Below are 72,089 nucleotides of genomic sequence, written 5' to 3' on the forward strand. Positions count from 1 at the left end.
TCAGAAAACCAAATCCAAAACCAGAAAAAAATAGAGGCCCAGTGACAACAGGTGCCATTTTTCATCACTCTATATCATATGGAAATGAAAATAATTTGAGAACAATTTTATATTCTGGGTCTTCAAATAAATAAAAAATAAAGAGATAGAAAAATATAGCAGAACTGTGACACTTTTCCAAATAATTAAATTAGGAATAAAATGGTGAACAGTATGCTTTGGTTTTATTTTATTGTTTATATTTCCAGGTATACATTGTATATGGTGTAAGTTATCTTAGTATGTAATGTGCATAACAGTATGCTTTATGTTACAAACTGTGAAGGTCTTTCTATTCATAGGAAAAACGTCCTGACTGATCCTCTTCCCTTTGTAAATCGAGAAATGCTGACATTTTCTGTGTGAATTTAACTGATATTTGCTAGGCTTGTTATTTGTGGGTTTTGCTTTACTTTGAAATATTCCGCAGACTCTAACTTAGAATCAATCATGCCCTTGAGGAATTTAGCCTGTTGCAATGATTTACCACCTCTGCTGTCTTCCTTCAGTCTCCAGCTTCAAATATATGTATTCCTTTCTGTTTTATCACAAAGCAGTTGTTAGGTTTTGCTTATATAATGTATTAAATGCAATTATTAAGTTCAAATGATTCTCTTAGGTACTGAGGGCAGAGGCAGATGCACAACATAAATCAATTCTCTACCTTCACTATGTACCCTCTTTGAACTTCTATTTTCTCTTCTATAAAATGGGGATTACAATACATCAGAAAATTGCTCTGGGAATTAGATGAAATGGTGTACAGAAAGCACCTAGTTCATTGCCAGCCACAGAAGTGATGATTAATAAATTTCATACCTTTATCTTTAAACCGTCATGAATAAATGAAATCACAATATCTTGGTTCCAACCTATTTCACTCATGAACGAGATTCATCCAATCACTATCTCTCATGGATGATAAATAAAAAGGTGACGATATGAGATAAGGTCTCTGATAACATTTATTTTTTTACTCCTATAAAAGGCAGGAGTCAAACATATGCACACATAAAATTATATGCCCATTAGTTACCTGCAACTGATATTTCAAATGCGTTGCATTTTTAATGTCTCATCTCAAACATTTGAAGTAGGATCTTTATTTTACAAATAAAGAATCCTAGACTGAGAGATGTTAAACAAATTCCTCAAGATATTCGGGTTAGGAACAAACTTGAACTCCAGGTCTCCTAATTTCAAGCTTTCTATACTTAAAAAGTCCTTTTGAACTTTGCTCCAGCATCAACCTCTAGAAGACAATTCAGCTGTTTGATGCTGAACTACCAGACATTATGAATAATTTCAAGGAAACTAGCAGACAAATGGCCCAAAGGAAGCAGGAAGAATGAGATCTGTTCTTCCTGGCACTCCAGGTTCTGCCTTTTTTCCCATCTGACATTTTTTATTTGATCTAAGTAATAGACATTATCTCTAAGTAAGGTCTGTGGTCACTTCATACAGCGATTGTTCACATTACTGATATTTCCATTTTATAACCCAAATGATCTCATAATTCTAGACATTCTTCACTGGGTTACCATAAATAATTCTAAACCAGGGACATACCATGCTAAGTGTATTTCACATGTAAAGTCTCACCTCCTAACAAGTAGAATTAGTCCATTTACAAAAAGTTCCAACTACCAGCATGCTTACGTGGTTATTCGACAAGATGATATATTGTCGTTCTTTCCCAGGAGTATATCACCAGTAATTGGGAGAGAAATAGATCAAAGGCCAGCCCTTTTAATCTTTTCCTTTCCAGATATGTATGTTTGTTTCCCCACATACACATACTTTATATTATTGAGAATGCTAATTTTTTATAGTAAAATGATACAAAATTAGTGTCTGTGTGCCTAAGATAGTTTTTATTTATTTATTTTAATCTGAGCTTTACAGACCATAGAATTCTAAGTCTGAAAAGGATTTCATTTTATTGTTTTGAGAAAATTAGAATATTTATTCTTGGGATCAAATTGTCCATTACTTCATTAACTTTGCATAGTATTGCAGTCACTTCATTCATTTATTCATGCAATAAATATAATCATGATCCTGAAATGTAGCAAATAAGAAACAGAAATCTCTGCTTTTAAATTTATATTCCAGTGTGGAAAACAGACAAAAACTCAACTAAATAACATTTATGCCTACAAGAGTAGGTTAGATACTAAGTATTAAGAACACACAATAAAGAGAGAAAAGTAGAGAGTAAGTTTGTAGGGGTCAGGATGGGGAGGTGAAATTTTCCTTCCCTGGCCAGGAAAGGTCTCTTTGAGAAGTTACACAGTCAAGCCCTGAAGGAATGAGGAAGTGAAGTGTGTATCTAACTGGGGAAGAGGCTCCCAGGCAGGGATCAGCATGTGCAAAGGTCCTGAGGAAGGAGCACCTCTGGGGTGTGGGAGGAATGGCCGTCCAGTGTGCCTCGTGTGGATTCAGGTGACAGATTATGAGGTCAGACAAACAGTGAGGTGCAATTCCATACAAGATCTCCACTCATTATAAACCCGTATTCTTCATTTGATTGGAGTTTATAAAAGTCAATATCACTTGCCATCTTAGATCCATATATCAGTATCTAACTAATGTCTTCCCTATAAATCTGTTATCCCAGTTAATTGGTTTAAAGAATGACTTTTTAAAATGTAAGGCTTTTGACCCAGTAAGATGAGATTCGATTAGGTCATGATAAAATTTTAAGATGTAATAATTATTTTAAGAAATTCCTAACTATAATACCTTCAAGATCTTTAATTGCCTTAGAAAGGACTTTATGATTTTCTGTATATTCTCTTGAGTATAAAGTTTCAGAAATTTCTTGGTCATAGGGGCTCACATACATGCCGAAGTTACAGAGGATACTGTTTATTTATTAGCTACTACTCTACATGCAACTACGTTCCCAGTTGTGTTCTCATTTCCCAAGACCTCAAGTAAGACTTGTTTTATGGGTATATCAAATGCCTCTTTGGGAGGTAAAAATGAGTGGTCAGTAAGTCAGTGTGGATTCAGCATATTTGGGTTTGAGTAACCACAATTGATAATATTAGAAAGTGATAATATTAGAAATTGATTATATATATATATATATATATATATATATATATATATGCATATATATACATATATATAATATCATGAACTTCTTAATATTAACCAAAATATATGATATTATTTCTTATGCTTTTAAAACTTGCTCTGCCAAATATAAATGAACACACAAAGCTTTCATAGCTTCAGACTGTATTATGCTTAAGCACATAGTTTAACATTATTGGTAGTAAAAATAAGTCAGGCTCAAAAAATTCTAGACTAAACCTTGCCAGAAACTGAGAATGCAGAGAATGGCAAGATTCTACAGTAGGACATATGACCGATAGTAAATTGTTTTAAGAGCAGTTTTTAAAAGTTTTTGCTATTTTCTTATGCACTTACTCTCCTTTGATGTAGAAGAATGAATTTTTACTCTGAAAAATTAATCTTTTTGAGTAGCATTTCTGACATCTTTCCATACAGTTATGATGCTGAAGTATTACCATCTATATGATTTCATATCTCCATCTTTAAGATATATTAGAATACACATTACTAGATATGATTTATAATATTTTCAATTAAAGAAGCCTTAGTAATTCTATATAAATAATATTAATTGTCCTATATGTATAATAAAAATGTGCCCCAAATAAAATTTAATATCTTTTACTAGAACTATAAACTTTTACACAAAAATGCATACCAAAAATACATGCAATTAAACTTGTGTGATTTTACTTGGTGTATGTTACTCTATTTCATATATTTTCCCTAGTCGGGCACATTTGAAAATGCCTAGAAAATATGAAATTAAGAAAAACAAAACAAAACAAAACAAAAACATGTAGCATCTCCATGTTATTCCAGGGCTTGTGATTCTCATGTTTGGATGACATGAATGGCATGGCAGCTGTTTCTTCAGTGTATTTGATGTATACTCTCAGAGCCATTTTCTGACGGTTGTTTTGGTTGCTAAATACCCAGTTGTTGCAGGAGCAATGATGGCTCTGACACTTGTCGTTTGAAGTAATTAAACTTTCAGCCCATCTGTGCAGTAACTTTCATAATATTTTCAAAGGGCACAGAATGCTTTTAATATTTGTACCACTTCATTTTTACTTGCTAAGGGACCTATTATCTAGCTGAACATTGTTGAAACAAGTTCTTCAAAAACTGGTTAGCGAAAGGGGACGTTAAAATGTCACACCAGCAAGAAACTAATGTAACTAATGCTGAATTTTAAAACGACCTGAAGGATATCTTGTTTACCAAAACTACATTTCACATCCTTATATTAGGTATTTTATCTTTGACTCTCTATGATGTTCAGTCCTGAAGTGACATGACAAGTTCTGGAAATAATCTTTCTTGTTCTGGAGATAGTATCTTCTTAGCTTTGTGAACTTTCTAAAGGCTTGTGTGTACTTCCTTAACAGAAGATGATATTAAAATAGTGAGAATAATGAGTTAAGTAGACACAGAAAGACATTCATATTTTTACACGTGTTTCAATTGCTTAAACAGCATACAAACATAATGGTAATTGTCAGAAAGTAAACTTTAATGCATCAACCAAATGCCTTTTGACATTTAAATGAAAATAAGGTTTTATAGAGAATAAGATATTTTATATTTAAAATGTGCTCTTACTGCTATTCTTTTTCTTATTATAAGTGTTTATTGTGGGAAGTTTAAAAATAAAGATAGGGAAAATTTTGAAAATTAAAATCTTCTCTAACTTTATCATCCTCACTAATAGCTATTATCAGTTTAATCATGTAAATGCTTAAATACACACAGGCACTAATTAGAATTATCCTATGCATTTTGTTTTGGGGTTGTTTTTTTTTGCCTGCTCTTTTATCTTATCATTAACATTTTAAAACATAAGTAACATTTCTTTCGATGTTTGTATAGACATTCATCAATTAAATATAACATATGATTTAATCAACCAGTTTTATTTTTTTATTTCCTTTCTTTTTTTTTCTTTTTGCTAATAGAATGTGTCTTTGGTGACCTATCCTTTCATATATTCTTTCTTTTTCCAAGATGTTTATATATTTTTGGTTTGTTTGTGAAAAATAATAATAATAATAAAATAAGGGGAGCAATTCTCAGTTATGTATCATGCAAATATTTTCTCCACATAATTTGATTTTTGAATATTATATATGGTGATTTGGTACATACAATAGTTTATATTGACAAATCTTTCTATATTGTTTGTCCATATAACTTTATATAAATTTTACACTTGGAAATGTTCTTGTATAGAAATAAATATTCACCCATATATTCTTCTGTTTTTAATACATTTGTTATTTAACCAAAAGGTATTTCTTTTTAATTCATTTTTGTGCAGAGAATGAATTAGTACTTGACTTATTTTTTCCCAAAAGTGCCATAATCATCTAAATGCCACTATATGAGTATTAATCTTTCTACTTGCTATGTTTATTAGTATTCCACACATTATCATTCTTCTTCAATCATTTTTAATGATATATAAATTCATTAGCATTAAAATAGCATATCAGAACATTTACAAATACATGATTGAAATCTTATAATTGAACACAAAATCACTTTAACAGAAGAACACAAGGGACTTCAAAATCTATCAATAAATTTATAAATAAATATTTGTAAATTGCAAGAGAATGGGATCCAAACCAGTGAATTCAGTGTGTATGCTAAGTACCTGCTATGTCCAAGAGCTGCTGTGGACATGTGTCTCAGAGATAAAGAAGATACAGTCCTTTTCTTTAAGACACTTCCGAAGAGATAATGTCATTTGAAAAGGTGTGGTAGGATTGATATATGTATAGTGTGATGTGCTTGCAAGTCGCGCAACTCCTCTTGCTTTCAGAAAAGACTTCCTGAAGATGCCATGTCTGAGCTGAGCGATAAAGGATAAATAAGAATCTTATAGAATAAGAGATAAAGACATACCTGAAACCACATGAACAAAGCCATGGAAATGTGTAACAAAAAGTTTAAGGGAAATGGAAATAGGAAAATTGTAAAACCAGGTGAGTGCAGCTACTCTCTTCTGGTAATCTGGTAACCAGAAGGTGAAAAGAAAAATCACAATCATGCTCCAAATGTCTGTCTGCTTATCTATCTATCTATCTATCTATCTATCTATCTATCTATCTATCTATCTATCTATCATCTATCATCTCTGTCTATCTAACTTATCTCTGAATTCTGTTTTGACTGAAATAAGAACTACAAAGAGAGAAAAAGAAAAAGAGCTTGAAAAAAAAAAGAATGGAAATGAGAATGCAAGTACTTCACTAATAATTATTCTCCTTTTATTCTAGTCAATATTTAGTGTAGCTCGATATCTTGAAAAGCAATAGACTCCTATGTTTTACTGACTTGTTTAAAGGGTAAGTTTGGCCCCAAACTGTGTTATTCCCATAATATACATAAGCATTATGATTCCTAGAATAGACTCACAATAACAACATCAAATCTCTTGGCAAAAATTTAAGCCCAACAATATTTGCTAACACATAGTTGATCAGAATAAGCTAAATAAAATGATTTTTAAAGCTATCCCTCTACTTACTACTTATTAGGCATATAAAGCGAAACTTACTGAGCTTTACAGAGAACTGGCAATATAACATTACAAGCTTAGAGTGTGGGAAGACCACTGATCACCTGCTTTAAATGTGCTGTCTGCAGGAAGTAGAGAGATTACCACTGTGTTATAAAAAAATAACAAAATATTCTTAAATTGCCTCTAAAGCAAAGTATAAGAAAAATAGTCACAAATAAAAGGTAGCTTAAGTTAGGAGTAGTCAATCCATGTATAATATACTAGGCTTGGGCAAGGAAATTGACATAGGAAATTACTCCTGAACTTATGGAATTTACAATATGATCATTTACTATACAAATGAGAAAATGTTGGATATTGCCATTATCAATGTTGGTTTTGTTAATAGACACATTAAATTAGTTTTAAACAAACTCCATAATATATAATTTATTTATTATATTTTTGATGTTTAATTTTGAAAACCCAGTGCAGTGTCATTTTCATAATTAACAAATTTAAATATATATGTATATATAATTCAGTTTCTTATAGTGATTGCATTATTCTTAAAAAAACAAACACACACACAAACAACTACATGAAACTCCTGTGTTGACCATCTAATTCTAACTGGCATTTCTGTTTTTCTTTTTGGAATATCATCAGTTATAAGTGATGCTCTTATATAGTTTTCATCATTCCAGTTTTTTTTTGAAAAAAATAATAAAGAAGCTGTCCAACAAAAACAAGATTCTCTCTCTGTTCTGTAGAAATGACTTATTCCCCTATATATTTTTTCTTTTGATTTGTGAATAGATTAGTTCATCCTAAATCTTCTGCTTTCCCCTCTGCTTTCTCTCTTGTAATGTTTCCCCAGAGGTCTAAACTGTAAAAGGGAACAGATTTACATTGGTCCCAAAACAAGCATGAAATAATTTTTTACTGACTTATCCAAATCATCTAACAAAATGCGGATTGATTTTTATATAGGAAGAGATGAAATGAAAACAAGTCAATGTTATATAATTTTATTTTAACATAAATTTTCATTGTACTTTAGATGAGTTTTGTTTGTTGACTGACCACTATTATAAACGAAGTTCTAGAGTAGTTCACACTATTTAAGACAGAATTTGCAGCATCGTTCCCACAAAAGTAACACATTGTTTTATAGTCAGATGGCTGGCAGCTCACTATCCATTCCCTTATCACATGAGGAAAAAGGAAAACATGAATTGAATGCTTGATTTAAAATGTGCATTTAGAGAAAATTATCACTAAATATTTGAATCTCTTAGTGAGTTTAGCATAAACACCTGTTCTTCATAAAGAATTTTGAAGGCAGGACACAGTAACTTTTCTAATAATGTGTATCTACTCGTGTTGTGATTTCTGGTGAGTAAAGAAAAGGCATTCATTATTGTTCTTTTGAAAAATAGTAACAACAAAAACAACAAAAGACATTTTGCCTCCTCTCTCAATACAATTTTCAAATAATTAGGCACGCATTTCATGACAGGCATAATGAGTATTAACTTTATACAATTTCTTTAAGAATCCTATGCTATAGAAAATTGACATCCATCTAGCCTCCTCTTTAAGGATGTTCTACTTTATTTTTTGAATTATTCCTACAGTAGAAAAGGCAAACTCTATTTGGCAAGAATCTCATATACGAATGGTTACAATGTTAACAAAATTTAATTACCTTAACATGTTTCAAGTATTAAACATAATTCATTATTTGAGTCAATTTTCAACCACCTGCTATTTTTTGTACCTTATTCACTAAATTTTACTTAACACATTTAGCCAAGTTGACAGAAAATAAGTTCACAGCGGTGCCTTACTTCATTGAAGTAAATTCACTTTCTTTCTCCCACAGAGATCTCACCAGAGGTTCAGCATTTATATTTCTCAAGAATCTTAATATTCTCAGCGGGGTTAAAATAATTGTTTTAGGTATTTATTGCTCTAATAAATCAATACTAGCTAAAAATAGGTGAACACGTAGAGAAGTTATGCCAAAGCAGCATCTTTCCATATTTTAGAACAATTATTAATCTACCCTCTTCTCTTTTAATCCCCTGCTCAAAAAAAAAAAGAGTAAAAACTGCATTCACTCTGAATTTTATAAATTGACTTAGCTTGAAACATTCTGCTTTTATACAAATATGAAATATGCACACATTTTAACATACATAGTATGTATAAAGTGTTTCCATAAAATATTTCAGAGATTGTTAATTGAAAACTAAATTATATAATGTAGTAGTTTATTACTAGAGCTATAGAATATTCCCAGTGTAGGGAATCTGAGAGCTACACTCATTTCCCATCACCAAGCACCCTGCCAATAATAAAAATGTCTGACAGTCATTCAGCCACTGAAAGAGGCACATCCATTGGTGAAACAGTCTATAATATTGTTAACAGCTTTAGATTTTTACTTATATGAATTAAAATCTACATTATTAATTAGTATTATGTCAGCTCTGGGGCCAGTTCTACTCTCATGAGCACACAATTTGAGCTACTACTACTACACTTTGTGAGGGACAGCTCTTACTGAAAGACACAGAGTCTGGGTAGAATGGATGCACCTGTGCTGTCTCCTACTCAGCTGAGATCCTTAGTTATAAAAATATTCCATGTGGTGTTTACTAGTGTGTCAGGCTACACAGAAAACGAAGCATCTAGAACTAGACACAACTCCAAGTATGACGTAATCCGTACATACAGTTAATGTAGTTCTTTTTATTAATAAACTCATTCATTCTCTAGGCACAGTTGTGTGTGCTGTCCATATACAGATTCATTTTCTGCAGTTCTGAATTTCATAAAGCTCTGAACATTGAAAGCTTTTCCATGTTTGGTGAAATTTGTTTGCAGCAAAAGCTGATATGATCCATCAAGAGGTAATCCATAGTCTTGTTAATCCCACTGGATGTGAAAATAGACAATTTTCACTACATGTCAAGGTGCCTTATAACCCATTGGGGATATTTCCACGTAAATACCATTTCATCCTTTTAAAATTGAAATAAAAAATCTAAATTCTAAAACACCTCTGGGCTTGAAGGTAAGTGATTTTTGGATATGGACTCACTTAACTCTAACAAACAAAATAGGTACCAGTACTGAGTTACAGATGTAATGTGTGAGTTGCCCAAGGTTATAAATTAATAAGGGAGTCAGGGTTTGAAACACAGCAATCTGGTTTCAGAGTCCATTCTTCCCTGTCTGAAACTTTATTATTACCTGAAATGACCCCATATAAAAGTCTGAATATCTAGCTGTGATAACATCTTACTCAGTGAATATTACTTACTGTCTATTTTATTGGCTAGTAAAGTCCTTCATCTGCCCCTAAACTTTGCATTTTTAATATCCATTTTGTCCAAGCATTCCCCATTTCTTTAGGCCTTACTGGAAATCCCAGAAAAAATATTCTGATAAGGTCCTCATAATATTTGTTATCCAACTCTGGGTGCAGTATTTCAGACAAAGAAGAGCAAGATGTTTTAATCTGGTTTTCTTCTCAAAACATCTCAGTCAGCTATGGGTAAAATGTAAATAAAAATAGGATATTGGAAAATCTCTCCATCTTAAGCCAATAGAGTAGAAAAAATATCACATAACCCTTTCTACTTTTTTTTTAGTTTATTATATTTTATCTTAAAGTCCCTTTTTAGTCCAAATTTTGAAATGCTCCAGTTCTCTCTTATTAGAGATTAATTCTTGACACCAATGACCTTGGAAAGTTTGAAATAATTTCACGGTACAAACTTATGTAAAGTCACGTATGATTGACTGTCTTAAATGTTATATATACGTACTTTGACATTCTTTAATTCTATAACATGTATAATGTGTACATTTATTCTATAATGTGTACATTTTGACATGTATACTATATATATATATATATATATATATATATATATATATTCATGTGAATTAGCTTGGTGCTACCACAAATTTAAATATTGTGGTGTAAATAGCTGTTTAATACTTACATAGCAAGTACTTCATTTTTTCAGACCTACATTTGAAGTATATATCTCCCTATGGGATTTAACTCAATTATGCATCAATTTTATATTATTCCCATTAACTATTCTAGTTTTTTTCTTTCAAGATATTAAGCTTTTCTTTCAGCATAACTTCAGGCTAGAAATACACTTTTGTCTCTTGCCTTTAGTAGATAATTTATATTCTTGTGATTTGCTGCATTTGCATATTATGCATTATTATATCCACACTTAACACACTGAAAAAAAAAAACAGATTGTAGAAGTGATCAAGGATGTTAAACTAGTGAACTGATTAAGATATTTATTTATTCAAGAATTACTTATTAATTTTTCTACCATGTGTTAAGTACTCCACCAGCACTAGGAATACAAAATTAATGCAAAATATCCCCTTCCTTATGCAACTTATGGTCATTTCCCTATTCCATTAAAGGCACATAAATACTATTGAACCCCTTAATAATTTTTGTTGTTTTCTTCCTAAAAATAAATCTCTAATTTTTAAAACTTTTAGGTCTGTTTTATAGACATTTTAATATTGTCTTGTTAAAAAAAAGGTACATATTATTTAAAAGTGGACTCTAGTACTTAAAATCATTACTCAATATTGAAATATTGATGGAAATTAATAGTAAAAATGTTAAAGTTTTTTCCAAAGACTTAATATTTTACCAAACTGGAATATGTAGGCATTTATACCCTATAAGAAGAGGCTGAAGAAAGTTCATGTGATAACTATGATTTCTTCAGTTTTGTCAATATTTGCTACATATATTTTAAAGTGATATTCGATAAGTTTATCTTTTAAAGTGTTATGTCTTTTCTAAGGAATTGATCATCTTATTGTTACGTTCTCCCTCTTTATCTCTAGCAATTTCATGTTTGAATTCTATTTTTTGCTGATATTATTATAGACAGTTACCATCTCATGATTAGTATTTGTCTAGTGATTTTTTTCATCATTTTATTTCTAATCTGCCTGTGTTCTTTATATTTAAATTTAACCACTTGTAAACAGCTTTTTTGTTTTGTTTTGTTTTTACCCATTCAACAATACTTTCTTTTAATTGGATACTTAAGTCCACTTATATTTAATGTAATTTGTGATGTATAAGCATACCATTTTATTATTTGTTTTCAATTTGCTATTTGTTTATTTGTTTTTAATTCATAACATTATATATAAATATATAAGTATATATATATATATATATATATATATATATATTTACATATATTTAAGTTTATTTTTTCTGTATTATTGGCTTTTGTTCCACATATTTATATTATTATTATTTCACTGGGTTCTCTAAGGATTAAAATATGTATCCTTAATGTATCACAGTTGACCTCAAATTAATATATCACTTCATATAAAATAACTTTATGACACCATAATTCAATTTGCCTCATACTTTGTACTATTGTATATATTTTGCCACTGCATATGCTATAAACCTCACCACACATATTTAAATAGTCAATGATCTTTTAATAATATTTGACATGGTTCTTTTATATTAACTCACAGAGGGTGCTAAAAAATTGCATACACATTTAAAGAAAGGAAAAAATCCTGTATTAATTGTAATACTTAATATATGCCAATAACAAAAGATAAGTACGTTTGACTTCTGCAATTATGAGAAGTGCTCAAAGTGGTTACCATTAGTGGTCAGACACTTCTGATTACAGCAAACTACTGCTTGAGTATATGTAACATCTCTTAAAATGTGTATACATTTTTTTGGCACTGCCAGTATCTGCATAAAGGAGAGCCTCATTCCTTTATGCAGATATTGGCTTTTATCGTCAGCCAGAAGAAATTATCTGTAGTATTTCTTGTAGTGAACATCTACTGGTAGTAAACATCTCTGCTTTTGTTTGTTGATAATGTCCTTAATTTGCCCTTATTTTTAAAGGTACATTTTTGCTGGATATAAAATTATAAATTGATAGGGCTTTTATTCCCCTCAAAACACTTTCAAAATGTTACTTCATAGTGTTTTGTATTCTATTGTTGTGATAAACAGCATCAGCTTTATTTTTTTGTTATGCTATATGTAGTGTTTACTTATTCTTTTTCCATAATTTTTTATGATTGTTTTGTTTATCTTTAGTTTCAGCAATTTAACTATGATGAGATTATGTGTAAGTTCCTTGGGTTTGCTTAGCCTCTTGAACATATGGGTTGATATCTTTCATTAGTTTTGTGAAAATATATAGCCACGTTATCTTCAGTTAATTTTTGCATCTTTCTCTCCCTTATTTCCTTCTAGAACTCTAATAATATACATGGTAAACTATCTGATGTTGTTCCACTGGTCTTAGACTATTAGCTTTCATTCTTTTTCTCTCTATATGCTTTAATTTTTGTAATTTCTATCTTGGATAATTTATTGTTTGTCTTGCTTGCTATTAAACTTTCAATTAATTCTTTATTTGAAGTATTTCATTATTCAGCTATAAAAGCACCAGTTGGTTCTTTTTCATTTTTTGTATTTTCTTTCAAATACTGTCAATCTTTTCATTCATTTTGTCCACTTTTTCTTTAAAAAAAAATGAATATATTTATATTAGCTATTTTAATATTCTTGTCTTCTATGTTACTATATAAATTATCTGGGGGTCTCCTTATATTGACTATATTTTTTCTTTGATTACAAGACATTTTATTTTTCATATTTTGCTTTTTAAATTTGATAGCTATTTTTTTTCTAAAAGTATATTATAGAGAGTTGCTTTGTGTTATTTTCCTTTAAATAATATAGAGTTTTGTTCTGGCAGGCATTTAGTTATTGCTTGGGTGTTACTTTTATAATCTTAAGGTTTGATTAGGGGAATTATTTTGGTTTTATACTTAGTCCTGGGACAGAAATATAACCTTTCTGGATTTCAAACAAATGTCTGAAGTGTTCATTAACAAAAATCTTAAAAAAACACAACAAACATAAATTCTGATTGTGTGAAATAGATGTGATTATTTGAGGTAAATATAGAAATAGGAAAACCAGTGATATGATATTGCCACAGAGAATAAAGCTATCATCCCTTTTACAAAATGGAACTTCACTAGATAATACACTATTACTTTTTATGCAGACCTAGAACACAGAGAATTATCTACCATGTAACAGTACATATTTTAAATAATAAAGCACTTTATATAAATCAGTGATTCTTGAATTTTACATCTATTTTTCATTTTTACAGAAGAATTGGAACCATGATTCAAACACAAGGTAAAAATAATTAGATTGGAATTATTATTATCTATCCAATAATATATGCCTTCCTTAAATACGCATATTTAAGCAATTGATATTATGGCAAAAAATATATATTAAAATACTTCTAATTGTTCATTTAGGAGATCATAGATGGCTAGCTTTTATATTTATCATAGTTATGAGACTATCGCCATGATATTTAACTTCTGTCTTTTTACTTGCTGCTAAAATTGTGGTTTTATCTCTTAAGTCAGTATCCATGTCTAAGGATAAAACTCAAACTGATTACATTTAAATTATACTAGGTGTCCTATATGTTGCAGTTGGAATTGTAAAACATTCAGTAATTTAGTACCTAGTAGGAATTGCAATGTCCTAGGCAGAAAAGTATAAAATATTTATTTTTCTTAAAAAGTCCATAAATTAGAAGAATAGGCCAATAAATAAATATACAATTTGAATATACTGTGAATTGCCAAAATAGAGATATTCTTTGAGATAGATTACATTGGGGAAAAACAAACAAACAAACAAACAAAACATATGGTGTTCCCTAAGTGAGTTTTTGAAAATCCAGAGAAGTAAATATTATTGATTTCAATTATAAAATTTCCTTAGTAAAGTGGTTTTCAGAAGTAAGGGAAGAGCTGACAATTTGTGGCATGAATGCAATTAAGAAATTACTACTATAAAAATAAGTTGTGAATCTTTACTTTCTTGATCATATAACTTTTATTTTTAAAATCTCTCTTCTTTCAACTCTTATTTTCTTGTTATTTAACTATGTTCTTTTCTCCTCTTCTGTTTTTTTTTTGCTTCTTTATTTTAGACCCCACATATAGCTAAAGCAGTGTCTTTAGCTCTCAGTGCTAGATGTCTTGCTGACTCTTCAACAAGGAAGTTATTCCAACACATTTTAAATTGGATAAACAATTTTACCATTTTTATCATTTTGTACTTGTTTTACAACTGTAAAATACAGTCAAAATAATACTAAATCCTGCCTTTTGGAAACATTCTTTTCTTAAGTGTATAAACAGATGAGAAATCAACACAAGACCCAATTAAAATTGCAATTAGTTACTAAAATGAAAAGCCTCCAGGCTCCATTATTACAAGGACCTTAACCAATGTGTGATTTAATATATATTTGCATAAGCCAAGTCATGGCAAAGTTTTGAGTAGAGTAGCTCAAAATAACCAATAAAGTCATCATTACATTTGGGGGGTTAAAACAGTAGAAAATGAATCAATTCACTAGTTTATGAAAGTTAAATGGTTGGTTATTGTTTCCATTAAAAATAAATTATACAAACCAGGAATACAGAGTATCATCTACCACTTAGCAGTAAATGTTTTAAATAATAAATCAGCCTATAATGATTTTTACTTCCTCCACACTGCAAATAACTTCATATAAAGATTTTTTTTTCTATAAAAAAAGGGGTATCTCTTATATTTACTTATATCTCTTGGATTCTCTATAGTGCTGGCATAAGTCTAATGAGATAGTAGCATTAAATTAAAAAAAAAAAGTGTGTTACACAAGCCTTAGATGTCATTCTACACTATTCCCTCCTGTTCCCTCACGCTATTGTGATAGGAAATTAGATCAATGGAGCACAAAAATGTCACCCATGACTCATATTAGAGGCAAAACAAAATGAAAACAGTGCTATTAACTTATTTTTTAAAATTATTTGTATGTCCTGCTTATTTTTACATATAGTCTTCTGAATATATCATATGCATATATAATAGTGAATATATCATATGCAATATATGAATATTACTTTATAGGACTAAATAAAATATGCTGCACTAACTGGATTTTTGAATATCCAAGTCCCTATATAGAAATTATAAAAATTATAGTATGGTAGGCAAAATAATTACCCCCCCCAAAAAAAAAATACTATGTACTAACCCCCGGAATTCATAAATATAATGTGTTACATGATAAAGGGGAATTAAGGTAGCAGATGGAATTAAGTTAATTAGTTGATCTTAAAACAGGAAGATTATCCTGGATTATCTGTATGGGCCCAATGCAATCACAATGGTCCTTAAATGTAGAACATTAAGTCAGTGAGAGTCAGACAATTTAATGTGAGCACAGAAGCAGAGGTAGAGTGATGTGACTATTCACTTTCAAGATGGAAAGTGTCCAGGAGCCAAGGAATATGGGCCAACACTGGAAGCTGTAAAAGACAAGATTACAGATTCTTCCCTAGAGACATATATTTATACCATGCTATGTTTTGGATTCCCAGAGTTTATTCATCTTATAATTGGAAGTTTATACCCTTTGGTCCAAATCTTCCCATTTTCCCTTTACCACTGTACTCTCTGCATCTATAAATTCATTTCTTTAAGATTCCACATATAAGTGCAATCATATAGTATTTGTCTTTCTTTGATCCATTAGTTATTCAAGAGATTATTTTGTGGCCTGCCATATGATCTCTCATAGAAAATGTTCCATGGGTGTTTCAGAAGAATATATATTCTAATGCTAGAATCTATGCATAAGGTTTATGCATTTTTTTAATTTGTGGGAATATTTTAACACATTTGTGTTAAAGTCTCTTTCTACACTTCCTAAATTCTTTGAAGATAAAACACTAGTATTTCCATGTAGAAAAGAGAAATAGAGAAGTGATTGAGACTAGAGATAAAAAGAATAGAGGATATGTGTATGCTGAGAAATAGTCGAGTCCCGTGGGAAGAACCAAGAGATGGAAGGATATGCTTCTTGTTCTATGACCTCACCTCAGGAAAGTTTACAACCTTACAAAAAATATTTGGCATCTATGGGGTCTAACACTTTATCACAAAGCCTTGTGAAAGATTTTTATTTTCTAAGCAAAGAACAAGAGATCCAGACGTGTAGGACCTGAAATAATCAAGCTGGTTGGCCCCTTGGGTATTTCAGTGGTATCTGTTGTGTACCCATGCCTCTGGATGGAGGGGGAGGTGTTCCTAAAGTAAACAGCTCCGGTGCTCTATGGGATTCTGCAAACATTGTACAATTTAGAAAACAAATTCTAATTATGATATAAATATAATTGCCCACTATTTGGGCAGGGGGGAGGTTGGGTGTCAAAAACAAATTACCATTGCTTTAAATAAACAAATGTGATTTTTTTGTGTTTTTTTTTTGTTTTATACACGGTGATTTTTAACTGCTACACTTAAAATTAGATTTTTGTTTTAGAAGGAATGATTTCTGGAGAATTTCTTCTCAACTTTGTAGTTGAATATACACCTAAGTTAAATTCTTAGGAGCAAAGTAGACACATACTGCATGGTGGCTTCCAGCACATTTTGATATCTGTTTGGAAACATGAATTCTAAGACTTAAAAGTTCCATGAATATCCAAACACAGAAGGTCTGGGCTCTCCAGAAAAAAAGGAAAACAAAAAAAAATCCCTGACCCCTTTCACCACTTACAAACTAAGATGAAGCACCAACTCATAGAGGGTGGCATTTGGCTTCCTCAGAGCAGTGGAAGATGCTAGATGAGGGAGATTGAAAATACAGAAAAGTTAACTACCTCTGAAGAAAACTTTGGCCAAATGGAGGCAGGAAATGGGAAGCATCTGCAAATAAATTCTCTCAGATACTCCCCTGGATGATCTATTCAGTGATGCATGAGTTTCACAGTCTCTCTGAAGATGTCCAGGCAGACTGAAAAATCATATGCACTTGTTATAAAACTGAATCCACCTCAGTAATAAACTTTTTATATTTGCTAATCCTCCTGCCTGTGCTGAGTCACTTCCCTCTTCCTTCATGTCTGCTTCCTGTGATTTCCCACCTCAGCCCCTTGATCTGTCAGCTCACCAATTTTTTCTAAGGCGCTGCTTCTAGGGAATCCTGGAAGAGACGTTTGTCAATATTTTAATTGTTATAAAATAAAACAAAACAAAAGACAAGTAACAATAATTACACATAGTAAATTGTGTGGGTGTGCAGGTATAGCCTCTTATTTCCAGATATCACTAAGCCAAACTAATAATAATAATAATACTAAAGTGACAACACTGACTGAATTAATCTCTTTCAATAATTGCCTTTCCAGAGCCACAGAAATTATATACAAGATGACATGCAATTTAAATATTTTGTATAGTTTATATTACGTTCATTGAAAAATGAATGATTATAATAAAGGCCAATATACTTGGTCAGTTTAAAAGCCATATGAAATGTATTATATGTCATTACAAATGCCTAGAAAAGAAGAGTTCAAATAAAATATCAGCATTACCAGGTCCTTAAATTTATTTTTGGTATTCAGATTTTGATTACTTGCAATTAAATTTATCAATGATAGCTATATAATTACCATGTAGTCAAAAAATTTTAGGTGATATTTACAATTGTTCCAAAATGTGACCCTCAATGTATATACTGCCTCAACAACTCAATTCCATTTATACCATGCAACATTTTAGGAATTAAGAGTGGTCAATTAATACACAATGATAATCTGCTTCATACATTTTGTGTTACTGTTCTTTCATAAAACAAAATATGGACAATGAGGGCTTATTCTAGAAATTGTGATATTGATGATGAAAATCAAATACTTTAGTTCAATAGTGCTAAATCTCCTAACTTTAATTTATTTTGTCATCACCAGCCCTAAAGTCTTTTATAAAATAAAAAAAATAAAAACTTTTCTGTAAAACTCATTATTAAAACTATGCTGGTAGATACTGTGATATAGAAGCATGGGTCCAAGTTTGTATTCTGATTTTAGTTCTTGAACACACACACACACACACACACACACACACACACACACACTTTTTAAAAAAATTTCAGACCATGAATTAGTGCCAACATAGTATCTATTAATTCTTAAATTAAGAAATTATAAATTTACCACAAAGTTTAATAATATCTTTAAAATAAGTATGGGATAAAAAAATAAATGTTTTAATTTGGTCCCATATTTTTAAACTTAATCTTCCTAAGACCAGTGTGCAAAGACGTAAATGATTTCTTTAGCTTCTGTTTAGAGACTGATAGTGTCTCTGCTGCTACCAAAGTATTTCAAAGATGTGTTGCTTGTATAAGACATTGTAGAAACAGAAAATATACAATTTTTATTTTGTTAAAGCTCATTTAGGTTTTTCATAAATGCCTTATGCGCAAAATAATAATAAAGGAAAGACCATCCAGAGTCCTGTAAGTACCTTTCACTTTAAATAAATTTTACAGCCAGCAGTCAGTGACACAAATTATATTCAATATATTCACATATTTATGATGAATGTGTTCTTATAACATTCACAGAAACAGGGATTAAGTTCTCACTGACAAAGTATCTTCATAGCATTTTAGAGTTCACAATTTGACTTTATATATGTTACCTCATTTGATAAGAAGTTTCATTTTTTTAAGGGAAAGGACTCTATCGTTCTCATTACCCTCCTCCAGATCTCTCTCTCTCTTTCCATCCCCCCCATCTTTCTGTCTTTCTCTCTCTCTTTCACCTTTCTCTTCTCTTCCCTATTCCTGAAACACATTTATGTAGGCTAAAATTGTGCTTCTGAACTTCAGCAGAAAAATTCTTAGAACTACTCTTTAACACCATACAGAAGATATATTGAAATACAAATGACTGACACTTCTAATACTCTACGAACACATTAGCGCCTAATATTTATTAAAAACTACCCTCTTCTTACCATGTAAGCACGTAACTAAAGTGGAAATAGAAGTGAAGTGGTAGTGAAGTCAATCTGACTTTCATAACAATTTAGGCAACTCCCTTGATTTTCTATGCATTCACATAAATATGACCTACTTTCTCTTGTGTCCCTTATAGAAACAAGTTTTGACAGTGTGCAGTGCCATTTTTTTTTGCTTGTTTTAAAATAATCAAAATTGCTTTATTGATATTTTCTGTAAGTAAAGTTTTGTTTTTTAACAAAATTTATTTTATGAACTACTAAAAAAAAAAAAAAAAAGCCAGCTACCTAAGTTTCTGCTTTCTCTAGTTCCTTAAATTATTGTTTTCTAGAACTTCAGACAAAGAATGAGGATACGGTTCTGCTCAGTAGAAAATCATTGATTCCTTTTCACTGAAATCCATTAGTCTCATTAAGTTATCTCTTCCTTAGTATCTGTATGTTACCAAAAAAACCTGATGATTCCAGTTGTAGACAGACACACATTACTCTCTTTCCAGAATATACTTAACAAAATAAATGCTTACTTCAATTTAAAGTGACAACCAACACTCTATGGTATTTTGTTATACTTTCTCAGAGACCTTGCTATATTTGAGATTTTTTTTCTCATACTGAATTTACTAATCTAGATCTTCTGTAACAGACTATCAGACTTCATATATGAGCTATGAGCTCAATACATCCAGAATCACCACAAATAAAACCTTGCCAGCAACTTACTTTAAAAAACAAATGAACAAAAATCTTTACATATATTATTAATTTTAATATATATCAAATATATGTATATTAAAATATATAATAAAACATAATATATGTATGAAAATATATATAAAAATTAAAATTTCTCAGAAACTTTTAATGGTTTCACATTATAGAAAGCTTTCCTGTAAGTCAAAGTAAATGACACCCTACAATGAGTCTCCAACAAATCTTCCAACACTTATGCCATTACAATCCATTAGGCAAACCTCTGGCTATCCTACTTTCTCACAAACAGACATTTTAGATAAAATTTTTGTGACTCATATACAGTGAATTGAAATTTTCATATCTTTTTCACAGTATATAGCTTTTGTAAAATTCTACTAAGTCTAAAAGTACTGTGTTACCATCACCTCTTAAGTTAATTTAATCAAAAATACTTTCTAGTAATTGAAAAGTGAAAGAAAACTCATGGAATTGTTTATCATTATAAGCAGTTGTTAAGTAAATTATTTAATATTCATACAGAATAGTATAAAACCAGTAGAGAATAAGATTATGAAAAAATGCAAAATGACCAGAAAATATATTTAAAATATTTTAATAGTAAAAAAGGATCTAGTTACCAATTAAGATATACTGTATATTTGTATATTTACATAAAATTATTCACAAAGATGGTTATTTATAACACATTTATATTTTAATATCATTTAAAAAATGTTAGTGGAAACATCCCTATGAGATAAATAACTTTTATAAGAAGTTATATTTTATAATAGCTCTTATAAATATCATTAGTTTTTGTTGGGTATTCTTACTTTACATGCCTGACACTAACATATTTATTCATTAATCAAATGATTAGTAAATATCAACCCTGAGCTTAGTACTGAATGAAATGCAAGAGATATGGTGGTGGACCATGTAGACATAGGTCCTCCTGTTAACAGAAAAAAAGCAATAAAAAGTTAATTATTTTTTTTTATTTTAACTTGAAATTAACTGTCATTATCCATGCTTTTTAAATAATGCTTATTCCTAGCAGTAACATTAGAAAATAATTTACTGAGTAGATTTAAGTTATAAAATAATAAAAAAAAGATATTTAGTATCTGAATTAGATGTAAATGAACTAAAAACTCAACTATTCTGTCTTTCAGCTTCCATACTGGACTCAATGAAAAATATATGAAATGAAAAATAAGCAGTCATAAATATTTCGAACCATATCAAATTTTTACAAAAGCTATTAGGTCATTTTGCATGGATATCCACAGGAAATGTAAAATAATCGTGGGGGGGGGGATGAAGATTTTTACCTTTATGAGTCATTTCTCTTGTGAATATAATCTAGTTACTCAATTATGCTTGCCTGCTACCAATGATATTAGCATATTTGCTAGACAGATTGCTTGTAAAGATATTTGATATCCTTATTATCTGCCCCAGAAATTGGGACTAGGTCCATACTCAATGACACACAGTCTGAGCTCGGAATGTTTATTGTAATTGGAAAATACATGGTCTGCTTGCCAAAACTAAGGAGCCCCTGACTATGCGGTGTGATTTAATGAGTGTTTAATGCCAGCTCTTACTACTGAAGACCTTTAAATTCCCTTTGTTAATATCAATTTATTGTGAGCTGGAATCTTAGTTTTCTTATTTATATGTTCCTTTTTCTTGCACAGTATTTGTCACATAGCACTTAGCTAACACATATTTGTTGGTAAAATTCTCCTAAGGTGTTTTTAATCTGCGTATGCATTTGAATTACATTTAGTCATTATTGCCTGAATGAATAAGACTTGAGACTGATATACCCTCCCAAGCCAAGGGTACCGGAAAAAAAACATTAGCTAATTGTTCCTGAAAGTTAGAAGAGGGAGTTGCATACCTGGGAAATTTCCAGGAGGTCATATATTGTTGGTGGAGAGGGGGGAGAAGGGGTGGTTTAAAGCAAAGGGGAATGAGACCAAAATATGAGTAAGTAAACTTGATACAGCAGAAAGATGCTGTGTTCCTGTATTGAAGATGGAGAGCAAAAGGGAAAACAGGAAATTATAATTATGCTATTGAGAAAAATTGTGTTCACTTGAAATTCAGAGGTTGAAACCCTAATCCCCAATATGGCTGTTTTGGAGATAGGACCTTTATATACACAATGAAGTGTAAATGGGGTTATAAAAGTAGGGCCTTTATTCAATACAATTAACGTCCTTATAATAAGAGAAACCAGAGATTTCTGCCTTTCTGCCCTGCAAGGACACAGAGAGAAGGCAGCCACACTCAAGCTTGTAAGAGGGCTTTCACCAGAACCCAAACGTACTGGCATCCAAATCTAGAACTTGAAGCCTCCAGAACTGTGTGAAAATAAATTTCTGATGTTTAAATCTTGTTATGGTATTTTATTATGGCATCTAGAATTTACTGAGGCAAAATATAAACAAAACCAAAAAGATTTAAAATTAAAAATATTAGATTAAATGTATTTACTTACCTCAAATACTTTTCAAGAAAAAAAAAAATGGGTAGTCACAAGAAAAAAAAGAAATATCAAAATTGGTTGCAGAAAAGCACACATGCTGGCTCTATCTCAAAAGTTGTACCCCAGAGGAACAATGAGAGAAAACACTGTGACATTGTGAGAAGTGAGAAAACTTGCGGAGGCTCTTTTTAGCAGGCATGTGTACAGGAGAGCTGGTATGTGACTGGGAGAGAAAGCAGCCCTCCCAACTGTGAGAAAATAAACATAGGAAAGGAACTGCTGGAATTTTGCTTCTGCTTCCTCCCACTCTGTGTGGGACCAACAGTGCCAGAATCCACACCAATGGTGACTGAGCTCCTAGGTGCAGATTTTCTCTGGGGGTAAAAGCACAGGAATGCAAAGCCATGGGTGCATGAGGAGCTGACCTCCAAAGCTGGAGTACAAGAGTAAGTGGTTCCTCCTGACCCTTCCGTGTCTCTTTGCTTAGGTGGGATGGCCTCCTGACCCGAGAAGTTGTTAAGAAATGATCACCTGGTTTTCTGGTGTAGGCGCTTCTCATGCCTCAGCTTATTCAGCCCTAACTTGTATCAGGAAGGGTTTAAGGAGGAAAGGACAGAGCTTGTTATGGCTCAGGGGATAGTACTTGGGCCCCTTGAACTGTTGTGGGAGTTACTGGGGAAATTAAGATCTGAAAGGAGGAATTGGAGAAACAGTTACTGATCTGGTCACTCTGAATAGCCCGAACACTGAAATGGGACAACAAAGGAGGACATTTATACAGAAATATATTGGAAGGGTTGTCTCTAAGCGTCCTTATCCAAGTGTCCAGTGATGTGCCTAGAACTGTCATTGTTTACTAAACCAGCACGTTGAAAAAGAGAGCTGAGCACAGAGCTGGAAAGAGCAAAGGACAGCTGGACCACTTGTAACTTCACACCTGTCTCTCATCGCATCTATCCAAAACGACTCCAAGAGTAGGGGTTGCAGCTTTACTTCTGCTTTCTGAATCTTGTATAAATTCCTCTTTTCATTAAATTTAACCCAGAACTGGCGAGAGAAGGGGATTCAGAAAAATGTAGGTTCAACTTAACCAAATTAGCAGAATATAAACCACCATGCTACACTTTGAGCTAATTAGAACTGTCACAGCTGGGCCAATTGTGCATTGCATGACTGAGGAGTACATAGAAAAGCACATAACAAGTGGGGGGGAAAAAAAATCTCAGAAGTCAAAATAACCAGGCATCTGAGGAGCACAACTATTTCAAACAAGAGACAACAAACTGTATGCTTGATTGTATCAGAAGTGTATTTCATCAGACAGACCAAGAATTAAAAAAAAATTAAAAACCCTAATAAACATGTAAAAAAAAAGGATATTAGTAATATGAAAACAGAAAAAAGAAAAAAAAAACAAGCAAAATTCTAAGCTGAAAATATGATGATTGAATCAAAGATCATATTAGTTAGAATAAAAAGGGAAGAGTTCATGTGGGGACAAAGCCTAGGACAGCAGTTTCCAGGCTCTCAGCCTCACGTGGAGGGGTGTTGGTCAGGGTAGTAGATGGCCGTCAGCTGTAGCCGGTTAGCCAATTAGCCACAGATATAGCTGCCACGGCTGTGCTGGTTGGTGAGTCCAGTGGAGGGGAGTCGGTCAGTTGGCGGAAAAGCAGACAGGAGAGTCACACATCATGTGAATCCAGCCTCCAGTGACACTATAGTGGTATGACTCCCCTACCTATGGCTCCGTGGGTGTTCCTTTTTGGCCTCACCATGTCCTGCGTTCTTATGTGGGGAGCGGGAGCAGAGACCCCGGAGGCTGCCCCGCACGACAGTTCAGCTGAAGAATAAATTTGTGTATTAAAAAGGAAACTGAAGTGATGCCTTGCTAACATGCATGTTTGTTGAGTCAGGGCTACAGTGTGTTCTCATAATGGAGGAGAACCTGGAGAAATGTTCTGGACGTCTCAGACTTCTATTTTATCTATGTCCCACTATTGCCTGTGTCCTTATCAATTATTAGCAAAACTGGATTTCTGATTTGTGAGTCTGATTTAGCAATCTGTATTTCATATTATCTTATAATGCTTTTATTCTTTGGTAGAATATATATATATATATATGCACACAAATACATGTATTATAAATAACATACAAGTATGTGAATGCAAATATATGTATTACTTAAATGAATACTACGCTGTTATCAAAAAGTCAAATAGCATATCTACAACTTGAAATTTTCAGACATTAAGAAAAACATTACAAACCAACATATTTAGTACATAACAAATTTTGAAGAATAAAAACTACATGTGAATATTCTTATGCGAGTATTCTGATACATTTTCTATATTCATTAAAAATGTGAGGAAGTATAAATATTTTTTGTTGTTGTTGTTATGTATAGTTACCCATGTCTCATGGAGTTGGAAGGTGTCATGTGGGAGACCCTGCTCGCTGCGCCATTTGTCGTGTGGGGGACCCTGCTCGCTGCGCCATTTGTCGTGCAGGGAGACCCTGCTGGGTCTCTGCTCCCGCTCCCCATACAAGAACGCAGGATATGGTGAGGCCAAAAAGGAACACCCACGGAGCCACAGATGGGGGAGTCATACCAATATATTCTCTCTGGCGGCACTATACTCTCACTGGAGGCTGGATCCACACTGTCCGCAAACCGCCATCCACACTTGCCAGCCCAGCCGCCATCTTCTTGCTAGCCCCCATTCTTCTTCTCTTCTCTTCTCCCGTAGCCACAGCAGTTATACTAGTGGCCAATGGCTCACTAGTTACAGCTGACGGCCAACTAGCCACAGCTGATGGCCATGCAATCACAGTTGATGGCCATTTACTACCTGAGCCAGCACCTGTCTATGTGAGGCCGAGAGCCTGGAAACTGCTTTTTGGGGTTTGGCCCCACAGAAGGAAAGACACTTTTTTTTCACTTTAATATTGTTTCAATTATTTATAACTATTTGTCGTGCGGGGGACCCTGCTCGCTGCGCCATTTGTCGTGCGGGGCATCCGGCAAGGTCTCTGGTGCCGCTCCCCACATAAGAACGCAGGACATGGTGAGGCCAAAATGGAACACCCACGGAGCCATAGGGTAGGGGAGTCATACCACTATATTCTCGCTGGCGGCTGGGTTGGAGAAACAGGAAACAGGAGCCACACAATTCTCAACCCTCACTGAGCTGCTTGCAGGCTCAGCCACCATATTCTTGCTAGTCCCCCATTTGCTGCTAGCGTAGCCACAGCAGTTATATTAGTGGCCAATGGCTCACTGGTTACAACTGACGGCCAACTAGCCACAGCTGATGGCCATGCAATCACAGTTGATGGCCATTTACTACCTGAGCCAGCACCTGTCTATGTGAGGCCGAGAGCCTGGAAACTGCTTTTTGGGGTTTGGCCCCACAGAAGGAAAGACACTTTTTTTTCACTTTAATATTGTTTCAATTATTTATAACTATTTGTCGTGCGGGGGACCCTGCTCGCTGCGCCATTTGTCGTGCGGGGCATCCGGCAAGGTCTCTGGTGCCGCTCCCCACATAAGAACGCAGGACATGGTGAGGCCAAAATGGAACACCCACGGAGCCATAGGGTAGGGGAGTCATACCACTATATTCTCCCTGGCGGCTGGGTTGGAGAAACAGGAAACAGGAACCACACAATTCTCAACCCTTACTGCGCTGCTTGCAGGCTCAGCCACCATTTTCTTGCTAGCCCCCATTTTCTGCTAGCCTAGCCACAGCGGTTATATTAGTGGCCAATGGCTCACTGGTTACAACTGACGGCCAACTAGCCACAGCTGATGGCCATGCAATCACAGTTGATGGCTATTTACTACCTGAGCCAGCACCTGTCTATGTGAGGCTGAGAGCCTGGAAACTACTTTCTGGGGCTCTGCCCCCACACTATTATATTTGAGAATATTTTTATATGCAAACATGGCAGAACAAAATACACAAACAAATAAAACTTTCTAGATTTAGGGTCAGAATTTCAGGGTTAAATTTTTAATCTATATCTTTTATAGAGACACCAGCTGTGTGATTTTCAGCCAGGTGCTGGTTCTACTGAAATATTTACTGTAATTCTCATCTTAAAATTTCTGTCAAGGGGTAATCCATGTGTGAAAATGCCATGGCTTTACAAATAACAAGGCAATACTCCAAAAGTGCTCATTTCCTTAATACAAAGTAAGAAGAGAAAAAAAAGGAGGAGGGATAATTCCTTTCTCTTGGATCTTTTTGCTTATAGCCCTTGTGAGAGTATCATTTCAAAAAGCAAACTTTAAGTAAAAGTGAATTAGCACAGTGCTAAAGTTGTAACTTCCCTTGCCACGATCAAGTGTTATTTGTGGAATTCCACTGGGTAAAGATTAGCAAGAGAAAATACAGACCTGCAGAAGATGTGGTTTTACATAGATCCTAACAATTAATAACATGTGTGGATCTCAAACCAACTTGTCTTCGTTCAAGATTTGTCTTATTCTTGGGCATATCTGAGAGGGTCAAGGGTACAACCAGATGACAGGGACTCTTCCCTATTTTTCTATCTCTGTTAGAAGTCTGTTTGCTGGCATTTCCAACATCAATTCCCACCTTACAAATGGTCCCTGCCTGTGGAAAGTAGGAAAGTAATTTCAGCAGTGGAAATTAGCAAGTCAAACTCATCAATCAGTAGCTCTTAAAGAGTGTCATGCGGGGTCTCAGCTCCCGCTTACCGCACAAGAACGCAGGATATGGTGAGACCAAAAAGGAACAACAATGGAGCCACAGGTAGGGAGTTCATACCGCTATATCCTCGCTGGTTGCTGGGTTGCAGACACAGGAAACAGAAGCCATACAATCCACAATCCACCGTCCGCTTTTCTGCCAACCAACCAACCAACCAACCCCTAGCGTAGCCATGGCAGTTAAATTAGTGGCTAATGGCTAACCGGTAACAGCTGATGGCCACCCAGCCACAGTGTATGGCCATCTGATTACAGCTAATGGCCATCTAATAACTGAGCCAGCACCTTTCCATGTGAGGCCAAGAGCCTGGAAACTGCTCTCTGGGACTCTGTCCCCACAGAGAGCGAGAGATCACAATCATAGCTGAAAAAATTGGGATGTCAGACCCTTCAGGGCATGAGGAGGATTATATAAAGATACAAGTAATAGGTAATACTTTGCAAAAAGGACACCCATTGTGCAAAACAAGTCTAGATTTGCTGTCGTTGTCAACTCAGAGATGTCCCTAGCCTATAGTCTTATAATAAGATTGCACAACATGAAGATATTCAAATCCTGATAACTAATGAGCAAGAAATCCAATTCATTGCTAGATCTCTCTCCTCACACATTCTGACGAACTCCTGGAATGTTTATATTGGTCCATTAAACAATTTATGTTGCTGTGTCAAGAAAGCAGTCACTCAGATGTGATCACCTGTGCCCGATTTTGTAAATGCTGGCCTCTAGTAAGCCCACTGGCTAGGTGACATCCTCAGTAGCCATGATACCATCAATTATGTAGCAAAATTTTGCTGTTGGACCTGAATAAGAAAAACTGTTTGTTGCTTTCACCAACAGTAATGCAGGTTTCTTTTTGATTGACCCCCTCCTGGGTGACTGTTGTTACCTCACCAAGAGTGGATAAACCTTCAGTGTTGAGCTCAGTCTGTGAAACACCAAAGCAAATGTTCAAGACCATAAAAACACCAAGTCGTAGAAAATAAGTCTTAGAATTTACACAGAACCATTTTCCCCAAGGCAGAGCAAATGTGAGCAGAGGCAGGGGTAATAATTGGGAATAATGGAAAAACTTGAACAGCATGCCCAGAATCTATTGTCCGCCCAGACCTCAGTTAAAGCATAATAATTTCCTTACATCCAAAATGTCAGAAAGAATTTATCTCACTTCTTGCCAGTGGGTCCAGAACTCAGCTGTGTGTTTGAAAGTGGAGCTGAATGTTACCTTTCCAGGAATCACTGCTTCCAGAGACAACCGATTAAAAGCACTGCCATTACCTCAATTACAAACACCATTGCCAAACAAAGAAAAAAAAGAAATTATTTGAAAGACCCATGGTTCTCCTGCTGACACTATGTGAACAGATGTGACCCACGCCACCAAATCTACTCTAAAACTCCCCTTCCTTCAGAATAAACACAGAGAGGAAAGAAAGAGCCTGTCTCTTTCAGTACAAGTCACTTTTGATTTTTTGCCACATGATAAACCATCTCCCCCAGATTGACTCACAGTAGGACTTTCCATTCATTTTAAAGAAAAACCCTACCTTACACATTAGAGGTATTTTTAACAACAGGACTCTATAGATCATTGCAAAAAACGTCAATACATTTATTAACGTGTCTAAGAACCAGAGCCCCTGGTCTGTATCTTAGCTCATCATTTATTAGCTGTGCAAACTGGGTGAGATATTTACCTTGTTTGTGCCCTTAGTATCTTTATCTGAGAGCAGAAGGAATGTTAACAGTGTAGCACAGGGCAGTTGTGAAGAAAAAATAAATTAGTCTATTAAAGATGTAAAAAAATCATACCTGCATAGAGTAAATGCTCTAGAAATAGGTTTTTTTTTACTCTGAATATGTTGGTTTCACAAGTCTGTCACATTCAATTATATCTAGGGACACTTTATAGTAATAGCTACCGTAAGCATATCCTATCATAAAAGGTGACAAAAGAGGAAGAAGAGAGTAGACAGGTTATGCAGGGGGGGGAAATGTAGATTAAGTCTTGACACTATTCCTAAGACAATCTTTGCCTAAATCTGGAAACTCAGGGTCATGAGAAGCATTTTCCCCCAAAACAATTCTCCATCCTTTCAGGACAATGGTAAATTGCAGCATTTTAAAACAAAAATTGCTGCACGGTAAAGGTATAAAATGTTGTATAGTACATGTGCTTTGGTTTGTTTGTTGGGTGGTGGTTACTGCAGACATTCTGAAAAACAAATAGAGACACAAACATATTTGGTAGCTGTAGCTTTGTTGAAGGGTGATTCTGCCCACTGAAGATCTCTAAAAATAACTCTCCAGCAGAAGACTTTCAGAGACTTTTACCTTTTTTCTTTGTATCAGGCAACTCTTCCCAATTATTCTTTTGCGCTGTCATTTATAAACAGTGAAGAGCTGTGAAGGAAGAGGCTTTCGGCAAAGGAGAGCAGTGACATCCAACCCTTAGTTGCTACATTCTATTTTCTGACTCCCTTATTTGAGACAGTCATGAAATGCCATGATTTAAATTGTGAGAGATGGTGATGATATTTCAGTCAGTTTCAGGAAAAGTTTATGGGTACTTTTATTCAATTCTCTTATTGAATAATAAAATGTTTTATCTTCATAGTGCAAGACATAAAATGCAGAAGAGAGTATAAAAGAATTAAAAATCATCTACAATACAATAACCAGATGTAATCACTTTTAAAAAAAATTGTGTGTGTGTGTGAGAGAGAGAGAGAGAGACAGAGAGAGAGAGACAGAGAGAGAGAGAGAGACAGAGAGAGAGACAGAGAGAGAGAAAAAGCAGCTGAGATAGAGAGAAAACTAACTTTCACATTTTATGTACAATGTAGTACAATTACATAGACACATAAAATGCATTATACATACATGATACAAATGAGGAAAAAAATTGATTTCATTCTAAAAAACAGCGGTGTCATTTCATATTCGTTAATATTATAACATAAGGACTTTTCCATGTCCTTAGGTTTTGAACACATGATTTTTAATGGCTGCAGGAAATGTTATATCAGTACATTATCATTTACTTAACCTAAAATATATTCAATTATTTAATTTATTAAAATATTCCTATATTTCCAAATGTTAGGTTGTATCTATTATTTTTCTATTCACGTTAATGTTTTGAAGTAATTTCTAGAACATAGATTTGATTCTTGATTATTTTATTAAAATTTATTCCTTAGAAGTAAAATACTTACAAAAGAACCAAATTTTCCTCCAAAAAGCTTGAACCAATTTTCATTTCTATCACAAGTATATAAGACTAACTGTATTAATTACTAATTTAGTCTTAGCCAATTAGAAAGGCAGGCATATTATCTTATTTTTTAAATTTGTATATTAAAAATTACTAGTGAAGCTGAACATTTTTCCTGTTTTAGTCCTTTGCTCTCTTTTTAAAAACTGAATGTCTTGTACTCTACATTTGGAAGAATTCTTTAAACTTTTGAGAAAAATACAGGTTCAGAAATATTTTCATTAATCACTTGTCTATTGGTTTTGTTTGTGATGACTTTTGATTTATTAATAAGTTTAAAAGACCAAGTAAAACGTAATTCCAATTATATTTGTGTATATTTTTATAATATTTGTATTATTTTGCTTTAAACAAAATTGTTATTTAACTTCTTAAACCTCTGGAATTTATTTGGGTATCTTTTGTTAGATAATTAACTTAAAAATTTCCCAGCTACGTCTATTTCCCACCCAATTTTACGGCTCACCCATCAGGACTGCTCATACTATAGTTTTTTTCAAGGCTGAATAATCTGTTCTATTAACCTATCTGTTGATTTTTATGAAAATTAACTCGTTATATTATTCTATTTTAAACTATATTTTAACATTTTTTAGGGAAATCTTATTTCATTATTTTTCAAAGTATCTTGATTCTCACTGACTTAGTGATAATAGCCCCCATAAACCTAACCATTCCCTAAACTTAACCATTCCCTGCTATCTCTACTACAATGCTTCCTGATTACACTGAAGTTGAGAATTTTTCTGCCAAGTCCCAACACAATCCCTGTGGAGAAGTTATAGTATACATTTTGTTACATCGATAAGTTAATTTGTGAAAATTTGAAATTCTTACACAATTCAGTTTTGCTCATTGTGTCTAGTTTATTAAAAGAGTTTTTGTTTGTAAGATATCTATTAAGTTCCTACTATGTGCCAAATACTGCTCTAAATTTTGGAAATACAAAAATAGCAAAACAAATTAAAATCCCTGCCATTGTGTGCTTTACATTCCAAAGAGAACAGAGAGACAATGAAAGAAAGAAACAAAGAAACAAAGAATTACAATATACTATGTCAGGTGTTTTTAGTATCTGTGGAAAAAAAAACAAAGCAGGGTAGGGAGGGCAAGGAGTGTGTATGCAGTCTGCATGATCTGGAAGGATCTCAGTGAGAAAGTGATATTTTAGCAGGAGCCTGAGCTGGGAAAGGCACAAGCCAATCACACATCTGAGGGAAGGGCATTCCAGGCTGAGGGAAGAGCCAATTCAAACATTTGTATTTTTTAATGTAAGATTTCTTCAAGTTTTATCTTCTTTAGATTGTCTCCAAACCTTGTAGAGCTACTGTAATGCATTTTATATTTTTATTGCTAAGAAAAATAATATAATCACTGTATAACCAGTATTATTAATATATCATCTAGGTTACTGCCATTTATAGAACGGGAATTGATTTTTTTTCTTACAGTCTGTTTAATTTTTTTGGCAGTAAAATGGTATTGCAAATAGATTTGCCTGACATGGAAGTAAAAACAGTGGTCCTGACAACCCCACCTTACCCTCTGTTCACATACTCCAAAAGTAGGAGCTTACGATTGTTACCTATTTCTGTTAGTAGTTACTCCCTGTTTCTAAATAATATTCTTTTAGTGCTATTTATTAATTTTTCAATTTTAGCTGCTTAATCACCTTTTCCCGTCACTACACTCATGCATACTTCTAACAGCATCTCTAATATAGTTAAACTGTCTTTTTTATTAAATCAATATTCTGTGATCATGTTATAAATAAGCAACTGTTGTTCAGATATGTACGACTTAGTTACAATACTTAAATTTTCTCTCTTGGCTGGGTTTTCTTGTTGTTTATTTTAACTAACGGATAATCATCCTCCTTATTTGTTTGTCTTTTTTTCTATACTTATCATATATATATATTTTTTATCTCTAAGGCTCCAACACACTTTTAAGGTCCTTCTCAATACAATGAACACATTGGGAAATCTATTAGTTTTTAGTTTTGTTTTATTTTCTATTGTTTAATTTTGGGTATGATGGATCTTGACAGCTTGAGGCAGTTATATCACTGTCTTCTTAGGATCTCCCTTCACCTTTATTCTGGGAATTCCCTTTGCCTCATTTCTGTGTTGGATATTCTCTATCTTAGCTTTTGTAACTTCATATTTCTTGGTTAATTTGTCTGAAGGTCTTCTTATATGAAGGTCTGACAATTAAGCTCACGAACTTGTTGCAATGGTGTTGCTAACCAGTTTTCATATCACAGGGATTATTCATTACAAATTTGTACCAACTGAACAAACAGTTAACCAAGTTTACTATTTGGAAGTGCTGAAAAGGCTGTGTGAAAAAGTTAAACAGCCTGAACTTTTCACCAACAATTCATGGCTCTTGCATCGCGCCAAGGCACCAGCTCACACGGCACTGTCTGTGAGGGAGTTTTTAGCCAGTGAACAAATAACTGTATTGGAACACCCTCCCTACTCACCTGATCTGGCCCCCAGTGACTTCTTTCTTTACCCTCAAATAAAGGAAATATTGAAAGGAAGACATTTTGATGACATTCAGGGAGTACTTTGTAGGTGACTGTAGTGATATTCAGCAATGAGGTATGTAGCGATTTTTCTAGGATGAGTTCGGGAACTTCATTGTCAGACCTCGTATTCTAATTTTCCAGAGATCAGCAACCTATTGGTCTACAGGCCAAATCTGCCCACCACCAATTTTTGTACAATTTACAAGAAAAAAAATGATTTTTACGTTAACTGCTTAGGAAAAAATAATAATTCATGAATGAAATTTTATGAAATTCAAATTTCAATGTCCATAAATAAAGCTTGATTGGAACATAGTCACACACATTCACTGATGTAGTGTCTATAGCTGTTTTCACATGGTAAGGGCAGAGCTGACTGATGGCAACACAGACCATATCAACCACAAAGTCTAACATATTTATTATCTGGATCTTTACAAAATGTTTTTTTGACCACTCCGAAAGCCTAAAGGTGGGGCATGAGATGGAATCATTTTGAAAGCTTTATAATTGGAAATGTCTTCATTCTACCCTCATATCTAACTTATAGTTTAGATAATTATGTATTTTCAGGTTGGATATCACATTTCTTCAAATTTTGAAGATACTACTCATTGTTGTCCGTGTCTAAGGCTATTGTTGCAAGTCCAATAACATTTTAATTGGCTATTTTTCCTCTCTATGAAGTCTTAATTTATTACATATTTTTTTAAGAGCTAGAAATTTCAAAGTGATGTGTTTTTCAGTGGATCGTTTTAATTTATTTTACTGAGATCTTAGCTCTTTTTTTTTTTTTTTTTTTTTTTTCCCCAGTCTGGTACTGTATGTCCTTCAGTTCTGGGAAGCTTCTCTGAAATATTCCTTTGATAATTTTCTCCCTACCATTCCCACAGTTCTCCCTTGCTGCAGCTCTTTCATTCAGATATTGGATCTTTTGGATTGATCTTCTTTTTATCTTCTATTTTATCATTTATCATATCATCCATTCCTTTATTGCTTTAACCTTATATTCTAAGCCTCCGTTTCTTACACGTACATAAATATCATAGATATATACTGTATATACAGTATATAAAATACACACATACATGTATATTATATGTTAATATTCAACGTCATTGATTAAATAAATATTTGTGTTTATATTCTTCTGTTTGTTTTCATGGCTTCACCCTCTTATAGACTAAAGATACTAATTATATATATTTTTTGAAGTTTTCATCTACTTACAGTATTTTCCGTTTTTTCATTTTGTGATTTGGACTCTGCATAAAACATGGGGTTTTTTTTTAACATAATCGTCCATGTAATGATGTTCATATTTTACTTATTATTTTCTAAGTCTAAATATTATCTATTGCTGTGTAACAAAGAACCCAAGAGACAGTGGCTAGAGAAAACTAATATTTATCTTATCGTTTGTGTGGGCCAGGAATCCGGAGCAGCTTAGGTGGGTGCCTCTGGCTCTGAGTTTCTAAGGAGGTTGCAGTCAAGGTGTCAGCAGCACCTGCAGGCATCTCAAGGCGTAAGTGGAGGATAATTCACTTCCAAGATCTTTCATGAGGCTGTTAGCAGGACTTGGGACCTCACCGGCTGTTGGCTGAAGATATTATTTCCTTAACACATGGGCCTCCCCACAGGTTTGCATGTTTTTCCCAGAGTGAGGGATGAGAGAGTGAGAGAAAAAGACACCAAGACAGAAGAAACCATGGTGCGTTTATACCCTAAGCTTAGAAGTGACATCCTATTAATTCTGCTATATTCCTCCATTAAATGTGAGTCACTGACTCACTAATCCAACCACCCACTTTCAAGAGAAGGGACAAAAGGACATAAATACCAGATGATGACAATCTTTGAAGGCTGCCTTAGTCAATGCTTAACAGAGAAAGTTTTAGCTACATATACCTTTTCTTTGTTTTAGTTGAAGTCTTTTTTAAGTTATAATATGATTGTGCTTCCCAGAAATGAATTTGGTATTTTTCCATGTTTTTTTATGCTACAAAACATTTTCTTCACTGATTACTTTTTCTCTGAAATGTTTGAAATTTGTCTGCCATTGAAATATTTGAGTAGGTTATTCTTTGATTTTTTTTTGTGCAGTATTCAATGATTGTTTGTCTAATTGAGTTATATTTTGCTTGTTGAATCACTATTGCCCTCCCCTCCACCAGGATACTACCTACCTCTTTTAGATTTGAACATTTACATGCATAATTCTTTATAATGTTATTATAATCTAACTTTCCCACAAACTTTTCCCCCATGTCCAAGATAAGGAATTTAATATGGTTTTACAGCCCTTCTTTGTCTAAGACTGGATTTTATTATTCTTTTGTTCATTTAAAAATTATTCTTACATATTTTTTATTCAGGTTTATTTTTTCAGTTTTATCAAGGTATGACTGACAAAAAATTTAAGACCTTTAAAGTGTATGATTTGATATACATAAACATTATAAAAAGATTCCTCCCATCCTATTCATTTATATATCTATCACCTCATATTTATGGGTTTTGGGGGGTTTTTGGTGAGAACATTTAAGTTCTACTAAGTGGGAAAATTTCAATTATACAGTACAGTGTTATCAACTCTAGTCACCATGTTATACATTAGATCCTCAGACATTCATTTTATAGCTGAAAGTTTGTACCTGGGAAAGTGGCCTGCAAGCTCTAAAGTCTGCTCTGCAGGTGAAGGAAATGTTAAGAAAGGTTTCCAAGTCCTAAAGATCTTTGGAAAGTAGTGGAAGTGATCTCTTCAACGTCCTGAATCAGTTGCTAGATACACAGATGGAGACCATAGACGATCTGGAATGCCATCCTCACTATCAGAATGAATTAGAAGAGCTGACCCAGAATGAAATTCTGGTTGAAAAGCTGCTGAAGCATCAGGTAGAGACCTATCTTAAGGCAAATCAGCAAGTCTTCCCAATGCAATAGGTCCCAAAGTCAGCTACTTAAGTTCGTGATCTCCTCCATTTGCCCAAAAACTACTTTTCTTTTACCTAATACATACACACACACACACACACACACACAAACATACACACACACACACACTTGAGGGCATTAAACCAAACAAGCTAGACAAAGACAAATATTGCATGGTATCACTTATGTGTGAAATCTAAAAAAAAAAAAAAAATTGGTGGTTGCTGTAGTGAGGAGCATTGAAGGAAATTGAGGTTGGTAAAAGAGTACAACTATTCTTATATTTTTAAATTTCATAATATTAATTTATTTCTGAATTATGCAATATTTCGATAATTATATTCAGATAATTCTTTCTGAAATTTTGTTTTACAATAGGCTGACCCAATAGATTAATTTCAGTTTTTGCTGCAACCATGGAAAATTTTTATTGTTTATTTTTAGATTCCTTGCAATATATATCTCAATAAACTCACATTTGATGTCAATTCTTTACTATCTGGTAACATTCTGTTTCTGTTCATAAGGAACAGGTCTTTTAATAATTCTGAACAATTGTTTTAAAATTCACCTACATTTCTTTTACCATTTTCAGAGGTATATTCTTTTGTTGAGTTTTTAGTATGATTCAGTCTTTACTCTGAAGAATTTCTTTTTGTCTCACATATTGGTTTTTATTTGTAGTAATTCTTGAATGAAGAGAGATGTATCCAGGCATGATCTTTGACTACCAAAAGGCAATGGAGGCTATCCTTGCAGAACTTACTGCTGGTAGACCTGCTGGTTTAATCCTCTTACTTGTTTGCATCTAGAAAGCTGATTGGTGCATTCCTCTTGACATAACCCTGAGCATTTAGCAAAATTAAAGTAATGTGAGGTTTTGTTCTTTTTCATTTGGTTTTTTTGTTGTTGTTTTTTTCCTGTTTCAATAACAGGCAGGTTAAGTAATAATATGAAAAAAAATAATGACAATAAAAAAGCAAGTTGCGTTTCCTGGAAAATAATTTTCTCCTGTAAAAGTCTCCACTTTCATCAAAGCCTCCTTTCCTGTGAAATCTATACATCCTCGAATCATTGAATCATGCTCAGTCATCCTGGATGATCTATTCTTTCCTTGTAACGTCTCAATGCCTGAGACATCGATCATGTCATGTGCATCCTTCTATGACTCCAGAGAAATAGACTAATATATGTCTAATCTTCCCCATGTCTAGGTCTCATGACTGCTTTCAAATATGTGCAATGCTATTAGCCAAAATAGTTTACATGTTCTAGCAATAAGTCATCAGCCAGCCTTAATTTCTAGTTATGAGTTTTATTCTTTTTATGTCTTGATAACTATTTAGCATGAAGAGACTAAGATTCAGAACTAATAAGACATTATTTTAAACGGAAATTTTAGGTTTAAATAAATATGTCTACCATAGTTGATGTTATATATATAATTTCTGATGTTGTTCATTTGGCACCAATATTGATTTTATTCAAATGTTGTAAAGTGTATTTTAGTGTGAGTGCATGTGTTTCTAGATTCTCATCCAGATTGCAATTTAAAAGGTGACATTGCTTCTTCTTTGCATAACAATTTCATCAATGTTTGTCCCAGTAGGAATAGTAAAATGAATGCATTTAAATAGAAAAATGTTTATTTTTTCACCATAACACATTATAATTTTATTTCTCAACCCCCTGCCCCAAATTTTAACAGTTAATTAGCACATCACTTTACTTGTGGAAAGAGAAACATTCAGTTAGAATGGCAGGTGGCTGTGTCCCAAGTCATTAGAAATGTATACCATTTCTTTTGAAGACCAAAAAGTAACAGATAAAATGATAGTAACAGATGTAAATGTAGCAGATGTAAGTGATAATGCCAGTTTAGAATTCTGTTTCTGGGATTTTCTTTTTATCAAAATGCACTTATAAAATGTAATCTTGCAAAAAGGTTGTCTAAATTCAGCATTCGAACACTTATCACAATGTTAAACTAATTATTATTACGTGTAATATGTCAAACTTCCTATATTGCAAAAATATAATACGAGTAAATTGAATGCTGTGTTTTTAAAGATTTTATAAGTATGTTTTAAACCACATCCACCATTATTGACCATTTTAGTTTTTCAGCCATATGCTTTAAAATAAAGTGTATTATAAAGACATTATAAAACAACTGATATCAAGGTCAAAAATAGTTATTTGGTGATATAAAGTTATTGACACCATGTGCAGTTCTAATGTCTTAAAATATACCTATGCCTGCAAGCTTCCTGCCAGTAACTTTCTACAGTTGAGGAAACTGCCCTGATTTGCATTGACATTCATAGCTTCCTCCAGGCAAATACCTGCAGACAATCATCTGTTGATGCCTGTCTGTAAGCAGTGGAAAGCCTTAGAAAGGTAGCTCTGTAAAAGCAATTATCTCCTGGACTGTTACAGGAAGGACATTAGAGAACACAGAAGAATATTAGCTCCCGTTTAGACAGTTATTTTCATTCCAAAGAGTTTTACAAACTTGTTATTGGTTTTAAATATCATTTAAAAGATAAATGAGTCAATATATTGCTAAACTCTGGGTTCAAAATCGACTTCCTCAGTTCTAGTAAACCGAACACCATTCATTTATTAAACACTCATCATGCACTGAGCACTGTGTTTGGTCCAATGCATCTACACAATATACATTTTTATAGATAGGGTTTAAGAGGCATAGCTTTGAAGTTAAAAAGCATTGCAGTAGAATCTGGTCTTAACCTTTTAGCTATATTTCTTCTGTCAAATTACGTAATCTCCTAAAAGATTAGATTTTTAAATATAAAATAGAGAAGGTATATTGTCAACATTGAGTGGTTATGATGAATAAAATAACCAGTTTTAAGATCTTAGAGCAGTAGCCCAATAATCATTCTAAAAATAAATGCAAGTCATTAGTTTTACTATACTACCCCAGTATCAAATGTGAAGACTTACTTATGTATGTTCCTTTCTTTCTACTGAAGAGGTTTTCAAAACATTTAAAAGGAAAACCCAAAGAAGTATATCTCAAAATATCCTCAGTAAAGATTAAAATAGATGACAACTTGGCAGAGATTGAGAAAGAATTTATATACTCTTGTATGACTCCTTTACAAAGATCATATTTTCAATGTCATTGAAACATTTATGAAAATCTATGTTTAAAAGAAACATTAATTGAATGAGCCAGGTAACTACACACATTTAAGACTTTGAGATTAGGTCTTTCCTTTCTGCAAAAACATATAAAACAAAAACCAAACAAAACATTTTGATGATAAGAATGATGACTACTTCTGGCCAGGGATCATCAATGGAAGTAATAAGTGTCATTTCTGGACTAAGCAATGAAAAGACCCTTTATAAGATTCCATGTTCTCTCTTCCTCTCCTGAAGCAACCCTGGACCACTCATGTTGAGATTTGGAGGCACAAGATAGAGACTGACAAGATTCTTGAATTGACACTTACAAGGAGCTCTCCTAGAGAGTTTCCCAAACTGCTTCAGAATTCTGTTGAATGGAAAAAACAAACAAACAAACAAACAAAAAAAACCTCTATTGAGTTAAAATCTTGAAATTGGTGATTTAATTTTCATTAATATAATTATACTTCGATCTTATCTGATATATCCACACATCCCATACATAATGCTATCATTTAAATAAAATTAAGCGAATGCATATAAAATATATAGACCAATGAAAAAATCTACAAATTGGGTGATTCACTTTTCTTGGTAGAGAAATCAGGAGAGTTTTTCTTACAGAAGACTTGTTATATTGGAACAAGATGTCAGAGAGCAGAAAGTCTACAAACAAGCCTAGAAGAATAAGTATTATGTATTAACTGGGACATTACTTTTACAAATATATCTAGTGATTACTTAGATAATATTTTAAAACATTAAAATATAAAATGTGTAGTTTTTTTTTTTCTGTCTGAATGATTTATTGATTAGTTAACATAAGCAGATATGTTTCTCTAATTAGTTGGCCATATAGTTTATCCTCCAAACCATGACTTTTTTTTTAATGTGAAATAGGACACAATGAATAATTGTGCCAGAACAATGGAAGTAAACTAGGACTCTTCTGGGAAAATTAGGACATATGGCCACCCTACTTAGAAGTTTTTAGTGTCTAAGCTCTGGAAGGTCACTCCACCTCTGTGTTTCTTCTTCCTCCCCCTGAAAAGCAAAACAAAATTTTCCTTTCTTCCCTTAAAATACTTTCGATGAAAATATAGACTTAATTCTAGTATTGGAATTTAGACTTAAAATGCAAATACTCTTGGAAAGCAAATTGATCACTGTACATGTTTTCTTTGCTGGTTATAGTGGAAAGCTGTAATTGGTAACATAAAATGGAGGGGGATGAGAAGGAAGGTGTGAGGATTTTCACAAAGTAAAACAAAGGGTAGTAAGTAATGACTGGATGCACCAAAGATAAACTTAACTTACTTTAGTCTTGTGAAGAGCCAGCCATGTCTGAATATACTGTCTCTAATACTGAATTATCATTAACCTTGAGAGAAATTTCATGGTGCATGTTTTATTGTTCTAATTTTATTCCTAATTTCGTACTGAGTTCTATTGCCAACCAACTTTTCTTTCTCCTTCAATAATCACCTGAAATTCAAACTTCCACATGAAGTTTTCAGTGATTAAGTCATTTAAAGAAATTAAACAGTCTTATGCAATAATCAGTCAGAGCAGTTATCCATTTTAGATGAGTCATCTGAATAATAAATGTTTAAAAAATGCTCTTCAATGGCACTTTCAGCCTGAATTTTTTTCTATAATTGCCTTAATCCCTCAGCACAATTACTAAATGTCCACACACTTCTTTTACAATTTTACTACCCAAATCACTCGCTCTTGCTCATCAGCTTTGCAAATTAATAGTATATTAAATGCACAAGGGTAGCTTACTTGAAAGGAATGCTAAAGTGAATTTTTCTAAGTGGCTAATAAATGTGCCCTAAATGACATTTAGTAAGTTTTAAGACTTCTTATTCTAGAGTAAACCTGTATTTCTTTCTAAATTGCATTCTTTCATGACACTGAAATTCATTAATTCCAACAGCAGTATTGATAATGATAATAATAACTACACCTTTATTTAATTCCAAATATGAGGTAGGTGCTGTGCCTGGCATTTTGTGTACATTACCTCATATTCAGTTCTTCAAATAAGGCTGTAAGCTCTTTTTACCCTATTTTAAACTTCAGACTTTATGCATAAATCAGGCATCTCCTAGATGCATATACTTTTATATATTTTCTTTTAAAATACCTAACTTATATGAACAACATGTCTGTCATGGAGGCAGAGAACCTATCTATATCTATTTACCATGTTTACCTCATTCAAAGGATAACAAAGGTATCACATTTTAGGCAATTTTCTTAATCACAAATGTTAAAATTTTATGAAACTACTTTCTATAAAAGTAGATAAAATGTAAAGTAACAGAAGTAACTCAAAATAAAGTGTTTGTTTTTTTTAATTGGAAGTATTATGTGACTTCAGTTATTTATACATCTCATGCTCTTATATCCTCATATATAAATGAATGAGATTATTATTTATTTTTCCTTTCACTACATATAGGAAAAAAATGTTAACTAGAAAATGAAGCACAGACTTATAAATGAAGAGGATAATTCTATGTTAGATGCTAATAAATATTGGCTACCAGCAGTCATTTTACACTGTAATTTCTTGCTGATAGAACTCCAATTTTATTCTGTAACATTGTGACCAATTGTAAGGGATAAGCCTTGAATGAATATGTAGTCTTAGTAAGTGAGTTTTCTCTGACAGATCTATAATTTCCCAATATCCCTTGCCTCTTGGAATGGCTCTGGGACACATCTCTGGTCAGATATGTTATTATGTGAGAAATAAGCTTGATAGCTTCCACACGCACTACCCACACACTATCCAAGAAGCCATGGAAAAGAAAGGTTTACAAACCAAAGCAAAATGGTCCAATCACAGGGATTATAAAATTTAAGTCAAAGTACAATGAAAAGCAATGAAAGAGGTGGGATTAGTTAATATGCTTAGGATAGAATGCAAGTAAGATGGAAGGACCACATTACCCGGATCCTATATTTGCAATATTATATGTCCTGTCTCTTTTTCTACCACATCAACCTTCCCTGCTGATGATGTACGTATGAGAACTAGAGTTGAAAATCTAGAAGCTGGGCCAGAAGACAAAAGGTGTCCTTGGCCAAGGACACTTGCTTCATTGTCACCTGCCCAATGAAGTTCACCTGCCCAAAGTGGTAGCTGGGAAAGTATCCTCATGACCAGCCATGGAATATATTTTTGTTCCTTTAGCAGGAAATTCATAGGACTAGAATGGATACTACTAGTGTGTGATTGAACAAAGCCACATGAATATTATTGCCTGTATATATTGAGATGCTTGTGTATTGCATCCCATGCATATTTATTGCATCATAAATATTTAGTACACAGGCACCTCATGAAGATTAGGTTACCTCTTGGTCCTTCCATCCCTTTCTATGTTTAACATAGACATGTTGTACTTATTAACTAGTTTTCTTATAAATAGCATATCTTATGAATTTTGCTTATGTCTAACAAAATTTTTGCTTACTTTTCTATAATGAAAATGCCTTAAATAGTTTTACCTATGTTTTAGAAATTATAGACTTATTTTTCTAAGATAATTGAATATTCTCAAAAGCAAAGTTATATTTCAGATGTAAAGAAAAAATGTCTCAGGACATATAGGAAATATATATTTTTAATCAATAAAATCAGACCTCATGTCCTCTGTCTGCTCACTTCCTTTCAGCTTGGGATGCTGGTATGATTATGTGACTCTGGTAGCTCTAAGAACCACAAAGCTTGTATGACATTGAAAAGCCAAAATGCTGGAGAACAAGTTGTTGCAGGTTGAGAAGGAAAAAAAAAAATCTCCGTGTCCTTAACAACATTTTTTTAGCAATTCGATGAAACCTGGAAGTGCTTACTCTAGATTACCTGTGGTGTAAGCAACACGTGCCCTCATCATTTAAGACACCATTAGATTTCCTTTGTTTTTACTCAAAAACACCAAACAGATTCAAATACCTATCACTACCCTTCACATAAAAGTTCTCCAATAAGGGAACCATAGGTATATGTAACAGTGTTTTGAACTAAAAAATAAAAGCAAACAAGTAAGATGTGAAGAAAAATGCAAAGATATTTTCAAGACATGTCGCATAAATTATTGTCATGCACAAAATTTTTAGAGGCATCCAGCTTATTCTTTCTAAGCCAAGTTTAGAAGAAAATAAAAAATTGTTTTATTCTTTGGTTTTATATATATTTATTGAGTGTGTCCTCATGGCATGTTAAAACTATCCCTGTTACTTTTTGTCATAAACACATAAAACACATACATATATACTTATTAAATTATATAAAAATGTAATTTTATATACATGAAATCTCCCCAACGAACAGAAGATGTAATCTTTCTACTTTGTTCCTTGGAGGTAGGTAGATAGATAGATAGATAGATAGATAGATAGATAGATAGATAGATAGATAGATAGCTATATCTACATCTACATCTACATCTACATCTATATCTATATATACATTTAACAGTGGTGCCAACAAAAATGTGTACAAGTGGACACTTTGGTCAATGTTGCTCAAGCAGCAGTTTGCCGTAATCAGAAGTGTATGGATGCTGATGGTAACTACTTTGAGCACCTTTTGTAATTGCAGAAGTCAAACGTGACTTGTATTCATCTTTTGTTGTCAGTATATATAGAGTATTACTACAATTTTAATAGATTTTTCCTTTCTTAAAATGTGTATATATATTTTTGCACCCTTTATGTCTGTGTGTGTATGTATGTGTATATCTATATATATATATATATCTATATATATATATATATCTATATATATAGATAGATATATATATATATATATATAGAGAGAGAGAGAGAGACAGAGAGAGAGAGACAGAGAGACAGAGCAATAGATGGATAGATATAGATATAGATATCTATATCTATATCTTTCTATTAATCTATATCTCTATATATATATTCACATTTATTCTTGTATATATATCCAAAATAATACATATTTATATATAGATACATATACATATGCATATATATATATACACATATATAAATATGCACGTGGCCCAGTATATGTGTGTGTATATATACAAGGTCTGACAATTAAGTTCGTAAACTTGTTGCAACGATGTTGCTAACCCTTTTTCATATCAGATGGATTATTCATTACGACTTTGTACCAACTGAAGAAACAGTTAACCAAGTTTACTGTTTGGAAATGCTGAAAAGGCTGCGTGAAAAAGTTATACTACCTGAACTTTTGGCCAACAATTCACAGCTCTTGCATCACGACAATGTACCAGCTCACTCAACACTTCCTGTGAGGGAGTTTTTAGCCAGTAAACAAATAACTGTATTGGAACACCCTTCCTATTCACCTGATCTGGCCCCCAATGACTTCTTTCTTTATCCAAAGATAAAGGAAATATTAAAAGGAAGACATTTTGATGACATTCAAGACATCAAGGGTAATACGACTACAGCTCTGATGGCCATTCCAGAAAAATAATTCCAAAATTTCTTTGAAGGTTGGACTAGAACCGGCTTCCCAAGGGGAGGACTTCGAAGGTGTTCGAAGGTGGTTGTAGTGACATTCAGCAATGAAGTATGTAGCTCTTTTTCTAGGATGAGTTTGTGAACTTAATTGTCCAACTTCGTGTGTGTGTGTGTGTGTGTGTGTGTGTGTGTGTGTGTGTGTACAGAGACATATGTGCATATATCCTTATGGCAAGTTAAAATTATACCAATTATTTATTTTATAAATAATTGTGAATTAGTGAATTAGCTTATGCAAAAGAAATTTACCTTTTTCTTCTTTTTATCCTGGAACATAACACAGTTCTTGATATAGTAGGTACTCAATTTAAGGGCATAAGTGACTGACATTGTTGGATCTTTAAGGAAATGTTAAAGTCAATTTAAGCATCATTATTTAAAAACAGTAACAAAGAATTTGGAACAAAACTAAACCTATAAAATTAAATTCAGAAAATAAACTATGAAGTAAAATAATGTCAATTATCAGTAAAAGGTATTAAACATTTAGCTTTTGCTACAAATAATACTGTGCAATACCAAAGTTTCCACTTGTATACCTTTTTGTTCGCACCACCAGTAAATGTATCTCTACCTCTATCTCTATCTCTATCTCTGTCTATCTAATCTGTCTATCTATCATAATATTGGAACACAGTAGCCCATCTTATCTGCAGTTTTGCTTTTTATGGTTTCAATTTTAAAAATTAAGTGAAATCTTCCAGAAATAAACAATTTATAAGTTTTAAACTGTTTGTCATTCTGTGATGAAATCTGGGGCCACGTCACTTACCTTCTTGGACATGAATCATCCTTTTGTCCAGTGTATCCACACTGTATGTGCTACCCGCCCTTTAGTCACTTAGTAGCCATCTTGTTTATCAGATTGACTGTGAAGGTATCACAGTGCTTGTGTTCACGTGACCCTTATTTTACTTAGTAATCGCCCCAAAGCACAAGAGTAGTGAGGCTGTCAATTCAGATATGCTAAGGAGAAGACATAAGGTGCTTCCTTTAAGTGAAAAGATGAAAGTTCCCAGCTTAATTGTTCTATTTTTTGTTAGTTCTCTTACTGTTACTAATTTATAAATTAAACTTTTTCATAGGCATGTGTGTATAGGAAAAATCATAGTATATGTAGGTTTGGGTACTATCCACAGTTCCAGGCATCCACTGGGATCTTGGAACTTATTTCTTACGGATGCTGGGAGACAACTGGAGTGATAACTAGTTCCACAAACATGTAGCTATAACAGAAAAAAATGTCATCATTGGTGAAACTCAAAGTGGTCTATCAAATGTTTAAATGTTCTCTCTACTTCTATTCAGTTTTGAAAATTGGGTCAAAAATCTTTAAAGAAAACAGTAGAGTAAAATATAGCTATGCTTAGTATAAAACAGTTTGGTAATACCAAACAGACACAGATAACATTTAGGAATTTTTTTTGTTAGAAGTGAATGTCCTGGAAAATAAAAGAGGGAATTAAATAAAGAACAGTAAATTATAGGAGAAAACTGTGCTCTGAGGAATGCAGGAGGCATTAGTGTATAGGTGAATCATAGATTAAAAATGTGGAAGTTTGTGACTCATTCATGGCACCAGTTAGACATCAAACCTTGATGTTATTTCTTGTGTGTGGTTTCCTAGCAACTCCTCCTTCTCTTTTCTCTTTAACAGATGCTACTTTTCAAGCAACAGATATCAGTCCAAGGCAGGCACCTGGACCTGGCTAGACCAATAACAATCCATCTCATGATGAGAGAGAAAGTATAGAGATGTAATTAAAAGGGCTCTGGAGCCAAATTTTCCATTTTCACAACCTGCTTCTGATACTTATTAGTTGTGTGATCTAGGGCAAGTAAGTTCCCTGTGGCTCAGTTTCTTTAACTGGGAGGCCTAAGTGAGCTATTAATAATGTAGAATAGTTTTCCTTTAAATAAGGTTTCGGTAAATATTAACAACACAAATAAATAGAACAAAACTCCTAACTTATCTTTTTGAAGACAGACTGTCATTTTAAATGATAGAAAGATAAAAATATAACTTATTTCAATTTCTGGGAAGACGGAGAAAATTTTCCTCATTTCTTCTGCTAAACACAACTGAAACCCTTAGATATTATATATAAAACAAACAAAAAAATACTTTGAAAGGTAGAGAAGAAGGCAAACTAGCTAAGGACCTTGGTATCTGAGACATATCACAATGGTGAGTTTCCAGAGTTTTCTTTTGCCTCTAGTACTCCAGACTGGATACTAGAGAAGCTGGTGACTCAGAAATACCAATGGAAGTTGGTAAACAAGTGTTCGCTCTAACCAAAGGATAAGAAAGGAGCAGCCTGAGAAGATGGAAAACTTACAATAACTGTTCACTGCATCCAAAGCTATGGGGGAAAAAAAATGTGGCCTCACCTTCACATACACCAGGAAAATCTAGTGGGAAGCCTGGAATTCCATCTGGAGAGGTTGTAAAGATGTGCGTACCCCAACAAATTTTCGAGAGCAGTGTCAAAGAAGGATGAGTAAAGATTTGGTAACATTCCATTCCCTTCCAGAGGGTAACAAGCCCCCTCCTCACCACACAAAGTGTGAACAGAGACCACATCGGGAGGTTAGACTTTCATCCTTATCCACTAGTAATGAGGCAACCCTTCCCATGCCCACAGATGTGGTGTCAGAGGAGATCAATGGAGAGTTAGGAATTTCAGCATCACCCAGCAATAACCAGGTCACATCTTTCCATGATGTCAATGGTGGTTGCATGAGGAAAAGTAACAGGGTCCTCTTACCCCTCACAGACTGAGGACTCAGAGGCACCTGGAAACCTCAGTTATTCAATACTGTTAAAGCAAATAACTTTCCTTCAAAAATGCAAATGTATTAGCTATGGGAAATCTCAAGTGTAATAGGGGGACTTTTTCTATTCTTCATGATTTTTCAGCACTTCTGTGATTTTCCTAATCATCTTTCCAATAAATCTACTTTTGTTAAATATTTTCTTAGTTTCTATTGCTTGCCATTATATATATATTTATACAGGTAGGAAATGTGCATAAACTAAATAACCTTATTTTTTAAATATTTATGAGAGGAAAATTATTTGTATTTCTTTAGTATATAGCAACTTGCTTACTCCATACCTAGTTCAACTTTTAAATGCCATCTTATATTATGGATGCTAGAAGGTGCTATATTTCTTAGAACCATCTATTATAGCTATTTTTTCTCAAGTGATATAGGTTCCACCAAGTAGTCACTACGCAAGACATAATAGGCTAAAGTGAGCACGTTTCAAACCTTCATCAGGGAAATCAAGTCTTAAAGAAGAGGCATTTAGTTGTTCTATGTCAGGGGTTCTCAGTTATTGTGCCATTGACATCTTTGGTAGTTATAGGTAACAATAATATTATTGTTGTTTGTAGTTTACATTCAAAACTTAATAAAATGCTAACTTTCAGTTAAATGATATGAAATATATATATATATATATATATATATATATATATATATATAATTTGATTTTCAAGTTCAAGAAATTATAATACATTGATAAAATGGATCCACTGCCAACTTTGTGGGGACATAGGTGCAAAGATGTAGACACAGATGTCAGTATGGATGAAAAGATTCCTTTCAAAGAAATGCCAAATTATTTTCTTGCCCAACATGAACAATTCTATGTTGTGGTTGGACAGTTACCCTAGGTGTATTTTCCTATGTTTCATTCAAACTTCAAAACACTCTTAGACATTCTGTAAGCTGTCTGTTAGTTTCTTAAAAAAAAAAAAAAATCTAGCTTGAGAAATTCTGTTGTCAGCAACTAACAACAGTGGGCAATATAGTATTTGGTAAAATAAATGGTTGCAGGAAAAAAAAGCTAAAAGAAATGAGAATCTAGAGGTTTTTTGACCCAAGTCTGAAGGCAATGAAAATCTAGTTAATGTAATTAAAAAACAAACAACAACAACAACAAAAAAGAAAAACACGAAAAAACACTGATAATCTCTGGCCCACGATGGTGAAACATTATTTAAACTATTAAACATAAGTACTTGGAATGAAATGCTTGTTGAAAGCAAACTTTGAGTGGCTATTGCCATAGACACTTTTAAAAGACTGATGTGAGCTGGATACTTCTAAATTTGATGGAGAGTTTAAAGAAAATTACTCAATTAAATTGTTGAATAAAAGCATGGTCAGAGTACCACTAAGTTTTTCCTTGTAGTAGCAGAGTTCAAGTAGCTGAATATCAAATGTAGAATCTGAACTTAAGTGGTACTGAAATATACCATAAGATATATGGCAGCTTTTCCAAAGTTTTTACATGAAAACTGAGACACTCTTCAGGAAAAAGTACAAATTAAAAAACAGATTGGAGATAATGTAGTTGCCTCTGAATACCCCAAATGAACAGATTTACTGAGTTTCCCTTCCCAGTTGAAAGAGTCCTTCTTCCTATATTGAATGACTCTCTTGCTAAAAACTGTAATGACCACACTTGAGGATAGCTAGCTCACAAAGGCATGTAAATTTTCCTCAAGTACCACTTATACCACACAGTGTCTCTAGGCCCATCACCCTTCTTGGCTGCACATTAAAACTACCTGTTTAAAATATTGTATTGTCTTGACCAATGAAACCAGATTCTCTGGAAGTCAGTCCCAAGTATCTGTCTCTTGCAGAGGTTACAAAGGGGAATCTTACTTATCCTCTCTCGCTAAGTTTTATATGTATATTTAGATCTGGATTAATTTATTGATATGAGTAGACTTACCAGAAGACCTGGATTTCATTTGGGAATAAACATATGGGAATAGTTTGATTTAAACGGCCATTCCGTGTAAACATAGATAAAGATGAGAAAACTGCCACTGACATAGTCTCAATTTCAATGTTTTCGGAAGTATTATAAATTTAGAGTGGTCAAAAAAGCATGATTTAAGCACTAGAAGCAAAGCTACCAGCAGTGTTAGAGTGTTATTTGGGACAGTTGGTTACATGAGGATCTTTGGTGGTTGCTAATTGATTATAGGGTCTCTATATTAAAAATGTATGGGCATTCTATTAAAATTTTATTTTAATTAAAAAAACACACACAAAAAACAAAACTTTAGGACTAAAAAACGGAAGCTTTGTTTAACCCATAAAATTAGAGAATCATGGGCCCTGACCAATTGCAATACCTGAGACAGGTCAGTTCAAATACATAGCATATTAAGGGAAGTAAACACTGAGGAATCTTGAGGAAGGTCCCAGTGATATCTTCTCAAAGATATGTTATAAATCTCATTTCCAGTATTCCTCCAAAGAATCTTCAGTTATATGATAAGAATATTTGTGCATTGGCAAAATGAAACATTCAGAACTCCACTAGGTTCTTAGATAATGGCTCTGAATTAATCCTAATCAATCAGGATCACACAGTCCTATGTATATCTTTGTTCAGAGTGGGGAGTTCTGGGTGTCAGGTTACTAATTCTATCTCACAGGGTCTGTTAAGCAATCTTGTGCTTTTTCTTTTTTTCTCCCCCAATTTCAAGCATACAAATTCAAATATATATATATATATATTCAGGACTGAAGAATCTTCACTTTGACCTCCCTGATTGACGAGTGAAGGCTATCATGGTACAAAATAATAGATTTTCTTTTCCATGCCAAACAATAAACTAAAAGCAATGCAGTGACCTTGGTAAAACAAAGTTTATTTCACCACTGAAAATTTGAAGTAAGTAGCAGTTCTAATTCCTATCACATTCTATTTAACTTTAGTTTGACTTACACAAGGACATATGGGTTTAGGAAAATGACAGTGAATTACCATAAGCTTGATCAGGTGGTCACTCCAACTGAAGCTACTCTTAGAGATGTTATTTATTTTTTTGAATTAAAACCACAGATTGCCTAGAAACAAGACTTTTTAATTTAACTATTTTCTTTGTTCCAAAAGGCAGAACAAATGATGTTTGCTTTCTCCTGCAAGAGGCAATACTATATCTTTATTATCTTCTGGTCTGTTAGATCTCTGATGCTGTAATATAATTCATTCTGTCAAACCCTTGAACATCTGTCATTTCATAGTACATTGCTGTGCTCCAATGTAGATGATACCCTGCTTATGAGACCATATAAGCAGGAAGCTGATGGTATTCCACGTGCCTTGTACAAAAGGTAAACCTTAAAGAAATTTCAGGAGTCCGCCATCTTAGTAAAATGTCTGTGAGTCAAATGGAGTGTGGCATGTTAAAATGAATACATCATGAAGACTGAAAAAAAAGGTTCTTGTATCATGCAACCCACTTTAAATGAAGATCCCAAAACTGTAGAAAAGTTGTTGTGAAGCTTGTGCCCACCTAAGAGACATCATGTCTCTGGAATTCCTAGATCACACTTTGATTTAAAACTCATGTAAAATAGATTGAGTCCTAATCTCTATAAAAACAGAAATGAATATCGTTCCCTGCCTCCACTCACTATCAGTCTTCAAAGATTATTTTTCAATAGATTTTGGAAAAGAGGTTGTTCTTCTTTTTCTCTGTGTCATTATAGGACCTAGGTTTCTGTTTTGTTTTATTTTTTATTTCTTTTTATTTCTGCTCTCTGGCTTCTTGTTATCACTCCCAGCACTACCTCAGACACGTGCTTCTTATTTTGATGTAACTGCATAGAATTTCCAGGCTACTCACTTCTTTTGCCACTCCCCCAAAGTACAACTAAAAGAAGGATTTTGGGTAAAACAGATTTTACTGAAGATTTAGGGTAATGACAAATGTGTTATAACTATCAGGTTATGATGCTAATTCTAGCTGTTATTACAACCCCCAAACCTCAGTTATTTTACACAATAAGCCTCAGTTCTCTTCACAATTATGTGAGTTGAGTGAGTCTTCCGGGTGGCTCTCCACCAAGAAATAACTCTGAGAGCCAAATTACATTTACATCATTGCTTCATTGTCCCAAGGCACTATCCCTACGTCATCTAACACATCATTCTGGGGATCCTCTGCATTCAGCTTCCCAAAACGCAAAGCAAGCATGGAGGATAAGAAGGGGTATATTTCACTGTCATTCATTGCAAAACTAGTGACATTTCCCACCTTAAGTGAAAGGAAAGCTGCAAAATGTAGTTACCGTGCTCTAAAGGGGTAAAAAAAAGATTGATAAGCATCTAGCTAGTATGAACCATGGAGAGAAATCGTGGAAAAATGCATAAACAAGAGAAAGTTGAATATTCAATAACACTATTCTATATGTCTCCCAATTCAACATAGATTTTCACTAGCTAATTCACATAGATTTTAACTAGAGATCTGGTTCCACATCCTATTTCTGGGATCTTTCCCTTTTTAGCATCATCTCATTCCTTAAAATACCAACAGCCACTTTCAAAACTCATGCAACCATATTTTGCTAATTATTTTAACCTTTTTTTTTTCTTTTTTTGGCTTAGACTTTTTCCATGTAGATTCTGTTCTCATAACCATGCACTTGTCAAATAAATAGACCCATTAATATTTTTCAGAGGCAAAGAGGCAAAATCCTTTTTAGGGCAAAATCCTTTTCTCCCTAAAAAGGATTGTTCTGTCCTTTTGAACCAACCAGGTCAAGATGTAGATAACTTTTAACATAAATTTTCTTGTCATAGAATCTTTCAAAATCCCTATACCTTCTCTTCGTATAGTAATGTCTGTCATCAACATTAAAAGGTACACTGCCAAATGTGAGACGTTGCTATAAAGACAAACTCATCACAGTGATGTCTGCTATTGAGAGATCATGCGTGAATTACATGAGATAATATATTCAAGTGCCATGGTCACAAAACATGTGCTCAACAGATTTTTCCCTCTTTCTTCTTTCCTTCTTCCTCTTCTGACTTTGAACTTTTCCTCTTGGTTCTGATCTCCCCAACATGCACTTTGTCAACCTAGCATTTATTACCTTCTCTAGGATATGAGGGCCGGATATAAGGGGTCTGGAGTTCTAAGAACACTGCATGTAAGTGGGTAAACATCAGAAATATACTTTTTCCAAATATGCTCTTTTTTACGGAAAGGTAACTACTGAAAACTTATTCCGTATGATTGCTCTTTAAATACATTTGCTTCTCTGGCTTATTTTGTTGTTGTTCATAGAATTGTAACAGGCACTAGAAATATACTCCCAATGAGGCTTTTTATGTAATAAATGATTTCCTTAGATTAATATGATACACAATGCTTCCAACAGGTTATCAGCCTAATTGCTTTTTATCACACCTCTATACTGGTCCAGCAACAAAGGATTGAATCTATAATTTAAATTTTTTTCATCTTATTAATTATATTTTTTAAATAGCTAGTATAAATAAAGACCTCAACTATTTTTTTTTATTTAGTGTGGTCCCATAATAGCAACTGAAAATGATCACAAATTCCTCCTTTCTTATCTATCCCACGTTTAAATATTTGTGAAAAAGTAAAATACTGCTAATTATACTATAAGGAACATTGGAGGAGGTTGATAGTGGTTGCTAGTAAGTCTACAAAACTCTGCTTAAAACTAGTTGTGATAGAAATTTTCAAAAACCTGTATGAAGGACAGCTCAAATTGTGCACGTTATTTGTAGGATTTCTGCCTCTATATAAAACTTTTCCCTTTCGTCAGCTTCACAAAAGTCCCTACCATTTTCTCGAAAGATAATCTCTAGTTCTAGTCAAGGACTAAACAAGTGCATGTTAAAACTGCCTATTCAACACCACATTTCTAGAAATAAATAAAATTTTCAAAACACATATTTCACTGGAAAATAAGAAAGGGAAAATTTAGTGTCTCATGAAATATGCATAATCCTTCAAACAGAGCAAATGAGATTGAAGAAGGCATCCACAGGTTAAAATATGTGCCAAGCATACTTCTGGAAGAAAGGGCTCATAGAGAGAACACACAGAAAAGACAGGAGGTTATGCAGTGGCAGCCAAAGGCGTGACTGGTTTGATTACCTCCTCAGGGGCAATCAGGGAAATTTCCCCTGTACAGCACTAACTTGTGTCAGAGGCATATACCTACAGGCAAAGGCACAGTGGTAAAACATTTGAGTTGGAATGACAGACAGGATAACATCCAAGGCAGTTGGCTACACCTTGGAAGAAATGGGGTACTCACTTTAGAAAATTTTCTTCAAAAGCACATGGCCCACTTCCTGTCCCATCCCTCTGCCACTCTCCTGGAAAACAGATCAACAGCTGCAGCACCTGCTGCCAGGTCCTTACCCACCAGCCGGCTGTGCAAAGGATACTACAGGCAGCCTAACAGAAGTCTCAGCCAGGAAAATAAGAACACTTGCTAGCCATCACTGAGGAACAACTCATCCAACACAAGAACTAATACTTAAGGAATCAAAATTAATAGACCAAGAAGAAAAGATGATTTGTTTCTAATGAGTGTAGTTAGTGGAATTAATGACATTGGGTAATATTCTAGTTACAGATGAAAAATCTCAGATCAGGATATGGAAAAGTCAATATATACAATCAATTGTATGGTAAATTTAAATGACTAACCAGTTGACTACAATAGGAAAAAAGGCAGAGATACAGGATATGTAAGCAAAACATATAGTTCATTTGCATATTCTATGGGTGTGTTTTCTTGCCTTTTTTTCCTATTGTAATCAACTGGGTGATCATTTAAATTTACCATAAAATATTACACACACACACACACATATACATGCACACACTATATGTGTGTGTGTGTGTGTGTGTATATATATACACACATATATATATATAAATGTATCATTTAAAAGGAATTTGTTGGCAAGAATAAAATTTAAGTACTTCTTGTTACAATATATTAAAACATGTGCTGTTTTATCAGGGAAATAGTTTTCTAAATTTAACCTGTTTCCATTTTTCCAAATTACAGATCAATGGCCAAGCCCAAGAGAGAGTCAATGTCTAGAGTAAGAGTCCTCTCTGAAGGCCATTCTCAGTAAGCCTCAAGGAGCCCTCATGTGAGGATGGGGGCCACCGCTCTGCAAAGCACAATACTCCCTTTGCACATCTGTCTACATCTCCGTTAGCAGAAGTTAAGTCAAATGGAAGCCTGGATCTTTTCCTTATACTAGGAAGACCCTACCCCAACTCATCATTCATACTCCCCTCATCACTATCTATCTATGTCCTTTTGGACCAAAGTCATGCCACTCTTACTTGTTCATGAGTCACACAAGCAGCCCAAGGCCTTAGATGACTCTTCATTTCCCAAACCCTAATTCTCCTACAATTTCTGTACAACCCCCACCCCCCATTTCCCAAATCTCTCACTATATCCTCTGAAACACAATGTAACTGATCATTAAATTCTTCTTTTCTCTCCATATTTTCTTTTTCTTCTCAAATAAACTGTAAAAGTACTGCTTCTCCTGAAGTTATTTCAGGGAGAACTTTCTATTCTCCCAAAGTACTCATACTGCTGAGTTGGAGATGAAGTTTCTGTTGTTTTTATCTCTCATTACAGCATCTAGAATGTTTTCCCTCTCTCCTTTTTAGAATATCCCACTTTGAGCCTCATTTTAATCAAAGTACATCTACCATTATAATTCCTTGAATTACAGTCATCTACCAACTGAATTACTCACTGTTGTTCCTTGAAAATTGTAGCTCCAAGTTTAATGTCATATTCTCCAACGCCATTATTATCATAATATTTGGTGATTTCAATATTCACATAATTGTTCCTTTCAATAGCTTGGCATCTTGATTTCTTGACCTTCTCTCTTTCAGTTATTCTGCCCTTCATTCTGTCTTAGCCATGTCTTTCTGTAATTCTATCTCTGACTCTGTCATACCAAAATGTCATCACATTTCTAACCACAATTTAAAATTTTCAGCTCTTCTGTTGCCATTTCCTATCTTTCTAGCTATTTCCACTGACACAAAACCACCAACTATTTTCAATTCACTTTCAATCAATGTATCTGACTAATTTATTCACAATCCCCCAACTCTATATGTCCTCTTTTCCCACCTTACTGAATTTAAATTTCACAGTTTTTTTGTTTGTTTGTTTGTTTTTGTTTTTTTGTTTTTTTTTCATACACCAACCATTCCATTGTCTCCTGTCTGCTTTTGTCATACTCTTTTGCCAAGACCACAGCCAAGGCTAAATCCGTCTTTCTCCTTACTCCATGCTGAATGTGGGTGAGAAAAATTCATAGTTTAGTGACTGATCTTACTTAAACTGTAGTAGGTTCTTAGTTCTTTCTAACAGTATTACTCTATTACCCAAGTCCAATCTTGTATCTACGCTCTTAGACAACTATTTACTTATTTCTTATCTCTCTTCAATTTCTAATATCTTCACTTTCATCCTTATTCGTAATTATTGTAGTAAACAGTGTCATACTACTTTGAGAAATATTCTGATTTATTTTTGTTTTGTTTGTTGGTTTGTCCTTGGCTTCAGACTTGTTTTCACTTCAATATCTTGGCATTTTGCTTTGTTTTGAGAAGACTGTCTCAGGTTAATAGAGCCTGTTTTGTAACAGAAGTGCTGCAAATTTTCTACCCCTGGGAAACATTCAAACAATGACTGATGCATACTGTTGTGTGAAAATCCAGCTCACTTGCCTCTGGTCAGGACAACTCAGAGGCACCATTTACACTCCAGGAATCCTATACCAGATGAGGCTAAAGATTTATGGGAGTGTGCTTGATATTGCCTTATTTCTTGACTTTCTCTCTTTCCCTGTCCTCCTTTCCCCACTCTCTTCCTGGTATCTGCTGAGAGTGCTTTCTTAACAAACTACTTGCACAAAAATCCTCAGCTCAGAGCTTTCTCTGAAAGTAAAACAAAAACCTAAAACAAGAGCTTTGTTTCTTGACTGAGAAAACTGAAATGATAAGAGTTTTAGAAGCTATCACTCCATCTACACATTTATCTATCAATATATCCTAGGATGTTTCCCATTAGAGTGAGACAACAATCATGTACTCAACACATGTACTAACTCCCATCTCTTTTAGTTTCTCAAGAATATTGATTTAACAAATCTCTGCTTTTCTCTTGCATCATCAGTTATTCCATTTCTGATGCATCATTTCCATCACTATCTGTAGTGAGTTAAATGATGCCCCCCACCAAAGATAGAGCCACATTTTAGTATCCAAACCCTGTGAATGTTACTTTATTTGGAAGAAGAGTCTGTGCAGATTAAGGACCTGGAGGTGAGATCATCATGGATTACCAAATTGTGCCCTAAATCCAATACTAAGTTTCCTTAAAAGATACCAAAGAGCAAATGGAGACACAGGAATAGGAAGAAACAATGTGATCAAGGAGACAGAAGTTGGAGTGGTACAGCCAAGGGAGCCAAGGATTACCTTGAGCTGCCAGAAGCTGGAAGAGGCAAGGAAGAATTCTTTCTAGAACCTCCAGATGTAGTATACTACACTGAAGTTCTGATTGCAGACTTCTGGCCTCCAGAACCATAAGAGACTAGATTTCTGTTCTTTTAGGACACCCAGACTGTGGTAGGCATAGAAAATAAGTGAAGCATTCAAACATGATATTATCTCTTTATCTCTCCCATCTTAATATATCTCTCTATATATCTATATGTATATATATGTATATATATATACATTTATATAGATAAATATATAAATTTATATATATATTTATATAGATAAATATATATATAAATGTCTATATGTATATATAGAAATATATACACACATATTTCTATATATGCATATATAGAAATTTGTGTATATATAATACATATATACATGCATATTTAAATTTATATATGTATATATAAATATATATGCACATATATATGTGTGTGTGTGTGTGTGTATATATATATATATATACAAAAACATCACATTTTACCTTAGCCCATTTCTCCCTCCTGTTACCATCCCATTTTTTCTTCCCTTTTACTACTAATGTCCTTGAAAGAATTGTCCCTACATGCTGCTTTCAATTTATTTCTTCTTCTTTCTCATGAACCCATTCCAAACAGGTTTTTCTTTTTTCCCACATCACTACAAAAAAACTATTCTTAGTGTAGTTACCAAAGACCTCAACTAATAGATTCTAAATCCAAGTTTCATTTCTCAGTCCTTATCTTGGTTGACCTATAAGGAGCCTTTGACACAAGGGATCACTCTCTTCTTCCTTAAATAATTTTTCCACTTAGCTTCCAGGGAACCTCACTCACTTGTTTTCATCAGCCTTATTCTTGCTGTTTACTTTCCATCCACCCGATTTCTATAATTTGGATTTCTCTAAGACCTTCCATTTGACTTTCAACTGAAATGTTTATATTTAGTCTTTGGGTAATTTCATCCAATCATGTGGTTTAAAAAAAAAAAAAAATCCATGTGCTGACGAATCCTTTATTTATACTTCTATTTTAGTCTTCTCTCTGAACTTATTACCTCTGCTTAGATGTAACATATCCAAAATTGATCTCTAATAATCCTTCCTAAATCCTCCTCCCAGGATATTCCACATCATGGCCAATGGTAATATTTTTCCAGTTATGTGGGCCAAAATGTTTGAATAATTTTTGACTCACATTTTACTTGCTCCTCAAACACATCAGGGAATCCTTTAGGTCCTCCTTCAAAATAAATTCAACATTAGACCACTTTCACATCATCTTTAACAAAGCCCTGATTCAAGCTAAAAACACTTTTCTCAGATAGATTATTAAAGTCACCTTCTAAATTGTCTTTTGTTCAGCATTTTTCAGTCTCCTCTCAACACAGCAGTCACTGTGATCCCATTAAAATATAAGTAAGCCAAAATCATGTCTCTGTTCAAAATCATCCAATGCCTTCCCACCCCAAAGGAAAACAGATTTTTTTACAATGACCTTCAAGTCCCTACATAATTTGTCTCCTTCCAGACACTTCTGGGATCTGATCTCCTACTACTGTGTCCCTTGATTCCTCCTTGTAGTTTATCAAACAAGCTAGCCACATTCCAATCACTAGGCCTTCCTTTTTCTTTTTCCTCTTCTTCTTTTTAAAATTTCAAATCTCTCTTCCTTAATTGTTCACTTCTAGATCAGCTATTTACAAAAGGCATTTTTTAAAATTAAATTTATTGAGATAACATTCATTAATAAAATTATATGGGTTTCAAGTGTACAATTCCATAATACACCATATATATATATATATATATATTTTTTTTTTTGTATTATGTGTTCACCATCCAAAGTCAAATCTCCTCATGTCACCATATCTTTGACCTCACTTTACCCTCTTCTACCTACCCCTCCTTCCTTACCCTCTGGTAACCACTAAATTGTTGTCTGTGTCTATGAGTTTTTTTTGTCTTATTTGTTTGTTGCTTTCAGTTTTATATCCCACATATGAGTGAAGTCATATGAGTCTCAACTTTTTCTGTCTGACTTATTTCACTTAGCATAATAATCTCAAAATTTATCCATGTTTTTTCCAAAAGGCAGTATTTCATCTTTTCTTATGGCTAAGTAATAACCCATTGTACAAGGTCTGACAATTAAGTTTGTGAACTACCCTAGAGAGAGTGTTACATACTCGTATAGTAGGGCCACAATTAATATTTGTTGAATGACCAAATTAAACAGTAAAACAAAACAAAACAAACAAACAACAACAATAATATATATACCATTAACCCTGGGAGGTAGAACACAACAAACAAAAACATCAAAACAAAGATACCTGATTTTTACCTTATTCCTAATTTTTAACAATAATAAAAGATCTCAGATCACATAAATTATCAGAGCTAAAGTTTAAATAATTCAATATTTCGGATTAAGCATTTACTTACATAAAATATTTAGGTTCTAGTATTTATTTATAACAATCAACTTCTTTTGACACATGTTTTTACATTCTTTCAAAATCATTAGTACTCATATTAACTCTTTGTTAGAACACACCATATTGCATGATAAAGAACTGAAATAATTCTAATGAAGATTTTCTAAATAGATATCACTTTTTTTGAATTGCTGAGATTATAATGTGTTGCCACGCAGCAGCCTACCCATGTGTCTCCGTGTACCTGCCCCTAAAGAGAGTCAGTGAGACAGATCCTTTCAAGGACTTTGCTTCACCTTTGTACTTGCACCTTATGTCTCCCTGTTTGGCCCCAGAAAGATGGCTGGTCAGCCATTCCTCATGGGGGGGGGCAACTCAAGGCAGGCACTATCGAGTGGGGACCAACAGGAGAACCCACGGGGTTCATAAAGGTGGGCACAGCCCCCCACCTTCCCCCGGGTAAGGAGAGCCTCTGCCTCTGAGGCTGCATTCCTTCCCAAAACCTGCAAGGGAAGTGATTCAACGATGTGCCCTCCATCTATTCATATGCATAAAGGTTTTGTCCCTTGGGGAAGTACAGACAACCTGAGACTTACAGTTCAGCTGCCTGCAGGCAAGGGTGATGGGCTTGAATATTCACAGATCTTGAGATTGACAAACTTGATCTCCTTTACTTCCCCCACCTAACTAATAAAAGCTAAAATGTAGGTCTGATTAGGCGCCCAGCCCGGCCCTTGACGCTGCAGGTCCTTTGTCCCCGCTTAAACTCTATTCATAGCTACTGTCTTTTCTTAACCCTGCGCTGCCCTCCTCACTCCCCACAACCCTCGTCGTGCGGGATGCCACATATGGAGCCCAACATGGGGCCCCCCCGAATTCTGGGGTCCGATTTTGGGACTCACTTGTGGGGCTTGAGAAAGAAGGTCGACTTCAAGTCAGAATACAAAAAGGTTTCAAAGCGGTTTCATGGTGCAAGGCCCGGGAGAGGTCGCGACAACTACTGGAAGAAAGTAGGGTAACTCTTGGAGAATTTAACCAAGGTAAAAGGGAAATTTTCTCTTTCTGTGTGCAAGAGTGTGAATGTGTGAGTGTGTGTTTATGGCTCCACAGCCTCAGCTTGTGTGGGCCCTAATCTGCGGTTCCATGGTCTCGTCAGAAGTCAAAACGGTGACTTAGCGCCTGATGGCGTTAACCAGGCCCGGGATTTAGACGGGTGCACCTTAGCCAAGACAGGCCTGAAAGTCCCGCAAGGGACGAGCCAGATGGGCATCCGAATCCATTCAGAGTGAAAGTCTTTGTCTCTACCCTTTTTTCTGTACATAATGGGGAATGTTAATAGCCAATATAGGCCTTATATTTGTTTGCTTAAGCATCTTCTTGAGGTGGAGAAGCTCCAGTGTCAGATCAAAAATTAGAAGAGCTTCTCAAAGTAAGTAAAACGCATTGTCCTTGGTTCTCAAATTTAGGGACGTTAGATTTAAAAACTTGGAAAAAAGTTGATACAGAACTCTGCGAATTACATCATATAGGAGTTTCTCTGCCAATAACTATCTGGACTATGTTATGTGGAGATTAATCCAGTCAGTTTTAAAATGTTTACAAACTGATGAGAAATTTAAAGAAAAAAAAGGAAGTACAGAAATCTGAGGAAGAAGAGGAAGGATCTCTGAAAACTCCCACAGCATATATTCCCTTGGCGCCCTCAGCTCCTCCCCCTGATCTGCAGCCGCTGGCTTTTACAGCGTGTTAATGGGATTCACCCGCCAGCAGGCAAAGAAAAAAGCTAATCCTTTGCTTTCCACCACCCGCGCATACCTCCCCCTCCTTCAGGAGGCTCTGCCGCAGTTCTTTCTGCCGTGGCGAAGGGTATAAGGCAGGCAAGACTGGAAGGAAACCGAGTCATTTGCCTTTAGTGTTGGACTTCTCCTTGGTCGTTCTAGTTTAACGTCCAAGGGAGTTCCAGTTCATACAGGTATTATTGATTCTGACTATAAAGGAGAAATTCAAATTTTAATGCACTCATCTATTCCCTGGACAGCTAAAAAGGGAGAACAGATTGCACAATTACTTTTGCTCCCATATATTCTCCCAGGAAAGAGGGGAACTCAAAAATGAAAAACTGGATGTTTAAAAACACATATATGTTCTTGTGATGTTTATGATGTTATGATGTTTAAAAACACATAAAACTGGATGTTTAAAAACACAGGACAGACAGAAATTTTTCTAGCATAAAGTGTCTGCATTCTTCCCTGCCTCAGGCCAGAGGGACAAAAAGGATTCTTACAGCCCTATGTTGCAGACATTCCAGTTAATTTGTGAGGTTGAGATCTACTTACACAATGTAAAACAAAAATTTGGATACCACCTGGACAATACAGTCCTCAGAGTCAACAAATTATGAGTCAAATGGTATATCAACCAAAAAAAGGTTTAGAAAGACTTAATCAGGTAATTGCTCAACCTATACAGCCCTCATCTCAACAAGGATGTAAGGGACTAGGATTTAAATTAAAAAAATCAGGAGACTTTTATGTAGGCCACTGTTAAACAGCTATGGACTCCGGTAGCCCTAAAATAGATAAACAATAAGCCTCTATGGATAGAACAGTGGCCCCTTTCTAAGGAAAAATTAGAGACATTAACAAAATGAATACAAACTCAATTAGAACAAGACCATATAGAATCTTCAAGTAGCCCTTGGAATTCTCCTGTATTTGTTGGTAAGAAAAAAAATCACAAAAATGGTGCATGCTCACAGATTTACAAGCTATCAATGCTATAATTGAGCCCATGGGTGCTTTACAGCCTGGGCTCCCACCACCTTCAATGATTCCAAAAAATTTGCCTTTAATAGTTATATATTTACAAGATTGTTCAATAATTTATTTGGTCTTTTGCGGGGTCCTCCTCAACTGGATTGCCCTCACATCCTAACTCCTCATGCCAACAAACAGTTAAAATTAGTGAAAAAAGAAATCAACATACTCAAGTTCAATGTATTGATCCTTCTTTGCCTTTACAAATGTTAATTTTCCCTACTCCACATTTGCCTACAGCGGTAATTGTTTAACAAAATGACCTGGTGGAGTCACTTTTCTTACATAATAAATTCACTAAGTCACTTCCAAGCTATGTAGAGTTAATCTCAAAACTCACATCAGGAGCTCGTGCCAGAGTGCTTCATTTAAATAAACAAAAACCAAGTAAAATAGTGGTTTCTCTTAAAAAAAAAACACCACAACAGATAACATATTTAAACATTCATTCTGAATCTTGACAAATTAGTGACTTTTTTGGAATAATTGACAATCACTATCCAAAAAATAAGTTATTTCAGTCTCTCCTAAAAACTAATTAGAGTTTACCTAGTCAGGCTCCTATTCTTCAAAGTTTTACAGTTTTAAAGATAAATTTAATAATGGTAAAACAGTAATTGTATCAAAACAAACAATGCCCTTACATATACCAGTGCCACGTTGACAAATTTCTGTGCTGAATGACAAATTACACATACCACTGGTATTCCTTACAACCCACAGGGTCAAGCCATTGTTGAACGTGCTAATGGCACATTAAAAAAAACAAAAAAAAAACAAAAAGGGGGAGAAAAAAGAGACCCCCCCACAGGTACAATTAACAAGAGTCATGTTTACTTTAAATTTTTTAAATTCATCTGGCTTAGATATCAAGGCTCACCTTGGATGCACTGCAACTGAGAGACATTTCAATAGTCTCCAGAGTCCAAAACCTTTGGAAAATGTGCCTATTTGGTGGAAGGACATTCAAACTGATCAATGACATCTAGGAACTTTATTAACCTGGGGACGAAGCTTTGCTTGCATTTCTCCAGGTCCTGAAGAAAAACCTCTGTGGATTCCTGGTTGGAGTGTCAAACCATACCATGAGCAAAAGCCCACGGAAGAGAAGACATCTATAGCTACCCGTCCACACCTCTTCGCTTTAGGAAGGCTCTCACTCCTCTCAGGACAGGAGACGTTTCCACAGCAGTGGAAGAACTATCTCATTGGAATCCACTCATGTGGGTGAAAACCCTAGGCGGAGAATTTGCTGGTGCTATTGCTATTTTGTTTATTGTTTAATGTTTATTTTATTTAGTTCTCAGGTGTGGACAACAAGCCCTCTGATGGGCCATAAGTGAAAGAAAAATCTACATGGTCTGTGTTTCTCATATTTCAAAAACAAAAAGGGGGACATGTTGCCATGCAGCAGCCTACCCGTCTGTGTCCTTGTACCTGCCCCTAAAGCAAGGAGAGTCTGTGAGACGGATCCTTTCAGGGACTTTGCTTCACCTTTGTACTTGTACCTTATGTCTCTCTGGTTGGCCCCAGAAAGATGGCTGGTCAGCCAATGATGAGTAAGATTCCTCACGGGGGGAAGGGGCAATAACTCAAGGCAGGCACTGTCGAGTGGGGACCAACAGGAGAACCCACGGGGTTCATAGAGGTGGGCACAGCTCCCCACCTTCCCCTGGCTAAGGAGAGCCTCTGCCTCTGTGGCTGCATGCCTTCCCAAAAACTACAAGGGAAGTGATTCAATGAGGTGCTCTCCATCTCACAAAATTCTGTCCCTTGGGGAAGTACAGACATCCTGAGACTTACAGTTCAGCTGCCTGCAGGCAAGGGTGATTGGCTTGAATATTCACAGATCTTGAGATTGACAAGCTTTATCTCCTTTACTTCCCCACCTAACTAATAAAAGCTAATGCATAGGCCCCATTTGAGGCTACAGCCCTTTGGCCCCTCTTAAATTCATGGAGACTGTCTTCTCTTAACCCTGCGCTGTCCTCCTTGCTCACCACAACCCTCGTTGTGCAGGAAGCGGGAAGCGACAATAATAAAAGCTTCAGTTATTTTCTACCAAAAATATGCATTTACTTGTACTTAACAAGAGCAATTAGAAACAATGTATTCATATAAATGATTTTACATAAACCATACCTTAAAATCAGACTCAAAACCATTTTTCTTTTAAAAATTTTAGAGAAAAAAATAATTTGATAGCCCCCTGTATTATGTCCTAATTTTATCACACAGTTTCTTATATCTTTAATGGCTTGCTCTTGTGTTAAGGTCCATTTCCAAGAGCTGTACCTGATTTTTTTTATCTAATAATAATTTATATAAACATATTTCATTAGGTATCACCTCTTATCATATAATTGATTCTAAAGAAGCAGCATTGTTATATAACAGGGAGAAATGCCAATATACCTTGATTCTAGTTTGGATTCTTTCAATAAGTAGTTATGAAACTTTGAGGAAATCCATTAACATTTTCTGGCTTCTTTGTAGTAATTTATTTAAAACTATGTATTTAAAACATATGTCTTGATCATTGTTTGTTTTTTTTTTTTAAGAGCAGAACTATTAAGAGTTCAGAAAAAAATATCTGAAGTACAGAGGGTCCTCAAGTAACTTCGTTTCACTCAACGTTGATTCATTATAAATTTGAGAAAAAGGAAAAAAAAAGATAACAAGAAAAGAATTGATTCCCAGTCGGGGCCACTATCTGTCTGGAGTTTAACCTTTTCCCCATGTCTGCATTGCACAGGGGACTCTGGTTTCCTCCCACATCCCAAAGATGTTCACGTTAACTGGTGTAAGTGATCCCAGTCTGAGTGAGTGTGGGGGGTGTGAGTGGCCCTGCGACAGAAGGGCGTCCTCTCCATGGGGTCCCACCTTGTCCTCTGATTTGCCTGTAGGGTCTTGAGCCACTACGACCCTGAGCTGGAATAAACAAATAGGAAAATAATTATCTTGTTTTTATTCATCTTTCTTAAATGTATGCATAGCTCACATGTGTTTCAATGTTTAATATTAGACGTGCTTTAGTTTTTTTATTTAAAAGTTTGGTGATATTTTTGTGACTAGAAACATGCCATAGGAAGTTAACTCTAGTTTATATCAACGAGCCTATAGTAAATTTTGTTTCATTATATGTGATTTCACTTAAAGTCACAGTTTCAGGAAACTACTGATGATGTTTAGTAGTACTGATGAAGTTAGACCTTAACTGTACAATTATCTGAAGAAAGTATTCATTTTATAGAGTCTATGCATTTATCATAGAGGTTGTCACTCTTAATATTCTTTATTAATTACTGTATTTTCATGGAACACATATTTGGTGGAGTCTTGCATATCTATCATGTAGAAGGTATTCTGCTAGGTCTTAAAGGTATACCACTGAAAGAGATAGACATGGTCATTGCTTGGATTCTTTCAGTCTCTTAATAACATGCAATTTATTTTTCTAAAAAAAAAAGGAAGGAAAGGAAAGGAAAAGGAAGGGAAGGGAAACAAAGGAAGGAAGAAAAAGGAAGTAAGGAAGGAAGAAAAAAGGAAGAAAGAGAAAAAGAAAAAAAAGGAGAAAGGAAAAACGGGAGGGAGGGAGGGAAGTAAAAGGAAAACAGTTTTCATTCTCCTCACTTCGTTACTGTTAAAGTTTTCTTAGATAAAGAGGAAAATGAGCTGTCCACTATTAAAGAGTTACAGACTGAAATTCACGTGGACATTAAGCCGTTCCTTCAGGAAAACAATATTATGATTTCTGGGCCACCTCACGCTGACTTCTGTTCCTGATGCTTCTTTAATGATTTTTAATAAACTTTCTATTTTAGAATAGGTATTGACTGACAGAAAAACTGCAAAGATGGTAGTACAAAGAGCTTCCATATATCCCACATTCAGGTTCCCCATAATTCACATTTATATTAGTATAATTGCTCACAATTATATTTCTCACAATTAATGAACCAGCATTGATACTTTATGTTAATTAAAGTCCGTACTTTATTTAGATTTACTTAGTTTTAACCTAATCTCCTTTTTTAAATTCCTACCAAGGATATATTACATTTAATCTCCGTGTATTTAGGCAAAATTCTGTCCTTTGGAGAGTAAGCCTTTGTTACAGAGAAGATTCAGGGTGTGTTTCACCACAACGACTTACCTCCCTGATGGCAGAGTCAGGCACGTAAGAACCAGGTGGGGTTCCTGGAGGTAGAGCTCACAAAAGTGTGCCATCCCCCAGACTACAGCCTCAGAATTTTCTCATTCTCAAACTGGTCTACACTCAGAGGCTTGCATTTATGAAAGTTTACATTAAGTGTTTCTATCACTTCATGGTGTCAGCAGTTTCTATGCCAGGTGAGCAGAACTTGACTGGGACTCTAAGATTTGCCTGTTGTTCCAAATTTCAAGGTTTCAGTTTGCTCTGCAACCTCAGTTCTCTTATGAATCACAGGGAAAATCATTGATTTTTCACTTTGTAAGGATGGGAATGACAATCTCCCAACACTACGTGTTATGGCTGAAACCAGAAGACTCTGATTTTATGCAGGATCAAGGCTGAACGTGTATTGCTGATTTTTTTAGTATTTCAAGATACATCCTAGAAGCGATGGTTATAAGACACACTGAAATTTTAGTTCAACTCTTGTAGGAACACTGAAGTTTTCAGAAATCTTTTTTGCTATTTAAAACAATTAGAGTTTCTTAACAGAGTTCTGGTACGGGAAGTCACTCCATTCATAACTACTAATGAAGGATCATATCTAGATTTGTGATATATTTACCTAATAAACAGAAAGAAGAGTAATGCTCCAATTTCTTGAAAAGAATAAATATATTGTATCCTCTTATAGGGAGAAATGGGATACAAAAAATTCTTTTTTCTCTTATTGCAACTATTACTACTGTTGAAAAGATTGCTATCATTTTTTAACTTTTTTTAATTTTTAAATTACAGTTGACTGCAATATTATATTAGTTTCAGGTGTACAACATAGTGATTAGACATTTGTATCACTTATGGAGTGGTCACCCCTTACAAGTCTAGTACCCATGTGGCATCATACATAGTTATTACAATATTATTGACTATATTCCCCATGCTCTACTTTACATCCCCGTGTTTATGAATTTTGTTGAAGGTGCACAGAATTAGGATCCTGCTGTCCACGATTACCAGTTTCATCAGTGATTTTGGGAGAGACAGATGTTTCAGTTTTATCCCACACAAGCTTTTGTGATTAGATTAAAATGTATATAAAGCTTCAAAATCAGTTCACATAGTTGATACTTAATGATGATTAGTTTCTCCTTTTTTCCCCCCCTTAATTCAGCTGGCTACATTTTCTCATCTTAATTCCCATTTCTTTCTGAAGGGACACGAGTCCTTATATTTTTTCTTGACCTTTGATTTGCCCTTTTGAAGAAGACATAGCCTGCCAATAGGGAACTCATATGGTTTTATTTATGTAGTCTGAGAATTATGCCACTTAGCACACATTATCTCATTTAATTTTCAGTACTTCAATGACTGTTTTTGTAGCTATAAAACAAAAGACCAACAAATATTAATTATTTGCCTAAGATTGCATATATAGAAAGTGATTAAGCTGGAATTCCAATCAAGTTGCATCAGAAAGCAATAACATGGTTTCATAGTTAATCAAGAATTTCATAAAATAATCACTCATATATCAATGATACCAATTTTCAGGAAATCCACAGAGACAGAGTAATCTTGTCTAATTTTCGTGTCCAGTTACCAGGCAGACACGGAATTCCATTCTGAGTCCAGGTACCAGATAGATGCAAATTCAAGAGCAAATCTGAACAAAGTGTGGTTTACATAACGAAGTTGTGATAGAATGATGAAGAAACTGATTGGGTTTTCTTGTCAACAACATCTTCATAAGCAAACAAACAGCATTGTTTTTTAATGGTACCTAAGATCAGGTGTATAAAACAAAACTACAGAGTCTCCCAATAATGTAATCTTCCAAAATGTCTAACCTTCTCTTAGCTAGGAATGAAATTAAACTTAGTCAACCTTAGGACACTGGCTTGGTAAGGCTGAGACTAACAGAATAGATAAAATTATAGTTTAAAATATATTGAAAACCAATATTTGTGTTGATATTTGTAAAAAGTGAATTTTTAAACAATTTTGTCAGAGAGTGCATCTAGATGAAAAAGAATTAGCATCTTGACTTAGCAGTATTTTGAGACATGCATGGGTGAAAAAAATTCTATGTATACAATGACTGGGATTAGCATTTCTCTTCTGATAGGTTACTTTTAAGTTAGATTTGACATGTTTGTCTAACACCTCTTGATTCATCCAATTGTACTTGATAGTTGATCCATAGTCTTAATACAGGTACCACAGATGACACAAGGTCAGAATATAATTTTTTAGGTTGATGACTGACCAGTTGAACCCCATCTGTTAATGCAATAGGCCTATGTAAGCATTTTTGAATCCTGGTGCTATTGGGTTGTGTATTTTGCAACTTGAATACATTGAACTCCAAATTCTCTTACCTAGTGGCACTGTACCTTTTTCCAATTATGTAATCTCTTCAAGCTCCATGGTTTTTGTGAAGAGTGAATGAGATAACATTTTAAGGCCTATATAGAATATAAAATGACTTAATTTTCTCCTTAAGATTCATAAGTTAAAAAAAAAATAATTCCTAGGATTTTTTAAATTAGACTACAGACATTTTCTTGTGGAAAACCTAAGTTGTATGATAGAGCTGCGTGATTAATGTCATAAGCACTAGAACTAGACAGACTCCAAAGCATAAGTGTTTAAATGCAGATTGTATCCCTTACAAACTCTTATCAATGGAAAGATAGTCTAACCTCAATATACTTCCGTTTCTTCATCTGTAAAATGGAGATAAAAGCATTTTTCTTATGTGATTTCTGTGAGGAATGCATGTTATTTTAAAATACTTGTAAATAATCAGTACTCATTAAAATTTGACCACTATTATTATTCAATTAAAAAAAAGCAGCTTTCTTTTATTCTTACTACTTGTGAGACTATCAGTGTAATTCTACTATTATCTTACTATGTAATGAGGAAGAATGTAGTCTTAAAGCAGTATTTCCAATTACAGATGCCTACAGTGACAAGCATTATAAATAGGTAAATCTGGGGTGTAAAATATCATAAAAAGGGATGGAGAATGTGTAAACTGGAAAATGTATGCCCACTGAGAATCTTTTAACACTCAAAAAGCTTTAAATGCTGGTCTGACCAAACAAATTAAGTCTGCAAGATTAATCTGGCCCATTGGTCTTATTATAAATGGCTTAACGTGATGCATAAAGGAGTTAGAGTATAAAACAAATAACTTTGATCTCTATAGATTCCACCCCCCCAAGGGAAAATGCTTCCATGTGATCTTACACTGTATATTCTTCAAAGATGTGTGGCCCTGAGGGTTTAAAAATAATTTCAGAAACCACACATCTAGTGACTAAATCCAGATAATAATTTTTGGAAGAACTGTTGTTGCAGTTGACTTATGCCATTTTTATTCCCCTGTGGAAATTAAAAACAAAACAAACATACAGGAAAACTACATACTGGTACTTCAAAGAATTATCTATATGCTCCTTGGAGGTCAATTCTAACTCAAGACTAAGGAAAAAGCATGGAAAGCAGCAGAAAGCCATGTCAGCTCTAACGTGATGAGGACACGTCATGTTGCACACATTATTCAAATATTAAAAGTGCATATATATATATATATACATATATATATATATATATATAATAAAACAATTTTTGATGTTGCCTTTATTACAGGAAAATGAGTTTCCTTGGTATTTTCTTAAACACATCCATTTCTAACCTAATCAACTTGTAGGCCATTTTTCATTCCATTAGATAAGCCTAGAAAATTCCTAATTCTCAAGTCTTTTTTCCTGTGCATCTGATGTGCTGAGAACTGTTGGAGGACAATACCACAGCTGAAAAACTAGGCCCTCAGCATGGCCCAGGAACTTTTCTATATTTCTATAGTCAGCTTCTTTCCCATTATTTGCAATAGCCTTTTCAAGCATCTCTACACCCATGAAATCTACAAATGCACTTCTCTACTTTGAGCTTAAGATTTCACTTTCTACCTCACAAAGAAGAAGCTCTCAGACCAGAATAGTCAAACTTCATTCACCTTTTTTTCAACTTCATCTTAATTAGAAGAATAAATCAAGCTTCCTATTCCTCACCTAACAGACTCCTTTCAACTCACCACAAAACGTAAGAAAACAAAAACAACTGAAGATACAGAAAGGCTATTGCTTCTAAATAAACTGGTAATAACCAAACTCTTTTGTTTGCAAACTGAGTGAGATGCTCTTTATTGGAAGTTACCATGATCCCATCTGTTTCTGGAGAAATTTAATTTTACTACTGTAATATCTCCTGTACTTCCTACAAGAGTGGCACCTCATAAACATTAGACTGAATAGATTACTGTACAAGTGTAAGCACCAGAAATACCTACATATGTTTTGAAAGATTAAAATATACAAGATCTTTCAATGATATATAATTCTCTGAAAATGATTTAATATTCTAAAATTTAAATCTAAATTGGGTAGCTTAGAAGTAAAACATAACTATTGTCTGTGTCAATGAGTTTTTGTTTCTTTGTCTGCCTTGTCCCTTTGTTGCCTTCAGTTTTATATCCCACATATGAGTGAAGTCAAATGGTTCTCAACTTTTTCTCTCTGACTTATTTCGCTTGGCATAATAATCTCAAAATCCATCCATGTCGCAAATGGTAGTATTTAATCTGTTATGGCAGAGTAGTATTACATTGTGTATATATACCACATATTCTTTATCCAATCATCCATGGAAGGACACTTTGGTTGGGGAGGTGGGGTGGTAGAAGAGGGATAAAGGGGGTCAAACATATGGTGATAAAGGGGAACTGATTGGGTGGTGAACACACAATGTGATATATAGATGATGTAATACAGAATTGTACACTTGAAACCTATGTAATTTTACTACCCACTGTCACCCCAATAAATTTAATTAAAAAAAGAAGTAAAACATATTTGGAACATCCCTTTAGAACTAAAGTAGATGTATTAGCTACTTAATTTTAGAAAATAATGCACTAAAAATTTTGAAATGTATATTTTTTCCAATTGAGCATTTTTAAAATATTCTTGTTTTTCTTTTTCCAAATCATACTGAGAGCTGCAGGCAGTAACAGACTCTTCATTTCTATAAGTTGCTTCTGACTTTTACCAGTTTTTACTTCATATATCTTAAACAGGAGAAACGGCAATTTTCACAGTGAGAAATTTCGTATTTAATACTTATCCATTCAAAAGGGTGATGAGAATAAGAGGGGAGAAAATAAAATAAGGAAAGATGGAAATGGAAATAAAAGTGAAGTAGAGAAAATAGGGGACCTATAAATACTAGAATGATATAAGTAGAGATAACCTGCA

The sequence above is a fragment of the Rhinolophus sinicus genome, linkage group LG04 (assembly GCF_036562045.2).
Source record: "Rhinolophus sinicus isolate RSC01 linkage group LG04, ASM3656204v1, whole genome shotgun sequence".
Lineage (NCBI taxonomy): Eukaryota > Metazoa > Chordata > Mammalia > Chiroptera > Rhinolophidae > Rhinolophus > Rhinolophus sinicus.